At 46.4% G+C, this 71,339-nt stretch overlaps 1 protein-coding gene and 2 long non-coding RNA genes across 6 annotated transcripts; all 3 read left to right on the top strand.

The window, feature by feature from the left end:
* The first annotated feature begins 22,132 nt into the window (after positions 1-22,132).
* Positions 22,133-24,526, top strand: LOC146759518 (obscurin-like protein 1). Its single transcript, XM_085510416.1, has 2 exons — positions 22,133-22,352; positions 24,256-24,526. Exons 1-2 carry the CDS (start codon positions 22,189-22,191, stop codon positions 24,524-24,526), a joined length of 435 nt encoding a protein of 144 aa, XP_085366542.1. The 5' UTR covers positions 22,133-22,188.
* A 9,229-nt stretch (positions 24,527-33,755) lies between these two features.
* On the top strand, positions 33,756-43,643 carry LOC146759517 (uncharacterized). 4 transcript variants are annotated; one of them, XR_014932315.1, is made up of 7 exons: positions 33,756-34,148; positions 34,597-34,721; positions 39,100-39,259; positions 39,959-40,179; positions 40,701-41,946; positions 43,092-43,250; positions 43,516-43,643. It is a non-coding gene; the product is annotated as an uncharacterized LOC146759517 (long non-coding RNA). The 4 variants fall into 4 exon arrangements; XR_014932314.1 differs by having other exon boundaries at positions 34,594-34,721; XR_014932313.1 differs by having other exon boundaries at positions 33,756-34,721; positions 39,121-39,259.
* A 505-nt stretch (positions 43,644-44,148) lies between these two features.
* Positions 44,149-46,570, top strand: LOC146759516 (uncharacterized). Its single transcript, XR_014932311.1, has 3 exons — positions 44,149-44,339; positions 45,045-45,181; positions 45,430-46,570. It is a non-coding gene; the product is annotated as an uncharacterized LOC146759516 (long non-coding RNA).
* Positions 46,571-71,339: the final 24,769 nt, after the last annotated feature.

Below are 71,339 nucleotides of genomic sequence, written 5' to 3'. Positions count from 1 at the left end.
ACATAGCACGCACCAGCTGCGGCTTCTGCATGTTATCAGCCTGCAAAACAGAGAACAGGCCGTGGTCAGGAGCTGAGGACAAACCACGAGGATTTCAAGGTGAGGAGCACATCTGCAGAGAAAGCTGCAGCAAATGCGCTCCGTCCTTCTCAGGAGCACTTCAGAAGGAGCTGCACGTCTCATAGCTCTGGAGCAGCACTTCTTCCCCACCCTTCACTACTCCAAGAAGCTCCAACAAACTTCTCAGAAGAAATCCAGGCCAGTACAGACCTGGCAGACCAGAACCAAGTGCAGCTTGTGTGACGGCAGTGCCCACTCCTTGCTTCCACCCTGCTCCAGCAGGTTAAGGAGTCTGAGCATCACTGGCCTTTGACAACTCAAGACTTTCAGCACCTCATGCCAACATTTCTCACTAAGATACACCTAAGGCATTGAATTCTCTTCTCACTACCTCCTCTCAGTCCTCCCCTAGGAACAGAAACCATTTAGATTCTACAGCAAACTACAGCATCTACCCTGCAAGAGCACACTGAACCACCTGCAACAATGAAACATGGTTTTGGAGAGTGGGTCTGAAAACACACCTTTAGACAGCTGTCTCCCTGTAGCCAAAAGGAAACCAAGTAGCAAAAGAAGAGTCCAGCCTGAAACATGCCCATGCTACTAGCCCAAGTTTCTCACAGTGAATGCAGAATCCATCCTGTTCTTGAGGTAACAAATGACCAGTGGGTCTCCTCTTGCTCCACCCCTTCTCCTTCAAAGCCAGAATAAGAAAAACAGGTAGAAGAAAACCCAGACGTACCTTTCCACACAAAGAGCAGAAAGTGGAACAGCAGTTGTCTCCTTCCTGAGACATGGTGGGGAGCATCCCAGAGGAAGCCCAAGTTCTTTGCTTCTCTCCACGGGGACTTCAAGCATTCTTGGCAAGAGCTGCTTTTGTTCTTTCTTCAATTGCTTCCATCACCAGAATCTCCTTTGGAAAAGGAACCCGAATGAAAGAATCAGCAAATGAAAAAGAATGAGCAATAGCCACTTTACCAGCTTTCTCCTAACATGCAATTTAGACCCCCAATTCGGGCAAGGTCTTAAAATCAGCTGGTTACAAGAACTGTCCCAAAATATATCCAGCTTCTGTACAGCTGCTGTTATTTCTGACAGCGAGTGTAATCACAGAATCATAGAATGGCCCGGGTTGGAAGGGACCTCAAGGATCATGAAGATCAATCACCTCCCTGTCCCTGCTGGCCATCCCCTCTTCTGATGGAGCCCAGGGGACCATTTGCTCTCTGAGCTGCAAGAGCACGCTGATGGCTCACGTTCTGCTTTTCATCCACCAGGACCCCCAGGTCCTTCTCTGCGGGGCTTCTCTTAAGGACTGCTCCTCCCAGTCTGTAGAAATGCCTGGGATTCCTCCAGCCCAAGTGCAAAACCTTGCACTTTGCTGTGTTCAACCTCATTAGATTCACGTAGGCCAACCTCTCGGTTGAGCTCCCTCTGAATGGCATCCCTTCCTTCCACTGCGTCAGCCGCACCACTCAGCAAACAGCAGAAGGTGCACTCCATTGCATCATTGGTGTCTCTGATAACCATGTAAAAAAGCACTGGTCCCAAGACAGACTCCTGGATGACACCACTTGTTATCGGCCTCCACCTGGACATCAAACCATGAATCACCACCCTCTGTCCTCTACAAAACCTCTTTGTCTTCTACTCCTGCTGCAGCTGCAATGGCTGCACCAGCATGACTCACGTGTTTGACAATCCTCCAGCTCTGGCCTAGCCATGCACAGCAGCAGTCCGTCTCCCTCCCAGCTCACTCACCAGTGTGCTGCTGTACCCCAAATTCAGTGCAGCAGCACTGAGAGCAGGCAGCACCCATCACCCTCCTCTAACTCTCTCTGCCAGCTGCGATGAGGACTGACACAGCACGCCCACCCCAGCCCAGCTTTTCTGCTGAGACACCTCCCAGCAACCACCCAGCACCAATCCCAGTTGCTGCAAACTGTCTGAGAGCCTGCTGGAGTGCACTGACAATAACTTTGTGGGTCAAGTATTAAGTACACCAAGCAGAAGGGAAGCATTACTGGACATGGTGCACAGCAGGGGTTAAGACTGGAGGTGGTCAGGGCTGTAGTGACCATGCCCTCCTAGAGTTCCTCATCTCAAGGAATGTGTGCCTGGCAAAAAGCAAAGTCAGGACCCTGAGCTTCAGGAGAGTCAGCTGCAGGCTGTTCAAAGAATTCTTGCATGAGAGACACTGGAAAACTGTTTTTAGGGGTAAAGGAATGGAAAAGAGATGGTAACTTTCTCAGAAAACCTTACTCAGAGCTGGAGCTCTGCGCTCCATCCCGACCACACGAAACACAGTAGAGGAGGCAGGAAAGCAGCATGGCTGAACCTGCTGGTTACAGGGAGCAACAAGAAGGAAATGGAGAAACAGCGGAAACGGAGACATGCAGCCTGGTCGCTTTGGTGGCCTTCTACAGTGGAGTGACAGCATCAGTAGGGAAAGGAAAAGCAACTGACATCACTCAGCCAGGCTTTTGCAAGGCCTTCGATGTTGAGCAAGTTTCCTGTTAGAACTCAGTGTGAACAAATCTACCACTGAGCAACACCCTGAGCCCCCACTCACCTCAGCAGAGGTCAGCCTGCACCCCAGCCTTCCGCCTATTCTGCTCCATTGATGGAAGCACACCGGGCATCATTGCTACTCACCCGACCAATGATGATAGGGGCAGAAAAGGGAATTCCTCTTTACCTTTCAGATGAAAAATTGATGACTGTGTGGAATCTTCCCAGTACAGCTGTGGGACCTTCCTTTACTTGTATCCTGCTGCTCCATGTCACAGTGGGAGAGCTGCTCTGGCCTCTCCTCTCAGCCTGTGCCTCCTGCAGTGTGAGCAGCTTTGTGGATAGAGGAGACACCCACACAGACTTGGACCTGGATAGAGAACTGTGCCCTACAACATAGGTACATTTACATCATGCTCTTTTCCTTGTGTGTGAGCAATCCTTGCTCTTTTCAGATAGTACTATAAGCGTGTGACAACCCAAACACATATTTAGCATCTGTCCATATCATTAAGGCTCTCGTCAAGGCAGTTATTTCAGCCTTCTGAGGGGTAGTCCCCATGGCTGATGGTTGTGCTTCCATTCCCTGCTCAGTAGCAGTTACTGCATGTCCTGCCTTAAAGCCTCCTTGTCTCACAATACTGCAGCTGCTGGTAAATCAGGCGTCTTCTGCATCTTCTAAGGGTTCGTCCTTCAGCTCCAACCGACTGGATGTAATGTGCAGCATCAGTTGTTTCAAAGCAGTGATGTCATCCTGGTTCTCCACCAGGGGAGTTCCGCTAAGGAAAGATACTGGGTTGGCAATAGTAGTTACAATTATTTCTATATCACCCTGCTCTACCAGGATGGCCTGGTATTTCGGGAATCTTTGGGGTGAACAGATGCCATTCAGAGGGACCTTGACAGGCTGGAAAGCTGGGCTCGGGTGAACCTAATGAGGTTCAACACAGCAAAGTGCAAGGTTTTGCACTTGGGCCGGAAGAACCCCAGGCACCTGTACAGGCTGGGAGGAGTTGTCCTTGAGAGCAGCTCGGCTGAAAAAGACCTAGGGGTCCTGATAGATGAGAAACTTAACATGAGCCAGCAGTGCGCTCTGGCAGCCCGGAAAGCAAATGGGATCCTGGGCTCCATCAGGAGAGGGGTGGTCAGCAGGGATAGGGAGGTGATCGTCCCTCTCTACTCTGCTCTTGTGAGGCCCCATCTGGAGTACTGTGTCCAGGTGCGGAGCCCTCAGTACAAAAAAGATATGGAGATTTTGGAAAGGGTCCAGAGGAGGGACAGGAAGATGATCAGGGGGCTGGAGCACCTCCCCTATGAGGACAGGCTGAGGGAGTTGGGTTTGTTCAGCCTGGAGAAGAGAAGGTTGCGGGGTGACCTCATTGCAGCCTTTCAGTACCTGAAGGGAACTTACTCCCAGGAGGGGAGTAAACTCTTCGAAAGGGCTGATAATAGCAGGACTAGGGGAAATGGTTTTAAGTTGAAGGAGGGAAGATTTAGGTTGGATGTTAGGGGAAAGTTCTTTACTAGAAGGGTGGTTAGGTCCTGGAACAGGCTGCCCAGTGAGGTTGTGGATGCCCCGTCCTTGGAGGTGTTCAAGACCAGGTTGGACGGGGCCCTGGGCAACCTGATCTAGTAAAGGCGTATGTTTGGTGGCCCTGCTAGGCAGGGGGGTTGGAACTACATGATCCTTGAGGTCCCTTCCAACCCGGGTAATTCTGTGATTCTGTGATTCTGTGGGGTGAAAGCCAATGTCCCCCTTTTGCCTCCAATACAGTAAACACTGCATGAGATATTAAAACTGGTATCCTTTGGCCCAGTGTAGATTGATGGGCTTCTTGAATATTGAGCACCAGTGCACCCTGGATATCCCTTACTCACTTCAAGCTGTTTCAAGTTTACCATCAGTCCGTAGCTGTGTATCCATGGTCGGCACCCTCCTGTCATTCCTGGCAACGTATGGAGTTCCTTGGCAGTTTGCAGCTCAGGGGTTGAGCAGATGGCTTCTTTCTTGGCAGTCCTTAAGGTTCAAAGTCCAGCTGTCATCTCCTATCCCAAATACGTCACTTGCTGCTGAGTTAGTTGTGCTTTCTGTAAACCAAGAAACTCAGCAAACTCTCAGTCTATTGTACACAGTCCTTTTGTTGCTGTGGCACCCACGTGCTCCAGTAAAGTTCCACCCTAGGATGGAGGATCCCAGGTCTCAGGCTCACGAGTTGACCAGTTCTCAACAATCATTTAGCTGTTCTCACAACCCTGGGTAACACTGTCCAGGTTCACTGAGTCTCTTCTCCCTCTATTAGGGAGAACAGATACACGCAAGTACTCGTATGCTATCATGAGGAATTCAGTAGGTTACATTTAATTTAGAAGCATGATGCAATCAAAAGCTCGCTTAAATAAAAGCATACCCTTTTCTTTCACTCAAAATAATAGCCCAGAAAAAAATAAAAACAAAACAAAACTCTCATCATAATTGTTAAAGAAATTATCTACTAAATCTCGATGGAGAGTGGAGACACATGCTAGTTTTAGGAACACAGCACTTATCTCATTATCTGAATGCATCTCAAGGCATGCTCCTTGTGAAACTGTGAGAACTTCTATCATTAACAGACGTGTACCATGCCCTGATATATGGTTAAACCGCTTGCAGTGCACTGTCAGATGTACAGGATGGCAGCTGTATGTGCTGTGACCAAATAAACCCCACACTGAAACCGTTCAGAATTTTAGGACCTACAAGTATTGCATTCATATTAAAAGTAAAAAATTCCGTAGCTACACATGTTCTAGGTTTCCATTTGTTAGATACAACATACCTTTGGAAGTAGGCGCCTGAAAAGATATGCCTTCTACTTGCTTCTCTGTCTGGCTCTTCGAAAAGAAGGCCTTTGGAGCAGGAAATGCAAAGGGCAGCTCATTTCTTAACACTGACTCTGCATCAACATTCTCTGTGTTTGCACGCTTCTTAGATGCCACTTTTCTTGTCACTGGAGTTGACAGTGTGAATTCCATATCACCCAGTTGAGTATCATGCCTCGAATGTTGCCAGAGACGGAACAAAAGGTTTTCTGATCACAGCCGGAGAAGTTACTGTCAAAGAAATTCTAACAGCTGAGAAGGTCAGACACAATGCTTATAAAAATATCATACATTATTTGGCTATTGAACAAAACAGTTGAAAACTCTGATTCTCTCCTAGAATAAGTTCGTTTCTTATAGACTGTCAAACACCATTTTTTTATTTGTTCATCTCAATTCTCCATTGAGGATTAACCCTCACCAGCTTATCTAAACATAAATATGAATTATCACTTGGTTTAGTTAAAAATTTGAATAATATCACAGTGGATTTTGTTGTCCAACACAGTAAGATTGAATTTCTTTCGGTACCTTTCAACCTCTGCCTACCTCCAGCCTAACTCCAGAATCTTATTAACTGTGCCTTATCGCTTCCCATTGTGTTTTAAAATCCTCACTGACTCCTTTACTTGTTCCCTTGCTTGCTGTTTCTGTGCAAACCAAACACTGGAGTTAGGGATCACGTCAAACCAACCATGGCCTACAGGTAGAAGGCAACAAAATTTATGCTTAACATACTTCTTTGCTCTATCTTTATCTTCCTTTGGTCAAGGTCCACTAGATACTTAAATATGGAGTAAGCACTAGATACAATGAGAAGCAGATTTCTAGATTAAGAGCTGTATTTTTTCTGTAAGAAACTAGCTGTACATCTTCACACACCTGCTTTGTTTTCTGAGTATTTAGATCTAGTGGAGATTCTTCAAACACTGAAGCTACATCAGAAAATTTCATGGATCCAAACGCATCTGGCACATGGCTGCAGTCTGGCACATCTTCATATGCCAGAGCCTTTTCAGACAGAAATGTTCCACCGAGATTCTTTTGCAGAATTAGAAGGAAGATTTCATCAGAAGATTTCACCACTAAAGTCTAAATAAGATTGGTTTGCAAGTTCCAAACTATGGCTAACAGCTAATGGAAGTCCACAGGCCAGCAGCAACAACTTTTATATTATGTTCTTAATATTCTAATTGTTGATATGACGTTCATATAAAGAGCAGAAGGGAAATTACTCTTAGAGCTCAAGTCATCTTTCACAGCCTGCGTCAACAAGAGCAGCACCTCATAGCCTTTGGTTTCAAGACCTGGACCACAAGCTAGCTAATGATTTTACACAGAATTCCAGAGTTCAAGTCACTGTTTACATTAGGGCTGAAATTGTACTGAAAGCCTTCAAGTTCATCACACTTAATTATCACTGGCACCACACATAACTCCACGTTACATATGTGATCACACGCAACCTGGCAACTTCAGACAATTCCCAAAGCACTCCACTTGCACTTGGCTACTAAAGTACAGAAAAAGGAATTAACATCAGAAATAGCTGCAGTCAAAACCATCTAAGAATCCAAGTCTCCAGGAAACAAGGAAAGCAAATCCTCTCCAGGACTGTGTTCTAAAAGGAAACAGATCAGAAAGGTGAGTTCTTCCCCCCTTTGACCACCCACTCATGTAACGTCCATGTCATTTCTAAGTATGCTGCCCAGACCAAGACTGAGGATGCTTCAGAAGAAGACCTTCCCTGCTAAGCCAAACAGAACAAGTAAGGTACCAAAATATGTAGAGCCAAACGAGGAAAGGTGCTCTAAGAAGGTAAGCATCACAAGAGACCAACAGGAATACTTACACAATCCAAACAATGCACAGTTTCTGTTCCACAAGCTGCCAAGAGGAATGTGTGCAGTACTCACAGCGCACCATGTACACTGCTTACTGCAGTCATACTGCTTCGTAGGACCAGCCCAACTTACTAAAACACTTTAATGAGCAATCCGAACTGTCTGGATCAGCACGGTTCACTTGGAAGGGACCTTCACAGATAAACCTGAAGAGGTGAGGCGACTGCACTATCTAAACCTTAAAGCATATAGGACCTTAAAGCATAAGCTTAAAGCACAGAAGCATGACCAGCAGGTCGAGGGAGGTGGTGCTGCCCCTCCACACTCCTCTCATTGAAACCCCATCTGGAGCACTGCACGCAGTTCTGGAGCCCTCAACACAAGAAGGACTTGGAGATGTTCAGGCAGGTCCAGAGGAGGGCCATGAAGGTGATCAGAGAGGGCTGAAAGCACCTCTACTATGTGCACAGGCTGAGAGAGATGGGGCTCTTCAGCCTGGAGAAGACTCCAAGGAGACCTTAGAGTGGCCTTCCAGTATCTGAAGAGGGCCTACAGGGAAGGCTGGGGAGGGACTTTTCATAAGGGCAGGTAGCAACAGAATGAGGGGAAATGGCTTTACATGGGAAGAAGGTAGATTAGGATTGGATATTAGGAAGAAATGCTTTACTGTGGGTGTGGTGAGACACTGGAGCAGGTTGCCCAGCAAGGCTCCAATATGATTGCTTTGCAAGTTCCAAACTATGGCTAACAGCTAATGGAAGTCCTCAGTCCAGCAGCACAAAATTTTATATTATCTTCTTAATATTCTAATTGTGGATTTGACGTTCATATAAAGAGCAGAAGGGAAATTACTCTTAGAGCTCAAGTCATCTTTCACAGCCTGCGTCAACAAGAGCAGCACCTCACAGCCTTTGGTTTGAAGACCCGGACCACAAGCTAGCTAATGATTTTACACAGAATTCCAGAGTTCAAGTCATTGTTTATGTTAGGGCTGCAATTCTACTGAAAGCCTTCCAGTTCATCACACTTCATTATCAATGGCACCACAGATACCTCACAAAGAAGCATTATGACACCACAAAGGGGCATTATGACGTCAGAAAGGGCATTATGACATCACAAAGGGCATTATGAATCACAAAGGAGCATTATGACATCACAAAGGAGCATTATGACGTCTCAAAGGGCATTATGACGTCACAAAGGGCGTTATGACGTCAGAAAGTAGCATTATGACATCACAAAGAAGCATTATGACACCACAAAGAAGCATTATGACATCACAAAGGGGAATTATGACGTCAAAAAGGGTCATTATGACGTCTGAAAGGGGCATTATGATGTCACAAAGGGGTGTTATGACATCACAAAGGGGTATTGTGACATCACAAAAGAGCATTAAGACATCACAAAGGGGAATTAAGACGTCACAAAGGGCATTATGACGTCACAAAGAGGCATTATCACGTCACAAAGAGGCATTATGAAAACAAAGGAGCCTTATGACGTCTCAAATGGCATTATGACATCACAAAGGGCATTATGACGTCACAAAGGGGCATTAAGACATCACAATGGGTCATTATGACGTCAGAAAGGGGCATTATGACATCAGAAAGGTGCATTATGATGTCACAAAGGGTGTTATGATGTCACAAAGGGGCATTATGATGTCACAAAGGGGCGCTGGGAAAAGATCTCTGTGTGGAGATTGCTTCTACTAGAGGTAGTTCTATAAGACTGTTATATAGAGCTGTGCAGGGGCTGTAAATCTGTCTGCAGAGGGTGATGATCAGTTCCAAGTGTCTGCAGTCAATGCTCATGGACAGAGCCCATCCAACCTGGCCTTGAATGCCTGCAGGCCTTGAATGGGGCATCCACAGCCTCCTTGGGCAACCTGTTCCAGTGTGTCACCACCCTCTGAGCAAAAAACATCTACCTAAGATCCAACCTATACCTCCCCAGTCTCAGTTTTAAACCATTCCCCCTTGTCCTATCATTATCCACCCTCATAAACAGCCATTCCCCCTCCTGTTTATACGCTCCCTTCAAGTACTCAAAGGCCACAATGAGGTCTCCCCACAGCCTTCCATTCTCCAGGCTAAACAAGCCCAGATCCCTCCACCTTTCCTCATAGGAGAGCTGCTCCAGCCCTCTGATCATCACAGTGGCCCTCCTCTGGACCCCCCCCAACAGCTCCACATCCTTCCCAGGCCTGGACACAGTGCTGCAAATATGGCCTCACAAGAGCTGAGCAGGAGTGGACAATCACCTCCCTCTCCTGCTGGCCACCCCTTTTTCAGTGCAGCCCAGAACACACATGGATCTATCTTTTCCATACGGATATTCCCATCTGTGTACATATATATACCACACCTACACCCCCACAATCTGCTACAACTCCATAGAATTTTCAAGGTTGGAAAAGACCTGGATGATCTTATGATCTTATGATCTCAGATCTTATGATCTGGATGATCTTATGATCATCCAGTCCAACCATCACCAATACTTCCCAGTTAAATCACATCCCTCAACACAACACCCAAACTTTTTGTGAACTTCCCAGGGTTGGTGACTCTACATGAGAGAAAAGGGCACTCAGATAAGGGATTCTGCATTTGCTATTAGCAGAGGTGGGATGAGACCGAGCACTGCCCCAGTTCCTGGGATAATGCAGAAGGGCTGAGACCTTCCAGCTGCTTCCACCCAGGGTCACACAGCAAAGCCGACCCTGCAGGAGTCTGCATCATTCTTTGCATGGCATTGCTAAGAGGAAGATCCCCCCCCTACCCTTGGCTCTACACTCCAGCTGCTGTCTGCCATCTGTAAAGCCACCACAGCTCTCCTACTGGAGTTCCCATCTGCACAGTGACAGCTTGGTTTCTTCTTACTGTCAAAGCAGCCACAGCCTCAGTGCTTCTCAAATCTCCCCTTTTCAGCTGATTTCCTCTTTCTTGTGGCTGGGCAATTCCTCCCTCTCACAGTCATCCCTCTGCCCCACTCTGTGCCCACAGACCCAGAGAGGGCACACAGAGCCAGCCCTGTCCCAGCTGCTGCTGCTTCACATCTGACAGTCTCAGGAGCTGAGATCCAGGCCGAGACAGCAATGCCCAGACATGGTTTGTAGGACGTTTGTGATAGGAAATAGGGAGGCTTGTGATTAAACCTGCCCCCTAAGGAGGAAGGCAATGCTGCCTGCAGCCCCAGCAGGCATTACAAAACATCCCCATTTACAGGAGGGTTTTAAATAGCACAATTCAGGAACTACAACTGCACAAATTCCCGCATGCCCTGGAATAAGTTTGGGAATGGACATGGTTCTACCACCTGTGCAATGCCATAGAAATAACAACCATCCACCTGTAAACCTCCATCCTCTCCCCTGCTGCACAAAGGGAAGCTCAACAGCAGTGCACAAATGTCCCAGCAATGTCTGAGCACTGCTCTGTGCATCCCAACCTGCTCATCCCATCCACTCCTGGCTGGGCAGCAGGATTGGGGTGGCACATTGCAATGGGCACAGAGGAACATGGAAGCCCCACACATGTGAGGAAGGGGCTGGCTGTGCTCCACACTCACGTTATCAGACGTGATTTGCCCTTCTGTGGGGAGCCTCTGCTCTTTCCCAGCTCATCCTCCAGCGTCTGGGACTCCAGGATCTCATTCAGGCTGTTGTTGGCTGCGGGGCAGCTCCATGAAGAGCCTCCCCTCCACCGACCGGCACACAACAGCCGCTCCCGCGCACTGCGGCTCAGCCAATCGGAGCCGGCGGAGCTGCCGCTGCCCGATGGGACCCCCCCCCCCACATATTGACCCCCCAGACGAGGAAGAGGAGGAGGAGAGCGACGAGGAGCTGCCGCAGGAGCTGACGTTGGGGCGGGGGGGCAACGCGGGGGGGGGGTCGGCAGTGGGGGGTGGGGGAGGGGGTGGGGCAGCATTACCCCTGGACCCCGTGGACCCCCCCCAGCCAAATTGCTGCTCTCCGACCCCCACGGGCTCTTTGTGCAGCCGCTGCCCTCCAGTTATAGGACCCCCCCCCCCATATTGCGCTTTGCTCACCCCCACCTCCGGAACCCCCCCCCCACTCACCACATCGCCCCCTCCCCCCCCGGGTGGGGTTATGGGGGGTGGGGTGGGGTCGACGATGTGCCGTAAGCTGCGCCGGGGTCGTGTGACAACCCCCCCCCCCCATCAAGATGAATGGGGCGCTGTCGGGGGGGGGCTCAGCCGTAAGGATAAAGCAGGGGGGTTAGTGACGGGGGGGGCAGTGCTATAGGGAACGCAACTAATCTAAGCCCCCCCCCCCCACATTAACACCCCATTGTGTGTGGGGGTGGTGGGGTTGGGGCACACAATAACCCCCCCAAAGGCCAAACAGCCCCAACACCCCCCCTCAAAGCCGCTGACTTACGCTGTGCCCCCCCTGCATGAAGGGCCCCCCCCCATCGATTGAGCCCCCCCCAATCCCATCTATAGTTGAGAGCTATGCTTTTTGTAGCCCCCCCCTTTTAAAGCCCCCCCCCCCCACAATGTTGTGCACGATGTGCTGCCCCCCATGAGCCCCTGACCCCCCCCCTTAAAAGATGGGGTGGGGGGGGTGGTCTCGGACCCCCCCTCATTTAAACGATGGGGTGGGGGGGCGGATTGTCACTGCCCCCCAACACCAAAATGGACACCCCCCTTTTAAAGGATGGGGTGGGGATGGGGGGGTGGGGGGTGAAGGTGATCTCGGCCCCCCCCCCATTAAAACGGACCCCCCACCCCTTTAAAGGATGGGTGGGGGTCGGTTACGGGCCCCCCCGGCGCTGTGTGTGTATGTGCCCCCCCCCCGTTTTGCTCCCCCCGTGGCGCAGTGTGCTGGGAAAGGATCTCTGTGTGGAGATTGCTTCTACTAGAGGTAGTTCTATAAGACTGTTATATAGAGCTGTGCAGGGCCTGTAAAGAGAGTTGAGGGGGACTCTAGTGGGCATATGGGGCTGTGGTGGGCAATAGGAGGACTAGGGGCTCTAGGGGGCTCTGAGGGTGTGTAGGGGTTGTGGATCAGGTTGGATCTTAGGAAGATGTTTTTCACTCAGAGGGTGGTGACGCACTGGAACAGGTTGCCCAAGGAGGCTGTGGATGCCCCATCCCTGCAGGCATTCAAGGCCAGGCTGGATGTGGCTCTGGGCAGCCTGGTCTGGTGGATGGCGTCCCTGCACATAGCAGGGCGTTGGAACTGGATGATCTTTGGGATCCTTTTCAACCCAGGCCATTCTATGACTGTACAGTTCCATAGTGGAACAAATATAATATGCTAACTATGTAAAACATGGAGTCAGACCTGTGTGATTTGTCCACACCAGGAGGTGATTAGAAAACAATTTGTAAGCTACAAAGCTGCTTGCTGGAAAGGAAAAGAAAATAAAACTACAAGAAAAAGGGAAATCATTTCTTCCTGAAAATAGGAAGAATTATAGATCTGACATGAAATTTGAGTGAAGCTCCTGATTTTATGAAGCTATTCCCATTATTTTCTTGGTGCTGTGTTTCCCAAATGAGTGGTTTCTGGCTCTGCTGCAGCACCAGTCTGCATGTGAACATCAACTCTGTTCACCATCTGGGAAGATTAGGACTTCCCTTCTCCTACCAGCACCACTGAATTACAGTTACTCAGTGGTTAAACAAAGGAATCCTTAAAGAAGGGTTTACAGCTGTCCTGTTGTCTGAAGTGCTTGGGGCATTCTGATGCTATTAAGCTCTATGTATTAACAAGTTAAAAAAGAAAAGGTAGGCATCTGATTGTTGTGACAGTTTCTAAGCGATTTGGAAAGCTGTACCACCCAACCACTCCTTCTATTTGATGGAGGTGACAAAGCTCAGTTTAATTTCTGACTGCTGTTTAAATTCTGAAGCTCGAGCTGGTTCCTGGAGCAGAAAAAGCTCGGAAGCTGTCCCTCCTACAAGCAGGCACCTCTGAGCAAAATATGACATCTCAGTTTCTGATGGTAAGGTCAGGAGATCTGATTCCAGCATCTAGCTTTTGGCTTAATACTGTGTTAGTGGGACCTTTGGCATCTAGCACTTAATGATCTTGAAGGTTTCTTCCAACCCAAGCCCTCCCATGATCCTATGATTCTGTGATTTCATTCAGGTTTATTGAGATGAGTTCTCCTGAATGTGCTGTTCTCCATATGATTATAATTGGAGTCCAGATGGGTGACTGAAACCAGACACCAAACTTTCTGATGGCCAAAATTAAATGAAATCAATCCTTTACTGTGTCAGTAGTCTGTAACTAGAGCCCATCAGGTAATTCCCAGCCTCCTGCCTGTATCAGTGGCTGCACACAGTGAAAAAGTCTGATGGGATTTTAACCTCTAAAATGTTCCAAAGCAACCAGAGGGTGAATATATTCACTATGTAAATACCTGCAGGAATAAGCTTGTCATGTATGTCCTCAGGTACCACAGTAGTTAATGGTGGGACTCAGTAGGTCATGCTGAAAGTTGAGTCTGCTGATTTTGAAGGTCTTTTGAAGGTCTTTTCCAGCCTACATGACCTTATGCTAATATTTCTGAAATTTATTTCTGTTCAGCTCCCAGAAAACCTCCCACCCAGCCCCCAACTGACCCCGTGGTGAAAAATAAAACAGAAACCTCAGTGACGCTGGCATGGTCCCCTCCGAAGATGCACCGCCCCATTCCAGTCGATGGCTACATTGTGGAATGCAAGAAACTAACTGGCTTCACCTGGGTGAGGTGCCACGAGTCTCATGTCCCCGTCCCAGAGTTCACGGTGAGCAATCTGTCTGAAGAGGCTGATGATCAGTTCCGAGTGTCTGCAGTCAATGCGCATGGACAGAGCCCGTCTCTGGAATTCCCAGGGAGCGTGCACCTTGGTAAGCACAAAAACCCCAATGGAAATGGGTCAGTGTGTGCTGAGCAGCTGTGTTGGTTCCCTAAAGATGCTTCCTTTGACTTTAAGGTTAGCAGTGCATTAACACACCAAAGGCTTTCCTTTATTCCTAGTTCTCCTATCTCCTATCAACCTCCAGCTACCACTAAAGTGATACGAGTTGTTTCTGTGACAGAGACATGAATATCCTTATCTTTTGATATCTCACATGTGCAAGAGGCAGAACTTTCTGTAACAGATCTTAAGCACAGAAGTGCTTCTTCTAGCACTCATGCAAAGGGAGAAGTAGAAATGTACCTATGATTTAATCTTCCATCTCTAAATGAGATACCAGACTTGCATCTAAAGAGCATTAAGACATACATGTTCTTCCTCAGACCCAGTCCTGGCTGTGAAATCCCCCCTAACAACTGGTGAAGCTGTACCTGGAGGGGATGCCATGTTTACTATTGACCTTACAACAACGTGCAAGCATGCCAGCTGATGAATGTCTGCAGTTCACAGCTATTGGCCAGTGCATTCAGTCACCAGGTTTACCACTGCATGACCATAGAGCAGTACTTTCAGCTGCAGGTTCAGACAGCCTTTCTGATTGCACTGGAATAGTTTAGAAGTAGGGGAGCAATCATTCCAATAATATCTCTATCAATCAGCTTTGCATGACAAAGTAGAACAAATAAACATTCATGATGGGAGGACCTGTTTGTCATTGGGTGGAAACCTCTGCAGAAGCATGTTTAGAGCATTATTAATCAGTAGAAGGAGATGTTTGGTTGATTTTTACTTAGTAAATCCAGCAAGAAGACCAAATGAAATATCGTGAATTGCTCAGCACTGACACAATGATGAGTGCAGGAACAGAAGGTGATACTTTTTCAGAGATGTTGCAGCAAACATTGACCACGTTAGCCTGATATAAATTGAAATAACGAGGCCTTTGCTCCTGACAGGTGCTGCAGTGAGATTTACCAAGAAGAGCAAAGATGTAGAAAAGATCTGCGCTTGGCTGCGTGAGGAAGCCAAACTGCAGTCTGAGCTTTCAGACACAGGCGCTACTGTGGAGTGGATGAAGGATGGGAAGGAGCTCAAGGCCAGTGAAAATTATGAACTGCAAATTGTGGGGAAGAAACACACCCTGAAAATTCACAACGACTCAATGGATGATGCTGCAAGTTATCAGTGCATCTGTGAGGGGGATAAAATGCTCTATCAGCTTTCAGTGAAAGGTATGTGACAGTCTGGGCTGTCCTCTTCCTGCCCAGGGCCAGCAGACTGCATTCACCTGACTCCCCGACAGTCCAGCTGTTGTCAGACAGCATCTGGGGTGTTTTCAGTGGCTGTTTTGACTTGAACTGGCCAATCTGCTTTGTAGAGCCATTTGATTTCTGTGTTCTGTCCTGTGATTCGTCCCTAAGATATAGAGGAAATCAAGGGAAAGACAGGAAAAAGAGCATCCCAGCCTTCCTGCTCTTCTGTCAGGGTGGCCACAAGAGATGATGTCAACATCTCTTTTTGTAGCAGTGATCCCAAATGTAGAAAACACCTGTGAAGAGTCACAGGGACTAAATTGATGGAGAGCAGAACTTCCTGCCAAGGCTTGTCAGCTAGTCTTAATTTTGCTTTTCTTCTCTCTCTTTGTCATGTTAGCATAATATTTCATACTGGCAGGTCTGCCCATAGAATTAACTGGCACAGGCTGCCCAGGTAGGTGGTGGGATCCCTGGAGGTGTTCAGGAGCTGTCGAGATGTGGCCCTGATGGATGTTATCAGGGGGCATGGTGGGGTGGGTTGGGGTTGGAATCAAAGGAGGACCCCCATGTATTTCATCGGGAAGCACTACTGGTAATAAGACCTTTGGAGCAAATCCTGGTAGGGCCACGCTCAGCTGGTCCAGTCTGGAGGCTGTTTCTCCTTACTGCAGTATCTGCAGTGAAAACCAGCAGCTGCTTTTGTGTGGTTGGGCTCACATCCAGCAGTGGTGACGGGACTACAATGATAAGAGACAGTTCCTGAAAAAATGAATGAAATTTGACTGTATGATAGGATGGAGTTAAATGTATTGACAGGATCTCAGTCATCCCAGTGTCCATCAGCTGGCTCTCGAGCTCCTAAATACAGGCATTCTGTAGAACGTTGTTGAATTTGTATTATACATGCGTGTTCTTGGAACTGCAGAACAAATGCATGCATAATCCAGACTTTGATTTTAGCAGCTCTGACTGCGCTGTCTCAACAGACCCAACTCAGTTGTGTGCGCTGTTTTGAAATGATATGTTAACAAGAAGTTGGAAAACAAGCTCAATTACCCTCAGTAAAATAGGACCGTGGACTTAGGCTTGAACTTTTGGCTAAGACAGTGGTGAGATTTTGAATCTTTGAAGTCAATTATTCCACTGTGTGTTAATAAGGGCCAGTTTTATCATCTAACTTTTGCACTCCAATTAATTTCCATAAAGGAATTCTTTTTTTTCTTTTTTCTTTTCAGTCCTAAGTGATATCTCTATCTTTTAGGCTTGATTTGTTTGCCAGGGGGTTACAGTGAAGTAATAGATACCCCCTCCATTGATTTCCTTCTAGTTTGCTTGTTCCAATTCTTTCCTCAGTTTTCCTATTTTAGACATTTTCTTGAAGCCTTGGGCTTCTTCCTTTGGCTCTGTCCCCTGTACAGTGTACGTCCTTCAACTTGTGGAGATAAGGTAATCTGGTACGTGGTTTATAAAAGCTGCCAATTTGCCAGCTTCTGAATTAGAATCTATCAATTAGAACTAGGATTAAACGTGCACGTTTGATCTTATGATAAATGAATGCCTCATGGTCACCAATGTCCCTGCAGTTCTTTACCATCATATGTATTTTGTGTCTTCATATTTTGTTTCAGCACTGGCAAACTTCGTAATCAAAGAGACAAGTGGAGGAGTAATCAGGGCTGTTGCTGGAAAACAAGCTGAATTTGTTTCTGAGACCTCTGAAGCCAATGTCATGGTGAAGTGGTACAAAAATGGCAAAGAAATCAAGACCAGTAAGAAATTCACAATGGAAGATAAAGGGAAACTGCATAAGCTTGTGGCTTCAGCTGTAACGAAAGAAGACGAGGGAACATACATCTACACAATTGGAGATGACACTCTGATTTTTGATTGGAAAGTCTCAGGTAAGTTTGTGAGGCAAACATAGGATCACAATCCATGTAAAGCACTTCAGACTTAATTCATTTTATTTGTCCAACGCTGTGGGTTTCCAGTATTTAGGACAAAGATTGCATAGCTCTATTGAAGCAATTCTGACCTTCCTGTTGTCCCTATGCAAATCCACAGTATGAGCAAATAATGTAACTGTGTTGTGATGAATTCAAGACAGCCTTAGCTCTAGCTGGGGCTGGAGTCACGACTTGGGCCCTGACATCTGGGCTTCATTCATCTAGTTCATGTATTGCCTCAGCACTTACATCATCTTTAAACCTATGACTGAAATGGTCCTAAGTTATTAGCATGGGAATCCTGTCTCCTCTTTGGACAAATTAAACTCCACATTTGGAGAGTTGAGTGTCTCCTGCTGTACCCGAAGGACATTGTGATCTCTGAGGTGTCTCCCTGAGGTGCTGTAAGCACAGCCATTAGCTCATAGTGCAAGTAAAGCACTGTTAGGTCAAGCCTGGAGGAGTAATGCTTGTCACTGACATGTTCCTGTTCAGGGTGGAGCTGGAGGGTAAAATAACACAAGAAATTGTCATTGAAATTCAATATCTGTGAAATTCAGCTGGTTGCATTCACAGAACCTGGCGTTAAGATCTGTTTTCTGTTTTATATCTTGAGCCTATTTTCCATAACCCAGTCCTCATTTATGAACTGAAGCTCTACTGAAAGCCTTTCGCTGTGTATGCTCATGCTGCAGTGCAGCGCTTGTGACCTTTAACAGCACATTCACGTTCCTCTGATCACAGGATCCTTACGGTTGATTAAGACCCTCTAGTCCGACTGCTCACCCATCACCACCGTGATGCTCACCATCAGCTTAGCTAAAAACTCAGCAGAGATGATAGATCAAGCACAACACTGGATTTGGGATGGCTAGAGATTCCTAAGATATTGAAGGATTGCTTGCAGGTGGTGTTGGCTCAGGTATTCACCCTGCATCCCACCTGCTGTTCTGTTTGGTTGAGAATCATGCATTCTGCAATTTCACTTTGTAATTCAAAGACCCTGGCTTTATCTGTTGAAAAACTGATCTAAAACAAGCCAAGAAGACTCCGTTGGAACTGGTTGATGCAGAACAAAGGCATCCCCGAAGGACAAGTTGCACTGTTTGATGAACATTATTGGATGAGAGCTAAGCTAAGATTTAAAAAGTTCTGGGGCTGTCTCTGAGCATCAAATACAGAGGAAGCCTGCATGATTCCCTGAGAATGGATACCTCCTACTTTGGTGTAGGGTTAAGGGAACACTAGCAGTAACTCCTATCACAAAATGTCGCATGGCTCAGACAAAATGCCATCAAGAGGGCTTAATTAGGAGCACCAAATGGTCGCAAGATGGTCTTAGGGCAGGGAAGTAATCTATCTATGTGATATTGATTGATGCTATTAGTTCTTAACAGCTTGACTCTAGAAGGACTGTTGTTCTTTGGTCACCTAGTTATAAAAGAATAAATGGCTCCTGTCTATTACAATTTTTAACGCATTTTTTGTTCACTGATGCCATAAATGTTCCTGGCATAGTAATTGGCCTTGGTATATTCAGTGACTGAAAGCAACAGTTGTTGCTCTAAGAAATGCAGTACAAAGCTAGGTCTGCCTGTAGCTGACAGCCATCAGCTTGCTCCTCAGGCAGGTTCTGTCTGTGTATGGGAGATCACAATGTGAACCACTGATTGATCAGCTGAGGCAAGTGTGGGGTCAGCTGTGGGAGCACAGGTGAAAGTTATGTAGCTGTGCTCCCTGGAGGGGTGGAGTTCGACTCCACCTCCTCTGAGACCTCATTTAAGGGCTGACCCTCACTGAGGCAGCATCTCTTGGAGATTGCTCACCAGGGAGGATCGCCTCAGCTCTGGTGAGTTCCCTTTTCCTTATATCTTCTGTATTTCTACCATTTTGCTTGTAATTGCTATCCTTGTTAATACCAGCATAGTTATTGCCAATACAGTCTGGATGGAATGAAGGGCATGAAATACTGATGTGCTCATCAAACGCTGCTTGTTAGCTTAGAGACAAGGTGTTGAATTGGTTTGTTCATGTATTGCAAACAGGTTACTTAGCTGCCTTCATTTTAGCTTCAGAAGAACATGTGCAGAATACAGAATTGATTAAAAGAAATAAGAACTGTCTGCATAGAACTTACTCTTTCCTTACACAGGAGAATCAAGCACACGTTTGTATGTGAGTACCTCCAGAGGTGAAACTTGATCCCCCAGATGTAATGAGCAGAGACATTACAATCAGTTCTAACTGTATCTTAATGCTGTGCTGAATAAGCCTGAGTCAGGATGTAAACCACTTTCTCTTTTTTTCTTCAGATGAAGCCATTAATTTTGTCAGCAAGTCCAAAACGACTCCAGAAATATCAGTCAGTCCTTCTGAAGACCTGGAGCTGGTGTGTGAGGTGTCAGCTGCAAGCGGAGCTGTCGTATAGAAGAAAGATCAAATAGAGGTGAAGCAGGACCAGAGGACAACCATCATCTCCCAGGGGACGCACCGCAAGCTCATGGTCAAAAATGTGACCCTGAAAGACCAAGGGAGCTACAGCTGTGAAACAAAAGATGACAAAGCAACATTCCAAGTGAAAGTCAGAGGTGAGAAAATGCTTGGAATCCCAGAGATAAAGGAACACTTCATTTTGTGTGTCTTGCATTTGGAGGATCAACTTACAGCCTCTCTGGTGCAAAACATTTTGGCTATAGGACTTTCTTTGTCATCTAGTGTCATAGCAACACTTTTCTACATGTGCTTTTCCATCCAGGAATGAATTACTGCAACAAACAATAGGCAAGGAGGGTAACTTGTGCAGCTCTTGTAGTCAGCTGGTGTCTGCAGGGTTACAGTGCAAGAGCACACCAGGCATGCAAGGAGTGAGAAAAGGGGAGGTGTTTGATGAGATCTGGTTACAAAATTTGAATGACACAATGAGGTGGAAAATGCCACTAATCAGACTCATAAATGGCCTGGGTTGCAAAGGCCCACAGTGCTCATCCAGTTCCAACCCCCTTCTTCCTATGTGCAGGGTTGCCAACCAGCAGCCCAGGCTGCCCAGAACCACATCCAGCCTGGCCTTGAATGCCTGCAGGGATGGAGCATCCACAGTCTCCTTGGGCAACCTGTTCTAGAGGGCCATTCCCTTCTGATTTACTGGAAATGTAGAGAGACATCAGAAGAAACAGAGAGAAGGGAGGAGGTTCAGCAGTGCATGCAGGTGTTCTAAATCTCATGTCCAAATCTGCTATCAGACTTCGAAATGTTTAGATTTATGATATGATATGAACTGATATGCCTATTCATTTCCCAAGGCAAAATAGAGGGGAAAGTATTTTCCTGTCTTAATGAGGCATCATGATGGTCCCTGTGAAGGGCAAGTATAGTGAAAATGGGGAACTGGAGTAAGCTCTGCAGCAGACTACAGCAAAATGGTGTGACTGTTGTGATGTCCCTGCAGAGAAAGAAGACGTGTTTACAAACAAGGACAAGGTACAAAAGGAGGTGAAGGCTGTACTGACTCAAAATGCCACGCTGGGCTGTGAGGTGGCCCAGGAGAAGACGGAGGTGAAGTGGTACAAGGAGGGGAAACTGATCACCTCGAGCAAGAATTTCAAGGTGGAGTCAGAGGGCAAACAGCGTCGGCTGGTGGTGAGCCAGGTGGAGAAGAAAGATGCAGGGGAGTACAGCTGCGAGGCTGCTGGCCAGAAACTCACCTTCAAGATTCATGTCACAGGTAAGACAGGTGTTGTCTGAAATTCAGCAGAGAACAGTAAAGTAAAATCTAGTTTCTATTATACAGTGATCCAGGTGCAGTAGTCTGTGCTGAGGTTTTTTCCCTATACTTGATTGCCTGGGTTTGTAGCAAGTATGTGGTTTTAGTATGGCACAAAGACCTGTTTCAGTCTGTCTGTAGAATAATAATTACTGATATATGTACAATGGAAGCAATATTCAAGATATTATTCAAATCTCTCCTGTGCCTGAGATCCCAAACTGTAATTCTTGTTCACCAAAACATTTGACTAAGATAAGTATGTGCAGTGAGGCTGGAGTGCATGTTCTACGTGCAGCCTTTCATGGCAGGAGAAGCAGGAACTTCTCCTAGTAGTACACTGCCTTTTTACTATGCCTTTATGTTGGAGGCTGCATCTGGATAGGTGAGTCTGCTACTCACAGTAAGAGACCTGGTAGAGCTGACTATTTCCAGAGCTCAAAGTAAGATAGATATCTGCAAATCACACACAAAGAAGAAAGGACTGCGTTGGTGAGCATATTTCCTTTGTGCCTTTGACAGTCACAGTTGTGGCAATGGTAGAGGCCATGAGGAGTCTGTTCAGGAAGCCAGGAGTACTGTTCTGGGTCATGAAAAGGCAGCCAGTGGTTTGACTATCGCATGTTTATGTGTTTTGATGTTTCACAGTGGGTCTTAAGTAAAAGGAGCTCAGGTTTTGGTTGCCTGCAGGACAGATGTTCTTTTGGGTTCAATATGTTTGCATAGTGACTTGCAACCATGGGACTGGTGTTCAAGGACCCTCTTGGTTCCTTCAGTTCCTGGGTTCTTTCTTGCCTAGATTTGACACTTAGTTTCAACAGAAGAGCTGATATTCTCTAGTGAAGGCTATTAGTTTGGGCACAAGTGGTAACCTAAACCTGTTCCAACCTGTACATACAAACCTGCAAGATGGTCTCATTTCAGTCCTTCTCTTTTTCTTTTCTTCCCTCAGAGCCAAAACCTGTGTTTATAAACCAGGTGCAGAAAGAGGTGAGTGCTGCCCTGGCAGCAAGTGCCTCCCTCAGCTGTGAAGTAGCACAGGATCCAACCGAAGTAAAATGGTACAAGGATGGAAGACTGCTTGCCTCCTCCAGAAAGTTCAGAATGGAATCTGTGGGCAAAACACGGCATCTGGTTGTGGAGCAGCTGGAGAAGAAAGATGCTGGAGAATACATCTGCGAGGCTGCTGGCCAGAAGATGACCTTCAAGTTGGAAACAACTGGTGAGCATTCGCTTTGGGAGCACTAAGCAGCTGTTTATGTGGCTGAGAGGAGGACTGGCTGTCTTCTACCCTGTGGGCATGGAACAGCCACAATTCCCCCTGAGGGAATATTTGAATATATTAATTCCTTTGGCTATGTTAGAGCTCATCATGAGGTCAGCTGTTGTTCTTTAAGTGCTCGGAGTCTAGCAATGTGGGGAAGTGGACTGCTATTTGCTGTTGAGCTTTAGGCTAAGAAGCCTGATTTTAGAGGACCTGACTTCCCCTTTCCCTTCCCCTCTCCTCCCCTTCTCCCTGGACTGAGCCTGCATGGTTTGAGAATGATTTCAGATCAAGGTAAATGAGGAATAGCCATGTGAAAACCTGTTGTTTTACTGCACTATAAGAGACACTTAGTCAAAAGACAAGTGTGTGTTCCAAGCTTGAGATTGCAGGAGATCCTAGAAACAACTCAGCTGCTCAAACCTGTAGTCTGGCTGAATATTTTATTGTCAGTTATGGTCATAAAAGGTCATGGGTAAGTTGGTCCTTCTTGTGATATACTTCTAGGCTTTCATCAGGGAGAAGCTTAATTAGTCCAAATAATCATAGCAGAAAGCACACCAAGAGCATGAGAGTGAAATTTATACTTTCTTGACGTGAAGGAAAATTTTACCTGGTTCTGCCATTCCCCAAATGTTTGTTTCCTTATGACAAGAAGAACTTTGCAAAATTAATTTTTTTTTTCAGTCTTGTGTGCAACACAAAAAGGGGTAGAATCTAGGAGGCCACCTGAAATGTTTTTTCCATCTGGAAGGATCCATTTAAGAGCACCCATGGACCTGGTTATGAACAAGTTTTCTTCTTTGCAAAGGCTGTTGCTTAATTAGCAGATACTGTACCTGGGAGAGTGTGAAAGACAGAACTGTTTTTCTTTTATTGTCTCAAAGTTTGCTTTCTTGAGGCCTTTCTGATGATAAGACTCTGACAGGCAACTGCTAACTATCCAGGAGGGTGAATGGTGGGTGTTATCGTGCCATCCCTGCTTAGGACTGCAAAGATAAGCAGGAACAAGACAAGCAGTCTTTTCCAGGGGTGCTGCTGGGAGGAGCAGACCCCTGCAGAAGGTGGTAAATCTTGTGTCTGGCAACAGAGACCTCCAACCCTTGCTGGCTTATCTGTGAGACAAGAATGTCAGAAAAGTTAGTTTTAAATCATTTTACAAAGAAGTGTTTGTTAAGAAGAAGAAAAACCCCCACCGAAATGGGGGATAAAAGGCCCTCGCTAAACTGGGGACTTTGGAGACAAACTCCCAAAGACACCTTTGACGGAGAATTCCCTGAGGGGAAAACTTTGTCGGAAGAACCCCGGGACCGGCTTGCTGCGGAACTCCCTGGCTGTCTCCCATCCCCTGCGGCTATCAGACGAGTTCCTGAGATCAATGGACCTACTGTGTACCTCGCTGGACCCAAGGTGGTGACTATCTCTTTCGCTCTCTGCAAAGACTCCTTGCTTACATTTCCTACTTTTTCTATCGCCTACCTTCCCTTCCCCATCTCCCTAAAAATAGCTAGGACAATAATAAACTGGTTGGACCAACATTTGAACCGTTGCTTCTTAATCTCACGCCGGGTATACACATATCAAAGAACCTTGCCTCCCTCCTACAAATTGGAGCGAGACAGAGAGGAAGAGGGAAGTAACTTGTTTTGGAAGTCCTGATGCTATTCAAGCATTCAAGGCCAGGCTGGATGGGGCTTTGTGCAATCTGGTGTAGAGGGAAGCATCCCTGCCTACAGCAGGGGGGTTGGAACTGGATGATCTCAAAGGTCCCTTCCAACCTAAACCTTTCTCTGATTCCTTTGATGATTCTGTTTCTCAGCTGCTGGTGTGAGATCTCCAACCTCTCCCCGTTGTCTTTCAGTGCGCAGATGAAGCTGGTGAAAGGTCTGCAGCCCCTGGAATTCCCTGAGAAGGGAACTGTCACCTTTTCGGTGGAGGTGTCCCATGAGGATGTGGAAGGGACTTGGCAGAAGGACGGCGTGCGGCTGAAGCCTGCACCAAATATCACGATGGGTGCCCAGGGGAAGAAAGAAGATGACCTTGAAGATGCAGGACTCATTTCCTTTAAAGCAGAAGGCATTAATTCATTGGGGAGGCTCACTGTGACAGGTATTGGTTGGTGCAAGGTGTGATTATCTGCTCTTGTCCCAGATTACTTGAACAGCAGAACCAGCTTTCCTTCCAGCTGCAAAGAATGTTATGCACTGGGATATTGCCACCAGAGTATCCATGAAATATCAAGAGGATTGTTGTAACATGATTGTATCTAGCACAAGTAATGATAATGTGCTCAAATTCCAACTAAATCCACATCCTTCTTTCTCCTTCTCAGAATTGCCTGTGAAAATCAGCAGACCATTTGCAGACATTAGCGTCATTCAGAAGGACAAGGTCACGTTTGAGTGTGAGCTGTGCAGGCCCAAGGTGGACATCAAGTGGTTCAAGGTATGGCATGTAATGGTATTTTCATTTCTGACTTCTCTGGAAATGAATGAGAGCCTTTAATTTCACTTCCAAGGGATGCGAGTCTGAGCTTTTGCTTGATAGCTTTTTCACTGCTCTCTTTTCTTTATGCTCTTTTATTTGCCCAGATCAGCACTCTTTGTTATTATGTCCTGAGTTCATTTATCAAGTTGAAATTGAAGTTTGTTTTGGTTTTATTGTGAACTTTTTAGGTCATGCTGCACAAAATATTGTTGGTTGAACTACAGTACAGTCTTGAGCTTCAAGTCTAACACAGAAATTCTCAGCCGGGATTTTGTAGCCTTGTTGTGAACTGGGTTTTTGGGGTGAAATCTCAGTTTTCTTTGCACCTGACAGTGTGAGAATTTGCTCTGGCACTTTGTGTACCTCCGCGGTGCTCAGCTGTTCCTTCCCTTACTTGGGGATAACGTCATTTATTCAAGGTGATGTCCAAACAGGCTTGTTAACAGTCCTCTGCAGTGCTTTAAGCTGTCATAGGTCAGCCAGAATTTCTGCATGTTCTATAGCCATTCCTACATGTTGAAAACACTGCACTGTGCTTAAGCTTCAGCATATGTTCCAGTAAGCACAGTTCCATTAATTCTAGGGGAGTGGGTGAATTAAGCATAGATCTGAAGGCTCCCTTTGCTCAGTGCAGAGATGGAAGGACTAATGGAGATCTGACTTGATATTTTCCCTTCTAGGATGGGAAGGAGCTCTGTCAAAGTAGAAAAGTGGGCATTACTTCCCAGGGAAATAAGAGAAGTCTCATTATTCACAAGTGTGAATATGAAGATCAGGGAACATCCACATGCTGAGCAGCCTAAGACAAGTTTAGGTAGTTGGCAACAGGAGTAAGGGGGCTCAGGAGGACACTGTAGAGTAGTGTGAAAAATGAGCAAAGAGAGTTACTAATTGATGCCTCTTGGAAAGTAGTCCAAGAGTGGTCCTCTTCATAAACTCTCCTCTTGTGTGTGGTTTTATCTTTCCGTGCAAGTGGCTTTTGGTTTGATTCAATTGCAGTGTAGATCTCTGCATTCCTGTCCAGTTTTTTGTTTGTTGTTTTGGAGGAGAATTAGCACAAAGGGAAGCTGTTGTGTTAGAGTGGACCAGGGTGCTGTATGGCTTGTCTCTAGGAAAACTGCACAGAGAGTTGTGTGCCATGAAATATTTGTCTTCTGTGGTCCGTGTCAGCAGTGTCAGAGTTAACACCTGTCTGTGGCTTTGTGCCATTTAGTACATAAACCCACACTTGGCAAGTCAGAGAACACTACCCTGTGTACTGAGCTATCAGCCAGCATCTGGTAGAGGCTGGGTAGAGCAGGCAGGCCTCCTCTAAGTGACAGCCAAAGGGCCTGTGAATGCCTCACCATGTCCGTGCTTCCCTCTGTAACAGGGAAGGTGATTCTCACAACTGGGGTAATAAACTGTTCCTGATGCAATGAGGTGTTCATAACAAGTGATGTGTAGATCTCCCTTATCTCATAATGTCTTTTCCTGCCTGCAGTGAATATGCAGGATACAGGATCATATACCAGCTTCTTTGAATTACTGCTCATGTCAGGAGATAAAATCTGCCTATTCTTTGAACTAACACTGGCGAGGGTTAGTTATTCTGGCTACCGAGAGAATGGTACAGCAGACTAAACTCTTTCTTTTCCTTCTTTGTCAAATGCCTTTTCATCCAACTGCGTGTCCCATAGATATTCAGAGCAGTGTTGGCTGAGGGAAGTGGAAATATTTATCTCCTGTGTGTATCTGCCACCCTATTTAGGCATGTCCCTCCTAGCAGAGTGCAGAGATTGGAGGAGTTGGATTAGGCAGTGGTTTCCCTTTTGCTCACAGAACCACTTGTTCTGTGGTCTCCCAGCTACCCTGTGCCCAGTGGCCTATGCAAGATGGAGCAGAAAAGGCACATTTTATGAACAAACAGGAACCTTTCTGGTCAGATTAATACCTGTGCTCTTTTAGAGAGATTTAGGTACTAGAGGTTTTATGTACTGGAATAGGCTCCTCAGAGAGGTGGTTGAATCGCCATCCCTGGTTGTGTTTAAGAGCCTTTTGGATGTGGTACTCAGGGATATGATTTAGCGTAGGGTTTCTAGAGTTAGGGTACTGGTTAGGCTGCGATTGGACTTGATGATCTTCAATGTCTTTTCCAACCTGGGTAAATCTATGATTCTATGCAGGAACTCTTCTCCTGAGGTTAATCCAAGTTGTATCCAGGCCCTTCAGAAGGAAAAGGATATAGCAGCACAGAAATATGGTCTGATTCTGACATAAATAAGTGCAGACCTGGAGAGTTAAAAGGGATTGTGTGATGTTCAAGGGATTTTGAAGCAAAGATGTCCCCTAGGTAAGATTTGTGGCTGACATTCCCCATACATTGTTTGTGGGCACACAAGCTAAGGAGAGACTAGTGATGAGCATGCAGAGAAGCCAATGGTTCAGACAGGTTTGTAGTGACACGGCATTGTAGAGTTCTGTCTCGTTCTCCTTGGCGTAGTTTGGAAAATAAAGATGAGGTGATTGGTGGTAACAATATGGCTTCATCAAGGTCAAGCCATGCCTGACAAACTTGGTGGCCTTTCATGATGGAGTAACAGCATCAGTGGATAATGGGAGAGCAACTGACATCATCTACCTGGACTTGTGCAGAGCATTTGATCCCGTCCTGCATGACATCCTGGTCACCAAACTGGAGAAAAATGGTTTTGATGGATGGACCAGTTGCAGGATAGGGAACTGTCTGGATGGTCACACTCAGAGAGCTGCAGTCAATAGGTCAGTCTCCAGGTGGAGGGTGGTGTTGGGACCAGTGTTCTTTAACATTTCTGTAGGCAACATGGACAATGGAATCAAATGCAGCCTCAGCAAGTTTGCAGATGACGCCATCTGCAAGTATTTGGAGGTAAGCAGCTGCAGTGAAGTGAGCGATTTCAGTGCCTATTTCTGATGGTGGCAGTGAGTTCAGAAGTCACACTGAATTGATGGTACCTGTTTCCATTCTGACAAAGGCTGTAGTTGCAGCTGACTTCCCGAGGCTGCCATACGTGGTGGTGACGCAGCCTTGGGCTTGTGCGTTTGCATGACTCCCACCTTTCCTTTCTGTGTCTTGCAGGTCAGCTGGTGCTGGAAGCGGCCGGTATCTGAGTAGGAATGAAGGTGAGTGCAGGAGCAGCTGCTGAGGGGAGGAAGGAAGTCCATGCTAATGAGCTCTGAAGCATCTGCGGGTCCGGTACCAGAATAGGCAGCAGTGATGCAGGGGGCTCCCCAGCAGGAAGCTGGCTGATCCAAATGCTTGCTGAGAGTTTGGAAGCCCAAACCCTTAAGGTCTCTGTAAGGGTGGCTAATAAAAAGATGTTAACCAAGATGGTGGTAAATAGTCAAAGGTTATTAGCAAAGGGAAACTCACCAATATCGATACCTTGACCAGAAAGCTGAGGCAGTCTCAACTGGGGAGCAATGTCCAAGAGATGCTGCCTCAGTGGTGGTCAGCCTTTAAATGAGGTCTCAGAGGAGGTTGAGTCGAGGTCCACCCCTTCTGGGAGCACAGCTAGATTACTCTCACCTGTGCTCCCGCAGCTGACCCAACACTTGCCTCAGCTGATTAATCAGAGGTTCAAGCTGTGATTTCCCATACAGTCTCAAAGCTGAAGGCAGCATCTCCTTGATCTGATGGTGGTGTGCCTGAGTGAGGGAGTGATCCAAGCTGGATGCAGAAGAGTCATCTTAATTTCTCTGCTATTTTACTTCAGATGACACCTATTGGGTGTTGGTTTCTTAAAATTTGGATCTAGGAGGTGGCCTCTCCCTTTGCTTCTGGTGAAAGCACAGAAGTGCAGCAGGAGTAGAAGACAAAGAGGTTTTCTTCGTGACAGGAACACCAATTATTTGATTCAAATGTGTAACTGATGTAGATGGTGAAGAACAGATCTGCCTCAAAGACATGCTTGATCACATAAGGAATGAGCATGTGATCCAAGACAGCCAGCGCGGCTTTAGCAGGGGAAGGCCATGCCAAACCAGTCTGGTGGCCTTCTATGATGGAGTGATGGCATTTGTGGACAAAAGGAAGGAACAGATGTCATTGACCTGGACTTGAGCAAGATCTTTGACATGGCCCTCCACCACATCCTTATCTCTAAACTGGAGGGATGTGGATTTGACAGGTGGACCACCTGGTGGATAAGGGATTGGTTGAAAGGCCACAGACAGAGGGTGGTGATTCGTGGTTCGATGTCCAGGTGGAGGCCGATAACAAGTGGTGTCATCCAGGAATCTGTCTTGGGACCAGTGCTTTTTTACATGGTTATCAGTGATACCAATGATGCAATCGCGTGCACCCTCTGCTGTTTGCTGTTTGCACACAGGTGCACACAAAGGGGTGTTTGTGGAAGGTGTAGGCACGTAGGTGTTCCCAGGGGTGGTTGGCACACGTCTGTGAATGCAAAGGAGGGCACACGATGCAGTGTGTGCATGGGGGTGTGCAAAGCAGGCAGGGTGGCACACGGGTGTGCATTTGCACATGGATAGGGGAAGGCTGGGGTTACAGGTTGACCTGTGCTGAGTTGAGTGGGAGCTCACGGTGTTGCTCAGTGGTAGATTTGTTCACACTGAGTGCTAACAGGAAACTCGCACACCCTTTTTGTTTCAGCTGTGCCAGTGCTGTGATCCCTTGCTGCTGGGGTGGGGTGTTGGAATGATGGTGTGCGTGCCAAGCTCCCATCTCTTGCAGGAATCAAGTGTAGAGCAAAAGGGATGTTTGGGCCAGGTGACTGTAAGAAGGCTGGCTGCTTTGGATGATGGCAGCTGATGGAAACAGGTGCTCTGGGGACCGTTCAGCTTTTAACAGAAGACAGGGGTCCAGCAGCAAGAATGACTAGGTTCTCAGATGGCTTCAGAAGTGCACACCGAGTACATCCCCGCAGACATTTACCGGTAGGCGGCTCTTGCAGAAGAAGATTCAAGCAGCAGAACCTTTTGCTCAGCTACAGCACACAAATGCTACAAAAGCAGGAACAACCCGCAAGCTCTGGGTCTGTTTGTCTTGCAAATGCATGCACTAACTGCGTTTGATAGTACCCCCCATCCTTGATTTCCTTCCCTGCTTCTTGTCTGATGGCACTGCTGAGCCAGGAACAAGCTGCCCAGTGTGGCAGAGCATGGTGCAGAGCTGTGCTGGGACCTCCTCCCCTTCCTCTGCTACAGATCAGTGCCCCACACGTGCCATCGGGATGCTCTGGCACGGGATGTGCCTCCAACCCAAAGCTCCTTCCCACCTCCCAAGGAAAAACAAAGCAACCCAAGCATCTCCAGAAAAGCTGCCCAGCAGACAGCAGGGAATGCAAACAGCTTCTGACTGCTCCCCTACACTCCTGTCCTAAGTAAGAGACCCTACGAGGACTGGCTGGGAAATCAGGGCATGACACACGTGAGTGTGCACAGGATTGTGCAAAGCAGTGGGGTTCCACAAGTTTGTGTGTGTGTGTATCTCTGCTGTTATGAAAGCATGGGAAGACTTACTGAGTCCCAGATAATTACTTATCCTCAAATGATTTTTCCTGGCCAAATTTAGAGCCACTCACAGGTAATCGAGATCAACAGGCTGTTGTTGCACAATCAACAGGCACAATCTAGATGATCAGCTGAGGAAAATAAAGCATCATGCCAAGGGTACTAGATAAGGGAGCAGCTTGAGATCTGCACATTTATGTGATGCTCATGGTGTTAGACAATATTTGCCTAGAGAGGTCACATTGAATGAAAGCAAACTCTAAGATGAATGAAAATATGCACAGGAGAAGAAGCCTCTGAGGCTTCTGAAGTGTTATGACCAGAAGACATGAACTCTGTTAAAGCAAACGTTTCTCTCTATTTTTTGTGTTATTCCAGGCAGGCCTTGATTACCGCCTGTACACATGTTGAGGAAGCCCAGCTTATGCAGCACCAGGGCTAATCCAGGGCAAAGCGTCTATTGGCTCAGAGGGATGTAGAGCGGTGTTTGTTTTCCCCTCTTTCCCTTCCCTCTCCACAGAGCATTTCAAGGCAGTGGAGCTCAGGTAGGCTCTCTTGGTTTCCCTTCTGAATTCTGCTAGGTTGCATCGCTTGGTAGCTCTCAGAAGCTGTCAGTGGCCACAGACTAGAAAAGTGCAATTGGTCTCAGTTCACACAGCTGGCTGGTTTGTGTCAGGCTAATCCTGAACTGCCTCAAGCGACTGCTTTGGGGCTCTACAAAACAGCAACTTCAGAGATATCTTTCTATTACTAAGTTTTTGAAAGAGCAATTTGCTCTGTTAATTATCCATCATTTCTGTGCAGTCTGTTTTGTCAGACTTGTCTTTAGCTTCCAAGTTGTATGTGAAGACTTGTTTGCACTGTAATGCACAATGTACTAAAAATTGAGAGATGTAAATGCAAAGAGTTTTTCCAGCTTTGATTTCATGTCTGGAATTTTGGAACCCACTACTTGCAGTTGTTAATCTGTCCAAACTGGTTTGGTTTGGAATGCCCTCATCCTTCTTGAATCGCTGTTAAAAGCGGAGCAATTCCTACAAGTGCCATGGCCCCACTGTTGTTCTAATTCTTGTTTCTTTGTTTTCCACACGCTGCTTTTCAAGCCTCCTTTTTCTTTACAGTCAAAGTGAGAATTGCACTGTGAGGTGTCTGAACCTTGTTGTGCCTCTACATAAAGAGAACCGAACAGCAGCAAAGCCTGACAGGTGACTGTGCTGACAGCTCTCGTAGCCAGTAACACGTAACTGTGCTAAATCCCTTGTGACGGCTTTGATTTCATTTTTGCCAGTGAAATCCTTGTAAAAGGAACTGCAGCAGTGTGATGAGCTAAGGTGAAGATGCTGGTTTTAGTAGTGCTCTAAGCTGAGTGGAAGGGCAATTGAATGAGGGTTATATGCTTTCTCTGGGACGATAAGGCTTTTTTTCCTGAGGGAAAGAGCCAGCTTTTCATGGGCTATATGTGGGCTTTGGCAAGGGCAGACAATCCAGTCTGTCAGGAAGCCATTTGTGGTGCTTCAGGTTTGTAAGCTTGTCTTTTTGTTTTTCAGGCGGATATTTGGAGCATGGGTGTAGTGCTGTATGCTCTGCTGTGTGGGTTTTCCCTTTGGATGATGACAATATGATGGCACTCTACAGGAGGATACCAGTGGGTATCAGTGGTGCTAGAATACACTGAGAAGGGAAATAGCTGAGCTTGACAAGAGGCCTTGCTTTTCGGATGGCAGAACATGCTGAGCTGTGGGTAGAAAGGCCACAGCACAGTCTGCTGAATATTGTCCCTCTTTTTGCTGCTTTGTCTACCAGTATTTTGTGGATTTGGTTCTGCGCTTGGTTGGCCTATGTGGCACTGTAGCCTAATTCTGTACCATGATAGCATACAGAATTTAAGGAGAAGTATTTTCTTGCCAATGGGCTGGATTTTTTGTATCTGGTTCTTCAACTGGCTGCTCCCTATACTATCTGTAGTAAAAATACAGACACATCATTTGATTTCCCTGAAATGAATGTTCCTAAATGCCAGCCCTTCTCATGTCTACGAAGAGCAAAGTTCTGCATTTGCTATTAGAATTTCCTCTTCCAGAATCAGGAGGTAATGTAGGACCCCACAGATTGCCTTCAGAATTCAACAGTTAGTTGTGTTTCCTTTCGGAGAACTTAATCAGAATGCAGTATAAAAATTGATAATCTCATGGGTATTAAGTTACAGGCTTGCTATTTCTGCACTGAATTTGTTTTTATTTTACATGGTTGTGATCTGAAAGTTGCTTGAAACGCAGGCACCTCGGCACTGTTGTGTAACTGAATTTCACACATTATAGATCTTGAAATATAAAACTCTGACTTGTTTTCAGTCTGCTGCTTGAGTCTAATCAGGGTCATAGTGTCTGTGTGAAGTGGAGTGTGTGGGGAGATTGTTGCTGCAGATCCTGGGAAGTTGCTGTGTATTTGCAGACAATGGCTGCTGTTGGTCACTGGGTGCCACTGTTGCTCTGAAGAACATCTGTGCTGTGCATGCAGCACAGTATGCTGTGCACGCCATGGAACTAGGAATCAAGAAGAGATAGAAGCGTCACTTCTGCTCTAGTAAAAGGTCTCATCTGCTGACAGGCTTTTGTACTTGAATTCAGAACTCAGGACCTGTTGCCACAGAGGGACTAGTTGCTGAAGTTGGATGACTCTTCCTGTTTACTCCTTGTAATATGTAGCCATAACACTAACTATTTAAAAAACATCTGAAATCATGGCTAATTATTGACTGCTGCACAGCAGAACACTACCACGGTGAGATTGGGCTGTGAGATGACTTGAAAGCTGTTTCCTCAGTATAGGTCTTATTCGTGCAGCTGGGACACCTTGATGAAGACTGTGTAACAGCTTTCTGTGTTTCACAACAAGAGAAGAGAGAGTAGATCAGCATTAACGTCAGACGTAATAAACGTATGTCAGTAATTCTCTGTATTTAAGCCCGCTACTACAGTAAATAACCTTACTGTATTAACAGACTCTAACACTCACTTATTCTCAAACATGAAATATTTCACACCTTTCAGAGGTAAGGTACCACTGCAGAACTTCATAGTCTACCTAATAACTACATTTCTGAAGTTCACATTTATTCCTTTTTTCTCCTTTAATTGTGTTTTCTCAGCCTTTCTGTTATATTCTACCATGCTGAAATCCTTATGAATATCTGGAAGTCCAGGCAGACTCAAAACAGAAACTGATGGGTGAACAGCAGATGTCACATGCTGGCTTAACTCCCTGCTTTGAAATATTTCACTAATAGGTGGAAAATATCAAAACGTCAGGTAGGACAACCAAGCAAATTTGGGGAATTACAGTTCACAAATACTTCAGGAAATGAATTAATTCCAGTAACTTTTGAAAATAAATGGGAAAAGCTGAACTGAGTGCTGCTAGAGATGCTGTATAAATGTCAATAATGACATTCCAAGGTGTAGAAGAGATTTAAAACATGATGGGTACTCTGGCATTAAACTGAATCTGAAAGTTGTCTCTTGCAATTGAGTTGTCTTTCTATTAAATAGAAAGTGGTAGAATTTGAAGGATTGTTAAGATTTCCATATAACCTTAGTAAGACTAGATATAAAATATAAGTTTTATCTAGGCGAGATCGTTTGTGGAGTCACTGTTACTTCTTTTTTAGGTACAGGGAATAAAGAGAACAATCGACCTACAAGGGAAAAACGTTCTTCCGTTCACGTCTGTGATATTTTCACAGTCTTAACTCAAAGGACTTCTAATGCCTGATAAGTAATTCAAGCTTATTATACTACACTGAGTCTGTCAAGCATTGTACCCACGGTTCTCATAGTAGTCAAAAAGCTGCTGAAAATCCAGCTGAATGTCGATGCTCCTTGGAGCTGGCCTGGAACTTGCCCCCAGAAATGGGAGTCCAGCTGAAATGCTGTGCAAACTGAATTAGTAGGAGCTTTGCCATTCACTTCAGTAGAGAGATTCTGGCACCAGCTTTAGTTTTCACTTCCAGCAATTGTACAATACACTAACTTTCAAGCAAAAATGAGAATAGTCTGCTTCTTTATCTCAGACATATTGTGTGAATCAGCTGAGGCCTGAAACTACCCTAATGTGATCAGACGTGAAGGTTGCACATCAAGGGGAAAATATGGCAGACATGCAGAAATTTTCTTTGTACTGACAATGTTTCTGAAGAGATCTACATCCTCTTGTTTTCTAGCAGAATTACGACCAGTTGTGGCAACCTATCTCTTGCTTCAGTCTAAGAAGGCTCGTGGCAAGCACATTCCCTTGAGAATTCCATCCCAAACAGGACGTGCCAGTACCACACAGTCAGGAAGCCTGGGGGTAAGTTTTAGAGTTCAGCACAAGGTTCAGGTCAAAATGCCTCTGTGTGCTGAAGCTCTGCCCGGCTAAACAGTCTGGTGGCCTAAACATCGGTGAGGGAGCATGTGTGCAACCGGTCTTGGTCATCAAATCTTGTTCTATGATAAGGCCACCGACTCAGTGTATGAAGGAAAAGGATGTAGTCTTTCTAGATTTCAGGGAGGCCTTTGATCCTGTCCCTTTGGCTGCATGTTCCCAACCTTCCATCAGGAAGCCAGGAGTACTGTTCTGGGTCATGAAAAGGCAGCCAGTGGTTTGACTATCGCATGTTTATGTGTTTTGATGTTTCACAGTGGGTCTTAAGTAAAAGGAACTCAGGTTTTGGTTGCCTGCAGGACAGATGTTCTTTTGGGTTCAATATGTTTGCATAGTGACTTGCAACCATGGGACTGGTGTTCAAGGACCCTTTTTGTTCCTTCAGTTCCTCGGTTCTTTCTTGCCTAGATTTGACACTTTGTTTCAACAGAAGAGCTGATATTCGCTTTGGGAATACTAAGCAGCTCTTTATGTGGCTTAGAGGAAGACTGTCTGTCTTCTACCCTGTGGGCATGGAACAGCCACAGTTCCCCCTGGAACAACATCAATGACCCACACCACTAATTGGATTCTCCTTTTTAATGTAGTGGTAGCGAGGTGAAAATGTGGCTGTGGAATATTTTTACTAAGGAACTTCTATATAGATTTTGTTCATCTTTGCGCACCTCATCACCTGATCTGTGTCAGTGAGCAGAAGCTGAAAGCAGGCATGGGATGTTCTGAAGAGCAGAGAAAGAGATAGGGAGGAAGGTGATTAAGACAATCCCCTCTGCTGCTGTGTGTCCCAGAACTGCCCAGTTCTGTGGCAAAGTGTTGTACAAGATGAAGAGGCCAAGAGATTGGGAGTAGAATGAATAGAAAATATGCCTTACTTAGGCCATACTCAGCGTATTAATACTTCTCAGTTAGTTTTAGAATTCTAGAAGTGAAAGGTAAGGAGGTAGAAGCCTGCAAGTTGTGTCCTTTTTTACAGCTGCTCTTTTCTTATGGGAGGATGAAGTGATGAAGATTGGTCTATTCTACAAGCTGTTCCAACCTTTACTCTTAGTCTTAATGCCCCTTTGTGACGTCATAATGCCCTTTGTGACATCATAATGCCATTTGAGACATCATAATGCCCCTTTGTGACGTGATAATGCCCCTTTGTGATGTCATAACACCCCTTTCTGATGTCATAATGAGCCTTTCTGATGTCATAATTCCAAATTGTGATGTCATAATGCGCTTTCTGACGACGTAATGCGCTTTCTGACGACGTAATGCGCTTTCTGACGACGTAATGCGCTTTCTGACGACGTAATGCGCTTTCTGACGACGTAATGCGCTTTCTGACGACGTAATGCCCTTTCTGACGACGTAATGCCCTTTCTGACGACGTAATGCCCTTTCTGACGACGTAATGCCCTTTCTGACGACGTAATGCCCTTTCTGACGACGTAATGCCCTTTGTGACGTCGTAATGCCCCTTTGTGACGTCGTAATGCCCCTTTGTGACGTCGTAATGCCCCTTTGTGACGTCGTAATGCCCCTTTGTGACGTCGTAATGCCCCTTTGTGACGTCGTAATGCCCCTTTGTGACGTCGTAATGCCCCTTTGTGACGTCGTAATGCCCCTTTGTGATGTCATAATGCTTCTTTGTGAGGTATCTGTGGTGCCATTGATAATGAAGTATGATGAACTGGAAGGCTTTCAGTAGAATTGCAGCCCTAACATAAACAATGACATGAACTCTGGAATTCTGTGTAAAATCATTACCTAGCTTGTGGTCCGGCTCTTCAAACCAAAGGCTATGAGGTGCTGCTCTTGTTGACACAGGCTGTGAAAGATGACTTGAGCTCTAAGAGTAATTTCCCTTCTGCTCTTGATATGAACGTCAAATCCACAATTAGAATATTAAGAACATAATATAAAAGTTTTTTCTGCTGGACTGAGGACTGGGCAGTAAGAAACCGGATGAGGTTTAACAAAAGCAAGTGTAGAGTCTTGCATCTGGGTAAAAATAATTGCATGCACCAGTACAGGCTGGGGGAAGAGCTGCTGGAGAGGAGCTCTGCTGAGAGGGACCTGGGTGTCCTGGTGGACAACAGATTAACCATGAGCCAGCAGTGTGCCCTTGTAGCCAAAAAAGCCAATGGCATACTGGGGTGTATTAAAAAGAGCGTGTCCAGCAGGTCGAAGGAGGTGATCCTCCCCCTCTACTCTGCCGTGGTGAGGCCTCATCTGGAATATTGTTTCCAGTTCTGGGCTCCCCAGTACAAAAAGACAGGGATGTCTTGGAAAGAGTCCAGCGGAGGGCCACTAAGATGGTGAAGAGCCTGGAGCATCTCCCCAATGAGGAGAGACTTAGGGAACTGCGTCTGTTTAGCCTTGAGAAAAGAAGGCTGAGAGGGGACTTGATCCAGGTTTATAAATACCTGAGGTGTGGGAGCCATAGTGGTGAGTCTGGTCTCTTTTCAGTAGTGCGTGGGGATAGGACTAGGGGTAATGGGATGAAAGTACAGCATAGGAAGTTCCGCACATTTGTGCGGAAGAACTTCTTTACAGTGAGGGTGACGGAGCACTGGAACAGGCTGCCCAGGGAGGTGGTGGAGTCTCCTTCTCTGGAGATATTTAAGACCCGCCTGGACACCTACCTGTGTGACATGGTGTAGGGAGCCTGCTTTGGCAGAGGGGTTGGACTCGATGATCTCTAGAGGTCCCTTCCAACCCCTACGATTCTGTGATTCTGTGATTCTGTGACTTCCATTAGCTGTTAGCCATAGTTTGGAACTTGCAAAGCAATCATATTGGAGCCTTGCTGGGCAACCTGCTCCAGTGTCTCACCACACCCACAGTAAAGCATTTCTTCCTAATATCCAATCCTAATCTACCTTCTTCCCATGTAAAGCCATTTCCCCTCATTCTGTTGCTACCTGCCCTTATAAAAAGTCCCTCCCCAGCCTTCCCTGTAGGCCCTCTTCAGATACTGGAAGGCCACTCTAAGGTCTCCTTGGAGTCTTCTCCAGGCTGAAGAGCCCCATCTCTCTCAGCCTGTGCACATAGCAGAGGTGCTTTCAGCCCTCTCTGATCACCTTCATGGCCCTCCTCTGTACCTGCCTGAACATCTCCAAGTCCTTCTTGTGTTGAGGGCTCCAGAACTGCGTGCAGTGCTCCAGATGGGGTTTCAATGAGAGGAGTGTGGAGGGGCAGCACCACCTCCCTCGACCTGCTGGTCATGCTTCTATGCTTTAAGCTTATGCTTTAAGGTCCTATATGCTTTAAGGTTTAGATAGTGCAGTCACCACACCTCTTCAGGTTTATCTATGAAGGTCCCTTCCAAGTGAACCGTGCTGATCCAGACAGTTCGGACTGCTCATTAAAATGTTTTATTAAGTTGGGCTGGTCCTACGAAGTAGTTTGACTGCAGTAAGCAATGTACATGGTGTGCTGTGAGTACTGCACACATTCCTCTTGGCAGCTTGTGGAACAGACATTGTGCATTGTTTGGATTGTGTAAGCATTCCTGTTGGTCTCTTGTGATGCTTACCTTCTTAGAGCACCTTTCCTCGTTTGGCTCTACATATTTTGGTACCTTACTTGTTCTGTTTGGCTTAGCAGGGAAGGTCTTCTTCTGAAGCATCCTCAGTCTTGGTCTGGGCAGCATACTTAGAAATGACATGGACGTTACATGAGTGGGTGGTCAAAGGGGGGAAGAACTCACCTTTCTGATCTGTTTCCTTTTAGAACACAGTCCTGGAGAGGATTTGCTTTCCTTGTTTCCTGGAGACTTGGATTCTTAGATGGTTTTGACTGCAGCAATTTCTGATGTTAATTCCTTTCTCTGTACTTTAGTAGCCAAGTACACGTGGAGTGCTTTGGAATTGTCTGAAGTTGCCAGGTTGCTTGTGATCACATATGTAACGTGGAGTTATGTGTGGTGCCAGTGATAATTCAGTGTGATGAACTTGAAGGCTTTCAGTAGAATTGCAGCCCTAAAGTAAACAATGACTTGAACTCTGGAATTCTGTGTAAAATCATTAGCTGCCTTGTGGTCTGGGTCTTCAAACCAAAGGCTGTGAGGTGCTGCTCTTGTTGACACAGGCTGTGAAAGATGACTTGAAGCTCTAAGAGTAATTTCCCTTCTGCTCTTGATATGAATGTCAAACCCACAATTACAGTATTAAGAACATAATATAAAAGTTGTTGCTGCTGGCCTATTGGCTTCCATTAGCTGTTAGCCATAGTTTGGAACTTGCAAAGCAATCTTATTTAGATTTTAGTGATGAAATCTTCTGATGAAATCTTCCTTTTAATTCTGCAAAAGAATCTCAATGGAACATTTCAGTCTGAAAAGGCTCTGACATAATGAAGATGTGCCAGACTGCAGCCATGTGCCAGATGTGTTTGGATCCATGGAATTTTCTGATGTAGCTTCAGTGTTTGAAGAATCTCCGCTCGATCTAAATACTCAGAGAACAAAGCAGGTGTGTGAAGATGTAGTGCTAGTTTCTTACAGAAAAAATACAGCACTTAATCCAGAAATCTGCTTCTCATTGTATCTAGTGCTTACTCCATATGTAAGTATCTAGTGGACCTTGACCAAAGGGAGATACAGATTGAGCAAAGAAGTATGTTAAGCATAAATTTTGGTGCCTTCTACCTGTAGGCCATGGTTGGTTTAATGAGAACCCTAACTCCAGTGTTTGGTTTGCACAGAAACAGCAAGCAAGGGAACAAGTAAAGGAGTCAGTGAGGATTTTAAAACACAATGGGAAGCGATGAGGCACAGTTCATAAGATTCTGGAGTTAGGCTAAAGGTACACAGACCTTTAAAGGTACCGAAAGAAGTTCAGTCTTACTGTGTTGGACAAGAAAATCCACAGTGAAGTGATTGAAATTTTGCAGCCAAACCAAGTGATAATTCATAGTTATGTTTAGATAAGCTGGTGAGGGTTAATCGTAAATGGGGAATTGACATGAACAAATAAAAAATGGCATTTGAGAGTCTATAAGAAACGCACTTATTCTAGGAAAGAATCAGAGGTTTTAACTCTTTTGTTCAATAGACAAGTAGTGTATGATGTTTTTATAAGCATTGTGTCTGACCTTCTCAGCTGTTAGAATTTCTTTGACAGTAACTTCTCCGGCTGTGATCAGAAAACCTTTTGTTCCATCTCTGGCAGCATTCGAGGCATGATACTCAACTGGGTGATATGGAATTCACACTGTCAACTCCAGTGACAAGAAAAGTGGCATCTAAGCAGCGTGCAAACACAGAGGATGTTGATGCAGAGTCAGAGTTAAGAAATGAGCTGCCCTTTGCATTTCCTGCTCCTGCTCTTTTCAAAGAGTCAGACAGAGAAGCAAGTAGAAGGCATACCCTTTCAGGCGCCTACTTCCAAAGGTATGTTGTATCTAACAAATGAAAACCTAGAACATGTGTAGCTTAGGAATTTTTTACTTTAAATATGAATGCAATCCTTGTAGGTCCTGATATTCTGAAAGATTTCTGTGTGGGGTTTATTTGGTCACAGCACATACAGCTGCCAGCCTGTACATCTGACAGTGCACTGCAAGCGGTTTAACCATATATCAGGGCACGGTACACGTCTGTTAATGATAGAAGTTCTCACAGTTTCACAAGGATCATGCCTTGAGATGCATTCAGATAATGAGACAAGTGCTGTGCTCCTAAATCTAGCATGTGCTTCTACTTCCCATCGAGATCTAGTAGATAATTTCTTTAACATTCATGATGAGGGTTTTGTTTTTATTTTTTTCTGGTCTATTATTTTGAGTGAAAGAAAAGGGTATGCTTTTATTTAAGCGAGCTTTTGATTGCATCATGCTTCTAAATTAAATGTAACCTACTGAATTCCTCATGATAGCATACCAGTACTTGTGTGTATCTGTTCTCCCTAACAGAGTAAGAAGAGACTCAGTGAACCTGGACAGTGTTACCCAGGGTTGTGAGAACAGCTGAATGATTGTTGAGAACTGGTCAACTCGTGAGCCTGAGACCTGGCATCCTCCATCCTAGGGTGGAACTTTACTGGAGCATGTGGATGCCACCAAAACAAAAGGACTGTGTACAATAGACTGAGAGTTTGCTGAGTTTCTTGGTTGACAGAAAGCACAACTAACTCAGCAGCAAGTGACATATTTGGGATAGGAGATGACAGCTGGACCTTGAACCTTAAGGACTGCCAAGAAAGAAGCCATCTGCTCAACCCCTGAGCTGCAAACTGCCAAGGAACTCCATACGTTGCCAGGAATGACAGGAGGGTGCCGACCATGGATACACAGCTATGGACTGATGGTAAACTTCAAACAGCTTGAAGTGAGTAAGGGATAGCCAGGGTGCACTGGTGCTCAATATTCAGGAAGCCTATAAATCTACAGTGGGCCAAAGAATACCAGTTTTAATATCTCATGCAGTGTTTACTGTATTGGAGGCAAAAGGTGGACATTGGCTCTCACCCCAAAGATTCCCGAAATACCAGGCCATCCTGGTGGAGCAGGGTGATATAGAAATAATTGTAACTACTATTGCCAGCCCAGTATCTTTCCTTAGCGGAACTCCCCTGGTGGAGAACCAGGATGACATGACTGCTTTGAAACTACTGAAGCTGCACATTGCAGCCGGTCGGTCGGAGCTGAAGGACGAACCCTTAGAAGATGCAGAAGACGCCTGGTTTACCAGCAGCTGCAGTTTTGTGAGACAAGGAGGCTTTAAGGCAGGACATGCAGTAACTGCTACTGAGCAGGGAATGGAAGCACAACCATCAGCCGTGGGGACTTCACCTCAGAAGGCTGAAATAACTGCCTTGACGACAGCCTTAATGATATGGACGGATGCTAAATATGTGTTTGGGATGCCACATGCTCATAGTACCATCTGAAAAGAGCAAGTATTGCTCACACACAAGGAAAAGAGCTTGATGTAAATCTACCAAGGGTAGAGTTTGATTTTGAGTTGGATTTTCTGGGCTTTGAGACACGTCTTCCAGATGCACACTGTGTTATTTCTGATGTGTTGACCTGTTGAGGTCCAGCCTTAAATGAGGATTCAAGTAATACCATAGCAGGAATGGTTTAGATTGGAATTGGAATGCAGAAGGTTGGAGCCCGCAGGAGCAGGGAATCAATCATCTCCCTATGCTTGGCACTGGTGAGTCCTCACCTTGAGTTTTGTGTTCAGTTCTTGGCCCCTCACTGCAAGAAGGACACTGAAATCCTGAGATGTGTCCAAAGAAGAACACTGAAGGTATGAGGTATCTAGAGCACAAGTCTCTTTGCAAGCACTATCTTAGAGGCAGCCTTGATTTCTCCTGCCCCAAGCTTTGTGCCACAAGAGCTCTCCTGCTTCTCGCTGTGATGTGAGACCATATGGAAGGCTCTGCAGAGGTCCTTCCTTTTCTTGACTGTATTTTGTGTGGCTTTGGACTTGTTTTCGTCTTTCCCAAAGCCCTCTGCCCAATTCTGTGTCCTTCTCTGCAGCCTTGAATTCGATTCAGAGCAGGTTCCCGAGCTCAGTGTCTGAGACATTCACAGCGTGAGCTCCCTGTGCAAGATGTATTTCAGGGAGCTCCCGAGCCCTCTGCTGACTAAGCATCTCTATGCCAAATTCTCAGTAAGCTCAGGGCAGTGTCTTGGAAATGACACGTACCTGTTCCCTGGGCGTCCTGGCTAGTGGTTGCAGCATTGCCCCAGCTCTGAGGTCTTCTTTCTGTTAGCCCCATGAGGCATGTCTTTGCCACATCCTGCCTCTCACTTGATGGCACTTGTGGTGGTGCCAGGAGGTGCTTATTTAAGCTATTCACAATGGTTGTGAGAATTCCCTTTCCTTTGCTGTTCCCCTGCTATTGATAGTATGGGGTTAATAGCAAAGGGGACTTGGAGTCAAATGCCTGCTGCGAGGAGCTGCACTGCGCAATCAGGCTGTAAAGCCCCCCAGAGCTTGCACTGCTTGGCCTTGATGGCACAGGCTGTGTGTATAATCAGGAGGGGTGTTAACTCTTTGAAAGGGCTGATAATAGCAAGACAAGGGGAAATGGTTTTAATTTGAAAGACAGAAGATTTACGTTGGGTGGTAGGGGGAGATTCTTTACTAGGAGAGTGCTGAGGTCCTGGAACAGGCTGCCCAGGTACGTTGTGGATCCCCCATCTGTAGAGGTGTTCAAGGCCAGGTTAGATGTGGCCCTGGGCAGCCTAGTAAATGTGGAAGATAGGTGGCCCTGCCAGGCAGGGAGTGGAGCTTCATGATCCTTGAGGTCCCTTCCAACCCAGGTCATTCTGTGATTCTGTGTTCCCCAGATGCCTCTTGGAAGTCATCAAGTCTGCCTCAGTGCTGACCACCAGTGCACTGTCCCCATGGGACTTAATAAGACACTTGGTGTCTCTGGCTGGGATCTGCTCGGTGATAAACATGCATGCTAAGAACTTAGCGATAGTGTGGGCTCCAAACCTCTTAAGGTAAACTTCTTTTTCCATTTCAACACGATGCTTAGTTCTGCTCTCCCCCAACCCCAGGGGCACAATTTCTAGATGACAGTTTCTACTCACTTGTTTAGCTGGGACAGCTGTGTCCCTGATGATCCAGGATAATTTCGTCAGTGGCATCGCTGTTTGCCCACTGCGGAAGTCTCCAGTGCCCAACCTGACAGTTTTTGGCTACAGAAATTCAGACTTGGGGAAATGACCTTGGGGAAATGACTTGTAAGATCTGCCTTTTCTTCAGATCCCAGCAGAGCCAATCTTCCTGCGCCATTGAAGCTGCCTGCATGGAGCTGCAGACTCAGTCAGCTGTGGTGGAATTCCTCATCAGCCACGCAGATGTCATCTTCTGCTCCGAATCCACACCAGTCATGGGAGAGTGAGCAGGTGAGTGTCTTCCTCCATTAGCTTGATCTTGATCTGGCACCTTGACCCAATCCAGGTCTTCTCCAAGACCTTTGAAAATTCTATTACTGTCGAGGAGACAGCAGGCTTCTGGGCTTAGGTTAGAATATGGTGCCCCATTCCTGGATCCTTAGTGTGTCCAAACACAAGCCTTACTTGGAGAAAACCATCACTGCTGTTAAGATTTTTTGCCAGCAGGTGAAGCTTGATTGAAATGTGGCAGCAAAGCTTTCTGGAATCCCAGCCCCCTAGTTTTTCTAGGATTTTTGTTTGCCTGTTTTTGATACAGTGAGCTGCTCTTAATTGTGGCTGTGTCCTTTGCCACGAGCATACCACTGAGCACACGGTTATTTTGAGCTCCTCTACTTCCAGTGGCTCAGATGAGCAATTCTGAGAGATATGCAGTACTGGGATGGCTGTGCTGTTGCTTCCTCCGCCGTCTCACCTGTGTTTTTCCCTTGCAGGGCACAGTTCTCTGCCTGGGCTCAAGTCTGTGTGGGTCTCTCCATCCACAAAGCTGCTCACCGTGCAGGAGGCACAGGCTGAGAGGAGAGGCCAGAGCAGCTCTCCTGTTGCAACACAGAGCAGCAAGATACAAGTGGAGGAAGGGCCTGCAGCTGTACTGAGGAACTTCGACGCAATCATTGATTTTCCATCTGAAAGGTAAAGAAAGAGGAATTCCCTTTCCAGCCCCTATCATCATTGTTCAGGTAATTTCTATTGGTTTATTTTTTGTCCATTGTATCTCCAAGCACTCAACTAAAAAACAGTTGCCCTACTGGCTCAGAGGAGCCACACAAGGGTGCATTTCCTTCCTGGTTGGGCAGGCAGTCACGAGATGCAGAAAGCCACGCTAGTGTCTATCTTGGTCTGTGCTGCCTGTACCTGGAAACGCTGGGGTTTTCCAGATTTCAGGGCCACGCACCTGAAACCAATTGCACTTCTCCTGTAAGAAGAGCTGTTGGTCAGACTTGCTGGCACTAGAAATTAAAGATGGCAGTGAGCTGAGGCCGAGGAGGTGTTAACGTAAGAGTCAGAGATGCTTTTGAGCTTCCCTTATGGCTGCCCAATTCCTCAGAAAGCAGTTACGCCTGCCAGCTCCTGTCCTTTCCTGCTGCTGAGCCTTTGCTCACATGCTCTGCATCTTGCTCAAAATGGTTGAGAGGAATGTAGCCAGCAGGACTTTTGGGGGCTAAGCTGTAGGAATGGAAGCATCTCTGAATGAATCTTTGAAACAGAGGGCTTTTCTAAGCTGTGTTTCAGCAGAAACCAGGCATTGCCAGGAGCAGGCAACTGTCATCAAGGGCTCGGTGCAGCTTGTCACTCACCCTGCACCACGACTGACAACATGCTGTTTTCTCTCTCCAGACCATGTTCTCCCAGAAAGAGGAAGGAATCACCAGCTGGCAGTTGGCGTTCCTGCTTATTCCTGGGCAAACCATCCCCTGTGGCCAAATGCCAACTGCAGAGCAGTGCCAGGGAAGCAGAAGTCGTGGTCCTGACAGGTAAGGGTGAAAATCCAGCTTTCAAAAAGCTGCTTGTCAGCAACACAGGTAGAATTCATGCTTTCAGTGGGCTTGTACCTCTTTCTGTATTCCTGCATTCGAGCCCGTGCCTGACATCTTTGGTTGACTCCTGTCTTTCCCAAATGAGTCTCGCAAGCTGCTTGAAGCCTGCTTGACAGGCAGCACCAAGCCTTTGCCTCCTTGGATAGTGAAAGTTTACACTAACTGCTGTGTATCTACTCTTTCAGGTGAATCTATCCCTTGCCAGCACAGGAAGCCCACCGGCAAGTAGCGATGATGCCTGGTGTGCTTCCATCAATGGAGTGCAGTTAGGATGCATGAGTCACTGCAGTTTCAAGGACAGCCTTCCACGTGACAGCAATGATGGAGACAAGGAGGTCTGACCTATTCAGTTTTGAGCCCCTCCATGCAAGAAAACCTTGCGGTTCTGGAACGTCTTCAGCTACGAAGGTAGTGAGTGGTCTGGAGCACAAAACTTACAAGGAGCAGCTGAGGGAACTAGGATTGTTCAGCATGGAGAAGAAAAGGCTCAGGGGAAACCTTATAACTCTCTATAACTTTCTGAAGGTAGGTTGTAGTGAGCTGGGGGTTGGCCTCTTCTCTCGAGTAATCAGTGATAGAACTAGAGGGAATGGTTTTAAGCTGCGCCAGGGAAGATTCAGGCTGGACATTAGGAAATATTACTTCTCAGAAAGGGTAGTCAGGCACTGGAATGCACTGCCCAGGGAGGTGGTGGAGTCACCGACCATGGGAGTGTTCAAGAAACGTTTGGATGTGATGTATGGAATATGATTTATCCGGGAAGTATTGGCAATGGTTGGACCAGATGATCTTCTAGGTCTTTTCCAACCTTGATAATTCTGTGATTCTGAGCTGAGAAGCTTTTCTTGCTCAAGTCCTGCTTCCAAGTTTAACCACCTATGGGGAAGTAGATGTCACTTTTCTAGTGTCCTTCAATTCCGTGTCCGCATTTTCCTAAAAGTAAAAGAATTTGGAGGTAACCAGCTGCAGTGAAGTGAGCGATTTCAGTGCCTATTTCTGATGGTGGCAGTGAGTTCAGAAGTCACACTGAATTGATGGTACCTGTTTCCATTCTGACAAAGGCTGTAGTTGCAGCTGACTTCCCGAGGCTGCCATACGTGGTGGTGACGCAGCCTTGGGCTTGTGCGTTTGCATGACTCCCACCTTTCCTTTCTGTGTCTTGCAGGTCAGCTGGTGCTGGAAGCGGCCGGTATCTGAGTAGGAATGAAGGTGAGTGCAGGAGCAGCTGCTGAGGGGAGGAAGGAAGTCCATGCTAATGAGCTCTGAAGCATCTGCGGGTCCGGTACCAGAATAGGCAGCAGTGATGCAGGGGGCTCCCCAGCAGGAAGCTGGCTGATCCAAATGCTTGCTGAGAGTTTGGAAGCCCAAACCCTTAAGGTCTCTGTAAGGGTGGCTAATAAAAAGATGTTAACCAAGATGGTGGTAAATAGTCAAAGGTTATTAGCAAAGGGAAACTCACCAATATCGATACCTTGACCAGAAAGCTGAGGCAGTCTCAACTGGGGAGCAATGTCCAAGAGATGCTGCCTCAGTGGTGGTCAGCCTTTAAATGAGGTCTCAGAGGAGGTTGAGTCGAGGTCCACCCCTTCTGGGAGCACAGCTAGATTACTCTCACCTGTGCTCCCGCAGCTGACCCAACACTTGCCTCAGCTGATTAATCAGAGGTTCAAGCTGTGATTTCCCATACAGTCTCAAAGCTGAAGGCAGCATCTCCTTGATCTGATGGTGGTGTGCCTGAGTGAGGGAGTGATCCAAGCTGGATGCAGAAGAGTCATCTCTGCTATTTCACTTCAGATGACACCTATTGGGTGTTGGTTTCTTAAAATTTGGATCTAGGAGGTGGCCTCTCCCTTTGCTTCTGGTGAAAGCACAGAAGTGCAGCAGGAGTAGAAGACAAAGAGGTTTTCTTGGTGACAGGAACACCAATTATTTGATTCAAATGTGTAACTGTGATGAAGATGGTGAAGAACAGATCCACCTCAAAGACATGCTTGATCACATAAGGAATGAGCATGTGATCCAAGACAGGCAGCGTGGCTTTAGCAGGGGAAGGCCATGCCTAACCAGTCTGGTGGCCTTCTATGATGGAGTGATGGCATTTGTGGACAAAAGGAAGGAACAGATGTCATTGACCTGGACTTGAGCAAGATCTTTGACATGGCCCTCCACCACATCCTTATCTCTAAACTGGAGGGATGTGGATTTGACAGGTGGACCACCTGGTGGATAAGGGATTGGTTGAAAGGCCACAGACAGAGGGTGGTGATTCATGGTTCTATGTCCAGGTGGAGGCCGATAACAAGTGGTGTCATCCAGGAATCTGTCTTGGGACCAGTGCTTTTTTACATGGTTATCAGTGATACCAATGATGCAATCGCGTGCACCCTCTGCTGTTTGCTGAGTGGTGCGGCTGACGCAGTGGAAGGAAGGGATGCCATTCAGAGGGAGCTCAACCGAGAGGTTGGCCTACGTGAATCTAATGAGGTTGAACACAGCAAAGTGCAAGGTTTTGCACTTGGGCTGGAGGAATCCCAGGCATTTCTACAGACTGGGAGGAGCAGTCCTTAAGAGAAGCCCCGCAGAGAAGGACCTGGGGGTCCTGGTGGATGAAAAACAGAACGTGAGCCATCAGCGTGCTCTTGCAGCTCAGAGAGCAAATGGTCCCCTGGGCTCCATCAGAAGAGGGGATGGCCAGCAGGGACAGGGAGGTGATTGATCTTCATGATCCTTGAGGTCCCTTCCAACCCGGGCCATTCTATGATTCTGTGATTACACATGCTGTCAGAAATAACGGCAGCTGTACAGAAGCTGGATATATTTTGGGACAGTTCTTGTAACCAGCTGATTTTAAGACCTTGCCCGAGTCGAGAGTCTAAATTGCATGTCAGAAGAAAGCTGGTAAAGTGGCTATTGCTCATTCTTTTTCATTTGCTGATTCTTTCATTCGGGTTCCTTTTCCAAAGGAGATTCTGGTGATGGAAGCAGTTGAAGAAAGAACCAAAGCAGCTCTTGCCAAGAGTGCTTGAAGTCCCTGTGGAGAGAAGCAAAGAACTTGGGCTTCCTCTGGCATACTCCCCACCATGTCTCAGGAAGGAGACAACTGCTGTTCCACTTTCTGCTCTGTGTGTGGAAAGGTACGTCTGGGTTTCTTCTGCTTGTTTTTTCTTTCTATTTCTGGCTTTGAAGGAGAAGGGGTGGAGCAAGGGGAGACACACTGGTCATTTGTTACCTCAAGAACAGGATGGATTCTGCATTGACTGTGAAAAACCTGGGCTAGTAGCGTGGGCATGTTTCAGGCTGGACTCTTCTTTTGCTGCTTGGTTTCCTTTTGGCTACAGGGAGACAGCTGTCTAAAGGTGTGTTTTCAGACCCACTCTCCAAAACCATGTTTCATTGTTGCAGGTGGTTCAGTGTGCTCTTGCAGTGCAGATGCTGTAGTTTGCTGTAGAATCTGAATGGTTTCTGTTCCTAGGGGAGGACTGGGAGGAGGTAGTGAGAAGAGAATTCAATGCCTTAGGTGTATCTTAGTGAGAAATGTTGGCATGAGATGATGAAAGTCTTGAGCTGTCAAAGGCCAGTGAGGCTCAGACTCCTTAACCTGCTGGAGCAGGGTGAAAGCAAGGAGTGGGCACTGCCGTCCCACAAGCTGCACTTGGTTCTGGTCTGCCAGGTCTGTGCTGGCCTGGATTTCTTCTGAGAAGTTTGTTGGAGCTGCTTGGAGTAGTGAAGGGTGGGGAAGAAGTGCTGCTCCAGAGCTATGAGACGTGCAGCTCCTTCTGAAGTGCTCCTGAGAAGGATGGAGCGCATTTGCTGCAGCTTTCTCTGCAGATGTGCTCCTCACCTTGAAATCCTCCTGGTTTGTCCTCAGCTCCTGACCACAGCTTGTGCTCTGTTTTGCAGGCTGATAACATGCGGAAGCCGCAGCTGGTGCGTGCTTTGTCATCTTTAAACGTACCAGCGATTGCGGCAGCCCATGTTATTAAGAGCCACGTTGCCCAGGGGCCAGATGAGCTCTCTCTGGAGGTAAGCAGTCCCAGGCGTTCCTTGTTGTCATGCATAGAGGAGGGCAGTCCTTTCTGCTTTGTTTTCCTACCAGATTTGCTGAATCTGGGATTGATGTTTCAATGTCTTGCAGGTCGGAGATCTGGTGAGCATTCTTGATATGAGGACATATCAACAGGCTGAGCCCCTGGTGGAGAGGCAAGCGTGGCTTTGAGGTAGGCACACGTTTTTGACTAGAGAGCACAACTTCAGTAGAGTTGGGAATCTCAGGTTGGAGCTGCTCTGCCTGCAACGGATGGCTGCTGGATGCAAACAGTTGCCCTGTGTCACTGTCAGTGGACCTTCCCTTTGGCTCTGGGCTCGGGCTAATGCTCACCTGTCTTTTTGTTCTAGTTACAGGTTGGGCTTTTCCCTGGTGAGTGCATGGAACTCATCAGCGGAAAAGTTCCCTATTCCCTCCTCAATTCATTGCCAAAGCCAGGTGCGTAATTTACATTTGACAACGCGAGTTAGTCAAATAGGGTCAGAACACTACTTTCAGTGGGTTTGTTTATGCCCAAGTTCAGCAAGCTTAGAAAGAGAACTGCATTAAGCTCCTTGGGCACCTCCAGGGATGGGGAAAATCCATTCTTGCGTGTCCTTGTTGGGAATGTTCTTCCCGTTGTTACATGCTCTGTCGAATGCGTTGCGCTCAGCTTCGTCCAACCGAGCCAGGCCTGAAATGAACTGGTTTCTTTGTTTTGTTGTGCAGAGCCAAAGAAATGGGGCAAGCTCATCAACCGCCTTCGTTCCCTGGTGAAGGCCAGCCCCGGGAGAGCAAAGCAGCCTGAGCCTCCGACATTCTCCGGATCCATGTCCTTGCTTGACATCGTTGAGAGGTATTTAGCCTTCAGGACTTGAGGGCTGAGCTGTAGGAATGGAAGCATCCTCTGCTGTTTGAAACAGAGGGCGTTTCTAAGCTGTGTTTCAGCAGAAAGCAGGCAATGCCCGGAACAGGCAACTTTTGGCCAGGGCTCGGTGCAGCTCTTCCATCACCCTGCACCACGTCTGACAGCATGCTCTGTTTTCTCTGCAGAATGAGCTCTCCCAGTAAGAGGGCAGAGTCTGCAGCTTGCAGTTGGTGTTCCTGCTTCTGCCTGGGCAAACCATCCCCTGTGGCCAAACGCCGACTGCAGAGCAGTGCCAGGGAGCCCTCTGAAGCTGAAGTCTTGGTCCTGGCAGGTAAGGGTGCAAATCCAGCTTACAAAACACTGCTTGTCAGCAACACAGGTAGAATTCATGCTTTCAGTGGGCTTGTACCTCCTTCTGGCATTCAAGTCCGTGCCTGACATCTTCAGTTGACACCTGTCTTTCCCAAATGAGTCTCTTGTCAACACAAGAGCTGGACCTGCACGTGGATCACTTTCAAGACAGTGACACTGTTGCTAGAAGCCTATTTGCTTCTGCCCACCACCACTACATAGCCAAATGGCAAGAATCTCCATGGTTCATCTTGCGAACGTTCGACACTAACTGCTGTACATCTACTCCTTCCTAGGTGACCCGAGCCCTTGTATATCCCCAAGACGCAGGGCATGTTACGATGACGCATCTTCCATCAATGAAGAGTTGTTACTAAGCACAGGATGCTGCAGTTCAGATGAAAGCCTTCCGTATAACATCAGCTATCAAGAGAAGAATGTCATCATCGTTGAAGCGCTCATTCATCCCGTCCATACTGAAGCTGCTGACCTGAGCCTGCCAGACTCCTCAGGCACCAGCCTGGACTCAATGTCTCTGCAGTGCAGCCCAGCCCAAGCACAGCCCGAGTGCCCCGACAGCAGCACCACCATGCAGGCTCAGATCAGCATCACCGAGGAGAAGCCGAGCATCTTGCAGGGGGGCACAGAATCAGGACACGAGTCCCAGGCTCTGGGCAACAGCATGGTCTCTGAGCAGCTCTCATGATTACAAGAGAGGATGAGTCCCATCTTTCCTCCAGACCTCACACCCCCTCCTTTCTCCTATTGAATAAAGGCACGCTCGTGCTCAATCAACGCCTTGACTGAATTCCGAGTTTTCATTCGCAGAGATTGGGATGAGTGCAAGAAACATCAAGGCAGCTCAGCTTACAACACTCTGGCTGTGGGGTTTGCGCGGCCGAGCTCTGGGTGTGTTCCCATTTTGCCTGACTTTGGGATGCCTGCAGCGAGAGCTCTGCTGCCGTTGTGTATGGCAGCAAATAGTCTCTAGCATCCTGGATGCTGCTCATGAAAACCTCAAGCTTCCCGGCTGTAGCTCTGTGATGCTTTTCAGGGCCTTTTGATGCTCTTCGATGCCGTAGCTGCTCCCTAACACCTCTGTCCTCCCGCCGTGTCCATTCCTGGCTCCCACCTGTGAGCTGTCCCTGCAGATCATCTCCAGCCCTGCCATCATCGTGCTGCGGCAGGAGGAGCTCGCCCTGACCAACATCAGGCAGTGCTGCCTGCCTCTCACACTCTCTAGACCAAGTGTAACTACGCTGTCGTGGAGACAGATGCTTTCTGTCACATCCTCCATCCCCGCAGACATTTACTGGTAGGTGGCTCTTGCAGAAGAAGATTCAAGCAGCAGAACCTTTTGCTAAGCTACAGCACACGAATGCTACAAAAGCAGGAACAACCCACAAGATCTGGGTCTGTTTGTCCTACACAGGCATGCACTAACTGCGTTTGATAGTACCCCCCATCCTTGATTTCCTTCCCTGCTTCTTGTCTGATGGTGCTGCTGAGCCAGGAACAAGCTGCCCAGTGTGGCAGAGCATGGTGCAGAGCTGTGCTGGGACCTCCTCCCCTTCCTCTGCTACAGATCAGTGCCCCACACGTGCCATCGGGATGCTCTGGCACGGGATGTGCCTCCAACCCAAAGCTCCTTCCCACCTCCCAGGGAAAAACAAAGCAACCCAAGCATCTCCAGCAAAGCTGCCCAGCAGACAGCAGGGAATGCAAACAGCTTCTGGCTGTTCCCCTGCACTCCTGTCCTAAGTAAGAGACCCTATGAGGACTGGCTGGGAAATCAGTGCATGACACATGTGAGTGTGCACAGGATTGTGCAAAGCAGTGGGGTTCCATGAGTTTGTGTGTGTGTATCTCTGCTGTTATGAAAGCATGGGAAGACTTACTGAGTCCCAGATAATTACTTATCCTCAAATGATTTTTCCTGGCCAAATTTACAGCCTCTCACAGGTAATCGAGACCAACAGGCTGTTGTTGCACAATCAACAGGCACAATCTCGATGATCAGCTGAGGAAAATAAAGCATCATGCCAAGGGTACTAGATAAGTGAGCAGCTTGAGATCTGCACATTTATGTGATGCTCATGGTGTTAGACAATATTTGCCTAGAGAGGTCACATTGAATGAAAGCAAACTCTAAGATGAATGAAAATATGCACAGGAGAAGAAGCCTCTGAGGCTTCTGAAGTGTTATGACCAGAAGACATGAACTCTGTTAAAGCAAACGTTTCTCTCTATTTTTTGTGTTATTCCAGGCAGGCCTTGATTACCGCCTGTACACATGTTGAGGAAGCCCAGCTTATGCAGCACCAGGGCTAATCCAGGGCAAAGTGTCTATTGGCTCAGAGGGATGTAGAGCGGTGTTTGTTTTCCCCTCTTTCCCTTCCCTCTCCACAGAGCATTTCAAGGCAGTGGAGCTCAGGTAGGCTCTCTTGGTTTCCCTTCTGAATTCTGCTAGGTTGCATCGCTTGGTAGCTCTCAGAAGCTGTCAGTGGCCACAGACTAGAAAAGTGCAATTGGTCTCAGTTCACACAGCTGGCTGGTTTGTGTCAGGCTAATCCTGAACTGCCTCAAGCGACTGCTTTGGGGCTCTACAAAACAGCAACTTCAGAGATATCTTTCTATTACTAAGTTTTTGAAAGAGCAATTTGCTCTGTTAATTATCCATCATTTCTGTGCAGTCTGTTTTGTCAGACTTGTCTTTAGCTTCCAAGTTGTATGTGAAGACTTGTTTGCACTGTAATGCACAATGTACTAAAAATTGAGAGATGTAAATGCAAAGAGTTTTTCCAGCTTTGATTTCATGTCTGGAATTTTGGAACCCACTACTTGCAGTTGTTAATCTGTCCAAACTGGTTTGGTTTGGAATGCCCTCATCCTTCTTGAATCGCTGTTAAAAGCGGAGCAATTCCTACAAGTGCCATGGCCCCACTGTTGTTCTAATTCTTGTTTCTTTGTTTTCCACACGCTGCTTTTCAAGCCTCCTTTTTCTTTACAGTCAAAGTGAGAATTGCACTGTGAGGTGTCTGAACCTTGTTGTGCCTCTACATAAAGAGAACCGAACAGCAGCAAAGCCTGACAGGTGACTGTGCTGACAGCTCTCGTAGCCAGCAACACGTAACTGTGCTAAATCCCTTGTGACGGCTTTGATTTCATTTTTGCCAGTGAAATCCTTGTAAAAGGAACTGCAGCAGTGTGATGAGCTAAGGTGAAGATGCTGGTTTTAGTAGTGCTCTAAGCTGAGTGGAAGGGCAATTGAATGAGGGTTATATGCTTTCTCTGGGACGATAAGGTTTTATTTCCTGAGGGAAAGAGCCAGCTTTTCATGGGCTATATGTGGGCTTTGGCAAGGGCAGACAATCCAGTCTGTCAGGAAGCCATTTGAGGTGCTTCAGGTTTGTAAGCCTGTCTTTTAGTTTTTCAGGCGGATATTTGGAGCGTGGGTGTACTGCTGTATGCTTTGCTGTGTGGGTTTTTCCTTTGGATGATGACAATATGATGGCACTCTACAGGAGGATACCAGTGGGTATCAGTGGTGCTAGAATACACTGAGAAGGGAAATAGCTGAGCTTGACAAGAGGCCTTGCTTTTCGGATGGCAGAACATGCTGAGCTGTGGGTAGAAAGGCCACAGCACAGTCTGCTGAATATTGTCCCTGTTTTTGCTGCTTTGTCTACCAGTATTTTGTGGATTTGGTTCTACACTTGGTTGGCCTATGTGGCACTGTAGCCTAATTCTGTACCATGATAGCATACAGAATTTAAGGAGAAGTATTTTCTTGCCAATGGGCTGGATTTTTTGTATCTGGTTCTTCAACTGGCTGCTCCCTATACTATCTGTAGTAAAAATAGAGACACATCATTTGATTTCCCAGAAATGAATGTTCCTAAATGCCAGCTCTTCTCATGTCTACAAAGATCAAAGTTCTGCATTTGCTATTAGAATTTCCTCTTCCAGAATCAGGAGGAAATGTAGGACCCCACAGATTGCCTTCAGAATCCAACAGTTAGTTCTGTTTCCTTTCGGAGTGCATAACAACCTGAGCAAATGAATTGAATGACGTGGCTTTTTAGTCTGGTACAAACTCTGCTGTACACTGAAACTTGGTCCATTTGTAAGCAGGACTTTGTCCATCTCTGCAGGACAGCAGAAAACCCTTTGTGCTAATCATGATGCCAAGAAGCATAATGCGACAAATGGCAGATGATCCAACTGCTTCAGGTGTTCATTTCCTTAAAACTGCGAATAGTTTTGGACTGAGAGTTTGTAAGCAGAACAGAGCTCTTAAAGCTGTCAGAGACTATTTCTGCACTGTTCAATTCTATCTGCATAACATACATAGGATCTCAGAACTGCGTTGCTTGAATTGGTGGAACTTGCTGAAGTGAACTGGGATGAGCAAGTTTTAGAACTTAGTCAGAGTGCTGTAAAAAATGGATAATGTCATGAGTATTAAGGTACAGGATTGCTATTTCTGCACTGAATTTGTTTTTATTTTACATGGCTGTGATCTGAAAGTTGCTTGAAACGCAGGCGCTGTTGTGTAACTGAATTTCACACATGATAGGTCCTGAAATATCCTGGAATCAAAAACTCTGACTTGTTTTAAGTCTGCTGCTTGAGTATAATCAGGGTCATAGTGTCTGTGTGCAGTGTTTCTTTCCCTGTAATGCTCCACATCATTTCATTTTGGGAATATTGAAGGAAATGGACTATGTGCCATAACTATTGTTAGAACAAAGTATGTCTGGTGTGATCTTATGCATAGGTTCTGTAACTGCTCTTCACAGCTCAGGTGTTTGACCTTCTTTTTGGTGAAGTGATGAAATACCGCTGGTTTCTATTTGTGCTTCTAGGCACCTTGAAGCTCTTAGGAATAGAACAATTGTCTCCAGTTCTTTTCAGTGATATCAGTAACAGCTCGAGTGTTGCTGCCCACTAGGTAGACCCAAAGAAGCAGATTACAGTGAAACAACACACGAGCTGGACCTGAATGAGGATCACTTTCAAGACAGTGGCTCTGTTGCTTGAAGCCTATTTGCTTCTTCCTGCCGCCACTCTATTACCAAGTATCAACAAGCTCTTTCATGATTCAACTTGCAAACGTTTGACACTAAACCTTGTGTTTCTATGCCTTCCTAGGTGATTCGAGCCCTTGTCAACCCCAAAGATCCAAACCAAGTAGTGATGTGCAGTGTGTTTCCATCAATGGAGAGTTCTTATTAAGCACGAATCGCTGCAATTCGGATGACAGCCTTCCACATGGTAACAGTGATGGACACGAGCGGCTCATCCACGTTCATGCTCTCATATCTCCTGGCTCTGCTGAAGCTCCTGACCTGAGCCTGCCAGACACCACAGTCACCTGCCTGGATTGTGACCCAGCGCCTTTGCAGTGCTGCCCATCCCAAGCACAGCCCGAGTGCCCCAACAGCAGCACCACCATGCAGGAGCAGGTCAGCATCAGTGAGGTGAAGCTGAGCATCTTAGATGGGGACTTAGAGTCAGGCTGCCAGTCCCAGGCACCAGGCAGCAGCACAAGCTCTGAGCCACTCTCATCTTGACAAGAGGAGTCCCATCTTCACCCTTGACCTCTCAAGCCGTCTTGTCTTTTATTGAATAAAGTCACTCTCATGCTCAGTCATCGCCTCGACTGCATTCTGAGTCTTCAATCACAGGGATTGGGATGAATGCAACAAACAGCAAGGCAGCTCAGCTTGCAATGCTATGGCTGTGGGGTTCGTGCAGGCAGAGCTCTGGGTTCCCATTTTGCCTGGCTTTGGGATGTCTGCAGCAAGATCTCTACCATTTTGTATGGCAGCAAATAATCTCTAGCATCCAGGTTGCTGCTCATGATAATCCCAGTCTTCCTGGCTGTTGCTTTGTGATACCTTTCAAAGCCTTTTGATACTCTCTGATGCCTTGGCTGCTCCCTAACACCTCTGTCCTCCTGCCATGTTGACTCACGTCTCCCACTTTTAAGCTGGCTTTGCAGATCATCTCCAGCCCTGTCATCATCACGCTGCAGCAGGAGGTGCTCACCTGGCCCAATGTCTGGCAGTACTGCTTGTTCTGCAGATGAGCAGCTGCCTCCTCATCTCTTCAGCTACAGTAGTTTTTCTCAGGGCAGTTAGATGCAGTCATGCTCCTCTGGATTTGGTGTGTTAAATCCATGCTGCATGGCAGCAGTCAGTGCAATACAAAGGTGTTCTGTGTGCCACAGCATTTCTCCAGGGGCTGCCAAAGGTAGAAGCACAACACAGCACCATACTTCTGACAGTAATGTCTGTGAGTGTTAGACATGTGAGCACTGCATCATCCCCAGCGTGTCAGTGCTTTTCCACACCAACCTGACTCTCACACTCTGCACTGAATGTAACTCTGCTCTTGTGGAGACAAATGCTTTCTGTCACATCCTCCATCCCTGCAACCATTTGCCGGTAGGCAGCTCTTGCAGAAGAATCAAGCAGCAGAACCTTTTGCTCACCCTACAGCATGCAAATGCTATGAAAGCAGAAATAACCTGGCGTGCTCTGGGTCTGCAAGGCTGCACAGATGGGAGAGGTAGATTGTGTTTTTGCAGTGGAAGTTTCCAGTATTTTCAGTACATAGTGTAGGCCCTAACTGAATGTATAACCCTCTTGTAAAACAGCTGTATAAGTAGTTTTTCCACCAAGAAAGTTGCTGAACAGAGTTATGTTCAGACTGGGGGCGTTCTGACATGGGGAGAATTGAGACAAGCACAAGATAAATACACAGGGTGGGTAGAGCCCAGCACAGGACAGAATGAATGTACTGACTTTTGGAAACATTGCCCTTCTCTGTCCGCAGAAAAGTACAAGGCAGACCTAAAAACAAGAGGTTGGTAATTGACCTTCTATGGAAATGAATCCTAGCCACAGTCTCGAGGAGTCTGTGAGCCTGAGATGCTCAACCAATGAGAGCCATGAGAGCATCACCTGCAGTGGGTTTAGGGCACAGAACAGAATTGATTTCACTGACTGGTGTGCAATTTCTCCCTTGCCAACAGGGGATGTGCGTGCAGTATTACAATAATGAATAAGCACTGCTGCTATCGCTGCCATCTTTGCCTAACTAGAAATCTTTGACTTTGAGAGTTTCTCACACAAGGGGAGAGAGTAAGAAAGTAAAAAGGCACAGAAAACCAAGGGAAACTGCTCTTCTTTATCTTTTCTATAAAAATTGATACGATGCTGTTGTGCATTTATTTTTTAAATTTTATTTTTAATTTTTTGCCAGTGTCAGTTAGATTGTTTTAAAATATCTACACACCAAAATCTGACTACCAAGCAAATGTAATGGAAATGAAATGAAGGTGAATTAGCGGGAAGCACAAGGCCATATTATATTAGGCTCTAGCAAATTTACAGGCAGTCACTGCACGAAGAGGTAGATCTGAGTTGCACATTATATGATTCCCACAAAGATTAATGAAATCTGAAGCTTTCAATTTTTTTTTTTATTATTCTTTTTTCATTTCATTTTTAAACACCTGACCCAGACCCCAACCCTCACAGGAGCTGTAAAGATAACAGCATTAACCCGCAATGTAACTCTAATCCTAACCCTTACCCTGATTCTAAAATCGTCTCTAACTCCAAATGTAACAACAAAAATGTTGCTAGAAGTTTGTAGCAAAAGGAACCTTAACCCTGATCATAATCCAAAAAAAAATAAATCATTATGGTAACAATAATCTTTACCTTAAGAGTAATATTAATCGGAGCCCAGATGATGCCTGCATCCAATCAGAAGCATGCTTTGCATTATTTAAGAGTTGTATTTTTTCCAATGAACTCTCTCTATTATCACGTTTATAAAGTAACAGAGTCTGTTCTTTTTCTCCTGACACTGTGCCTTACTCCTGACATCCCCTGAAGATGACCCAGATAGGGCACCATCAAAGTAATGCTAATAGTAATGTCAATCCTAAGGGTATCTCTAGCCTCAGTGTTAATGGGACGCTAACAACAATCCCAACAGCCTTAAACATTCTGGTGGTGTGAAAGAGGTGCTGCCTTGCACATGCTGGGCATTCCCATTGCCTGTTAAATGCAGGCGGCAGCGTAGAAACAGGATGCCCGTGGTCAGAATGCCCTGTGGCAGATCCTGGCACCGGAGAACTGACCGGAGAACCATGAGAGAACTGACAACAAATCACTCGACATCAGAACCGACCCAGTGGTTATTTACAAGCCTTGGGTGACCCAGACAGGATCTCAGAGTGGTGAATGTAGGTACAGAAGTTGTTACTACTCTGTTTTCTTCTAAAAGCTGCTCAGCTGCTTTGCGTTTCAGACCATCCCTGGCTTCACTGTGTGCATCTGTCCAATTGATACCAGGTGTTTTTTCATCTCGGAAGTTGGGGGGGGCGGGGGAGAGGGGAAACAGACATCAATTCAATTACTCATTTATTTATTGACAGACATTCACGTTTGCTACGTTTGGAGAAGATTTATTTGTTTGCTGTGGTTTGATTTTTTCTTTTTTTCTTTTCCCACTCCTCCTCCCCCCCGCCCCCCTTTTTTTTTTTAATCCATCTTTGTGTTCTTCCCCTATAATCAAAAGAAAACGGATCCCCAGGGTCTGTCCCGCAGACGTTCTTTCCGTGGTCTCTGCTGCCACCTGCTGGCCAATACACGGAACTGCCACTGTTGGGCGTTTGGTGCCGCAGGAAGCACAACGCAGATCTGAGTTCTGACCGGTCTACGCAGCAAATCCGCCAATCTTTATTGTGATAAGCCCTCCACATGGCATTGCGCATGCACTCGAACATGCAGCAGGCATAGATTTCTCCTAACTCCTTGAGGAGCAGGCAAGCAAAACAACTGAGCGCACCACTGCTTGTGATTGGGCCACCCCCATCATAGAGATGTGTGTTAGATCTTTTACCCACCCCTGGACTGGCCTAGTTGTTTAACGATAACCTCTGAAATCTGAGTTACTGGATCTACCACCTGTAGTGTATAATAGGTAGCCAATAAATGCTTTTCAACTGTGATGTATCTTTATTCTGCTCCATGCCAAACCTGTGACCAAAACCTCATAGGGGTTCACAAAGAACTCTGGCTCTGCCAGAGCCCCCATCCAGACCCTTCTTGAGTTACATTCACATCTAGTTTGGCTGAAAAGGTTGGACTATAAATACTCAGTGCTTGGGCCTGTTTAACAGATATTTTTTCCTGATTATGCTGTCCATCGATCTTTTTAAACTGAACTCCTGCTCTAATCTGGTCTTTAAACATTTGTTGTCTCAAGACCCTAATGGGTCCAGACTGGATTACCTTAGGGGCTGGACGCCTAAGTCATGGCAGCAGATGGTTCTCTGACCTTTCCACCACCATTCAGAGCCTGCATCTGGCCATAGGCACTCTTGTCTCCCCATCAATTGGGCAGCCTGTTGTATTACAGCACCTGAGGGCCACTGGGGGGTTCAGTATGGATAACATAGACCCATACTGATGTAAAGGTGATGGCTGTAGGATGAGATCCCTCGTTCCTGATGAAAAATTTATTGACTGGGCTCTCAAAATCATCTTCATAGATTGCCTCTTTCATGCCTAATTCTCTAATATAATTTTGTTAGTCCTTCATAGAGGACCACAGGCTGATATTTAATGGTATGTCATTCTTATTTGGCCATGTTATATGACACACAGCCATAAATCATTCACTGATCAAATGGCTATCCTCATTATGTTGGACAGAGCATACAGTCTTTGCCTGAGGGCAGGGTGAGTAGTAATGGATGTCAGTTTTGAAATTTCCAGTCCATTCACCACAGCGCTTTCTGCCTCCATGTCCCATAACCAGAGCAGCTATGCTGGCATGCTCTCTTGGTTTCTGTCTAAACCACTGTACTATATCCAACAGTTCAGCTGCTGTATTATGGGCAGCAGGGTTTGGGGGGTTGGACACTGGTCAGGGCACTCCCACCAGCCTATCCTGCATTTATTTTTTTTTTTTTCATTTTTTGGTTACAATCAGTCAGATCTCAAATAGATCTAGTCCAAAGGGAACCTCAAAATCTGACCTTTTAGTGCCTTCATTTACAGAGTCCATTTTATACAGATTCCCTTGTACAGGGTCCCCATGGTCTTCCAGTGAGATGTCCCTGATCTTCCATAGGAGAATGATTGAATTAGGTTTTTTCCCCATCAAAACTGCCACCTGTCTTTCCAGTTTTTCAACACTATCATTCAATAGCTGATTTGCATCAGCCTGAGCCTCTTCAGAAATGGCCAGACACGGACAAAGTGAAAGACTGTGTTGTCTGTCCACTCATATGTACTTTCTGCTTGTATGTAAGAAGACGGGAGTTTGTATTCTGTAGATTAGTAAGATTGTCCTGAGGAGAGGTGTACATTCCACCCGACCAATGAGTGTCAACCCATTTATGTAATACTATGTACTGCTTGTGAGGAAGTGTGTGAGGGAGGTGGTTCAGTCAGTGCTGGTTCTGTGGCACAGTGTTTATAACTGAAGAATACAGACTGTATTAAGGGAGTTTATGTGAACTGAAGAACAGTATTGTTTGACAAACTGTTTTGATGGTACAAGAAAGTGTAATTGTTAATGATATATGGAAGTGTACTTGAGGGAATGTGGAAGTGTATGTGAGCATAGAAATAGAGGAAGCATTTACAGAGGAAAAAGGATTAAAGTGAGTTTACTTGCACTGACATGAGAGCAACACCCTGCACCGCTGCCCTGTGAGCTGTGCAGAGCAGAGCAGAGACACAGTCCCCGTGTATCATGTAGTGTTATTCTGCTTACCAAATGAATGAGTTCACTACAGAAGAGGCAAATCTTCCCCTCTGCTCCATCTGTGGCATTCTCTGGAGTTCAAGGCATTGCAAAGCTATGGCACATCTACTTTCTTTCAATGATGACACCTTAGTGTGCTCTGGGCTCTCATTTCAATTGCATCTATAGAAGTCTAGGGTCATGCCAGCTGACAGGAAGCTAGCAAATGTTGTCTCATTGTAAGGAAGAGCAAGAAAGATGACATGGGCAATTATGGACCTGTCAGTCTCACTCCAGTGCCTGGTAAAATTATGGAGAAAATGATGGTGGGAGTTATGGAAAAACAGCTGAAGGACAATTCTGTCATTGGTCGCAGCCAACACAAGTTTGTGAGGCAAAGGTCCTGTTTAATTTAAGCTCATTTTGTGACACAGTTATCCGTTTAGTTGACCAAGGGAAGCCAGTTGATGTAATCCTTGAGGATTTCAGTGGAGATTTTGACACTGTTTCTCACAACAACCTTCTGGACAGAATGTTCTGCATATGGCTAGACAGAAACACAATGTGGTGGGTGAGCAGTTGGCCAGTAGGTCAGTCCCAAAGGATTATAGTCAGTGGGTTCCATCAGGCTTGTAGATGGTCACTGTCGGGGTCCCCAGGGTTCCATTTGGGGGCCACTTTCCTTTCATGTTTATGCAGATGACTTGAATGCAGGACTAGAAGATGTTCTGAGCAAGTTTGCTGATAAGACCAGATGAGGAGGTGCTGTTGCCTCCACTGAGGGTGGAGAGGACTTGCAGAGAGATGTGGACAAGTCAGAGAAGTGGGTATCAGTTGGTACTAAGCACCAAGTGCATAAAGTATAACAAGAACAAGTGCCTGATTGTGCACCTGGGTAGGGGCAATGCTGGACATACACACTGACTGGATATGGGACACTGGAGAGGAGTCTGACTGGAAAGGATTGGGGTGCTGGTCAGAATCACACTGAATGTGAGTCAGCAGTGTGCCAAGGCAGCCAGGAAAGACAACAGTCCCCTGGAGTGCATGAAGCAACTTATTGCCAGCTGGGTGAGGGAAAGGATCATCCCTCTCTGCTCTGCATTGCTACTGCCTCACTAGCAGCACTAGGTGCACTTCTGGGCACCACAGAACATAAGGGACATTAAACTCTGGGAGAATGTGCAAAGGAGGGCACTGGAACTCAGAGATTTGAAGTTCAGAGTTTCACAGGGATTGACTGCTTGTTCAGACTGGGCCCTTCTCACATCCCTTCTCACATCCTGCAATGAAACATAGGTCTCATATGGGACATGAACCTCACAGCGTCCTTGCACCACATGTAGAGCCTGGGATCTTCTGTCCCCATGTCTTTCATTTAACATCATACAGACCTCCAACCCATTGCCCCAGGAAATGCCAGGAGCCAACATGAGATACAGGATCTCTCTACCACTGGTCTTGTAATCAGGGCTTGACCTGTCTGCTTCGTAAGGCAAAGGAGAGGTTTCTTAGCATGCCAGTGCCTTTGCCTGCCTGTAGTCATATCTTCCAGTTATCTTCTCTAACAAGTCCCTTGGGAAGCTTGCTTGGTAATGGCCCTCACTGGGCCCATTAATACTCCAAGAAACTTCACTGTTACTTCTGACTTTGTCTTGTTGAGCACTTTGTGCAAACTTCTCTCTGCACTGGAGGCTGACGAACTCAGCATCAAATGCACCCTGGGACCATTATAACCTAAAGAATCTCCTGTGCCTTATGCCATCTTGTTATCTTCTTCAGGTTATCAGAACTTGTTCAGCAAAAAGGAGGGATATCTGGAGAGAGCTTAAAGAGAAAGAATCCATTATAAATTTATTGTCTCTTTATTTATAGCTGGGTTTAAAGCAGCACTGTGCAACTGATACGAATCCACGATGTCCCAATGAGTTCTGTACTGTTACTGTGTTGACAAATGTCCTTCTCAACCTCCCCACCCAATTTCTGCTCACAATGGACCTATGGGACTTGCATCACTTTTCTTCACATCACTCTTCTCCTCTGCATTCATCCGCTCAGTGTTAAAACTGCTTTGCACCAACTCCCACTGGCTTTCCTCAGAGAACCATCTGCACATGGAAAAGGAAAGATTTCTCTTTTTTATCTGGCCAGCAAACGGAGGGAAAGGTGATGCAATTGAATGAACAGTAAAACAGCGATCAACTGCATGCCATGTTCAAGCTGCATCTATTGAAGTTTGTCTTTCATATGGAATACTTTTAAAAGAAATGATTTATACTGAGGTAGGATAGGATAGATTGAATCACAGTGAAGGAGTTGACAACAGAGGCCATCAGACTCTGAGAGATGGAGCAAATTCCAGTAATCTCCCTGGGATAGATCAGCCACGTAGTTGAGAGGTATCAACTTAAAACTGAACAGGACATGTGAGTATTTCACACATTGAGAATGTTTAACACATTCTCATTTATTTATATCTTTGTCTTCAACTCATATTTTTAACTTTTACTGACATTAATGAACATCTTTTAGACATTGTGCTTTAAAAAATTAAAAAGAAAGACAATAAGAAAAAGAAGTAAAAGAAGGAAAAGAAAAAAGAAGATAAAGAAAAATTAATAAAAAGTAAAAGAAACAGAAAAAAAAAGAAAAAGAGAAAGGAAGAGGAAAAGGAAAAAGAAAGAGAAAGAGAAAAAGAAAAGGAAAAAGAAAAAGAAAAAGAAAGGGAAAAATAGAAAGAGAAAGAGAGAAAGAAAGAGAAAAAGAAAAGATAGGAAGGGATAGATAGAATTATGGTGAAGGATTTGACAACACAGTCAATCAAGCGTGCCTGTGCTGCTTGTGTGCTGCTGAGCACATTAAGTGTGCTGCTGAGCCATATGTTGGGTTCAACAACCACTGTCATTTCGGTGCCTGATGTGAGACTCCAAGGGTAGAGTTAACAGCACAACTGTCCAGAGTGAGATAACTCAGGGCTTTGTGAGAGTTGGAAAAGTGCAGGCCATGATGCTAATTGTTTCCCTATTTGTGGAGCTTGTTGAGTCTTCTCATGAAGCTTCACTGCACAGCTCCTTACTTGGTGCTTGGTTGCGGGATTAGGGTATTTATTTTGCTATGCTGTTTGACCTCAGTTTGTACCACGATAAAATTGGCAGCTGACAAAGTGAAGTTTTGTGCACATTCAGCTCTGCGGTCATCTTTGGGTTTTGGAAGTAACATTGTCCATATGATTAGGAATTACACAATTTACATTGTCTCCTCTGTGAGTCCGGGGGTGTACTGGATATTGTGTTGAGGGACATGGTTTAGTGGGAGCTATGGGTAATAGGTGAATGGTTGGACTGGATGATCTTTTAGGCCTTTTTCAATCTTGGTGATTCTATGATTCTAGGATTGAGGTTAAACAATTATTCAGGAATATCACTGAGAGATCTGCTCCAAGGTGAGAAGGCTCTGCATGGCAGAGGGTGTGGGACAGTCTGGGCAGCTGCCATGAGCGGTGGGCACCCCCAGGGCTTTGGAACTTCACCTCCGAGCAACTGCAGGATCCTGAGAAACTGGTAGAATATTGGGGGCAGGTCTGCTGTGGCACTGGTAACCCCCAAGAGGCACAAATGACTGCAGTGTGCCAGATCCAGAGAGCTGGATCTGCTGACAGTGCTGCAGCCTCTGCAACTCCTGGCACAGACCATGCAGCAGCTCCAAGGTTTTGCTACACGTCTTGCAGTTGCTCCAAGCTCTGGGACAGATCCCGCTGTCACTCCATCTCTCATAATGAGCTCTGCAGTCACTCCTGCTACGGGTCCTGTAGCTGTTCCAAGTATGGTAATAAGAAAATGCTACAAATTCCTCCCAAGGGAGGAAGTACAGCCCTGCGGTGGCTCCAACCCCTCCAATGAGCCCAGTGGCTGCTCCAACATAGTCACAGGTCCTGTGGTGGTTTCAGCTCTGGCAATGAACTCTGAGGTCACTTCAACTCCTGCAACAGCCCAACAGCCACTTCAGCTCCTACAGTGAACCCTGTGGCTGTTAAAACGCCTGCAACTAGTCCTGGACTTGCAAACAGATGCACATAGGGATTAGTTCATATATGTTTGCAACTGCATATGTTGTATATGTGTGAAAATACACTAAATATATTATATATGTATAAATACATTTGTCATAATTATTATCCTTTTCTTTTTCTCTTTGTCTCAACCCATAAACCTTAAACCACAACACTGCCCTGAGACGCTTACGGATCTCCTTGGGACTATTCAATCTGATCTGGTCACACAGTGAAGAGCACCTGAAGATCTCAAGGTTTTCTCAGGGAGCAGCTTCTGAGGTATATTCCTTACACCAGCTTTGGAAGAGGCCTCCCTCCAGTTCTCTGGTCCTGCACTAAAGGGGCCCTCTTGTTATGGCAGTGCCAGCAAGGAGACCAGCTCTGACACAGCCGTTTGTATTGCCGGCCATTGACTGCAGCCCTGGATTGCTGCTGTAGAGACAACAGGACGGTCGTGAGACACACAAGACCATCAGGACTGCACAAATGAGAGGACTTGAGAGCACTGTGGTGGTGTAGAGATCAGAAATGAAAAGAGCACGTTGAGCTGCTGTCTGTGGCTGTACCTCCCCAAATCCAGACAAAGTAGGAAAAAAGAAAAGCTAAGTAAAAGTCTATTTTGAAACCTTTTTAGGTATACTTTAACGTATTCGGGGAATCTGGATACATGTTTACATGAGCTCTTGGAGTGAAAAAATGGAAATTAGGTAGGAAATAAGTGTAATACATTTTTATTTATAAGTTCAATAACATTTTTTTGCACATTGCTATATCTCACATAATCAAACAATCAAAGATGCATAAAACATGAAGAACCATCACTGGGAATCCTATGAGGAAGTTGTCCATTTTATGGAAGCTGGAATAGTGCTTATTGCAACACCTTCCTGAGAGCGTGCTTGATCTCCCTATTCCTCATGCTGTAGATAACAGGGTTCAGGGTTGGAGGAACCACTGCGTACAGAAGTGCCACTGTCAGATCCAGGAGTGGAGAGGAAATGGAGGGGGGCTTCAGGTAGGCAAAAATGGCAGTGCTGACAAATAGGGAGACCACGGCCAGGTGAGGGAGGCACGTGGAGAAGGCTTTGTGCCGTCCCTGCTCAGAGGGCATCCTCAGCACAGCCACGAAGATCTGCACATACGACAAAACTATGAAAACAAAGCAACCAAAGCCTAAACTCACACCAAAAAAGATAAACACAACTTCCCTGAGATTTGATTCTGAGCAGGAGAGCTTGAGGATCTGGGGGATTTCACAGAAAAACTGGTTCACAACATTGCCTTGGCAGAGAGGCAGTGAAAACGTACTGGCAGTGTGCAGAAGGGAACAGAGAACCCCAGCGCCCCAGGCCGCTGCTGCCATGGTGGCACAAGCTCTGCTGTCCATCAAGGTCCCGTAGTGCAGGGGCTTGCAGATGGCAACGTAGCGGTCATAGGACATGATGGTGAGAAGGGACAACTCTGCTGAGATGAAGAAGAGAAAGAAAAAGAGCTGTGCAGCACAACCTGTGTAGGAGATGGCCCTGGTGTTCCAGAGGGCGTTGGCCATGGCTTTGGGGAGAGTGGTGGAGATGCTGCCCAGGTCGAGGAGGGCCAGGTTGAGGAGGAAGAAGTACATGGGGGTGTGCAGGTGGCGGTCGCAGGCTACGGCTGTGCTGATGAGGCCGTTGCCCAGGAGGGCAGCCAGGTAGATGCCCAGGAAGAGCCAGAAGTGCAGGAGCTGCAGCTGCCGCGTGTCTCCCAGCGGCAGCAGGAGGAACTCTCTGATGGAGCTGCTGTTGGGCATCTGCAGTTCCTGGGCTTGGAGTCCTGTTCAGAGTGCAGAAGATAATGACAAGTCCAGACTATTCTCAGAGAGACTCCTCCTGCTATATAATAAAATGTTTTCATTCTCCTACAACAGTGTACATTTAGCACCATTACTTGCATTTAATTTCATGTAGTTCAGCATTCCTTAAGCAGAAGCAGCATATGGAGCTCTAACATTCCACTTATTTTCTTATCCCTTCTCCCTGGATATTTCCTTCTGTTTCTTGTTCTTCCTGATCAGGAAGCAAGGAACAGAATCTTGCCCATCCGTCATGCAGAATCTGTACCCCATTTGCTACAGTACAGAGCTGAGAATCAACCCACCATGTCTCTGTGAACCAAACAAGACCCTAGGCCTGCAAAGGCACAGAGATTTGGAGTTCGCTGAGTGAATGTTTGTGGTCCTCTCATTAGTGTAACGACTCTTCAGAAAGGATCCCCTTCCAGAAGCATGTTTTGATTTTGCCTGGCTGGGCCTTGCATCTACACCGTGCTACTGGTGTTCAGAAGATGGCACACAGGTACGAGACCCATTGTGGGGCTCACAGTTGTCCAGTGAACATTGTCACTACCCAGGGCATGTCTTTCCTAAAGGTCCTCAGTGGCATTTGCCAGCTGGCTGGGGGTGTGCTGGAGACCCCAGGGAACTGCCATTCTGTTGTAATACAAGAAGAATTTTACAGAGCAGCAGCCATGGATCAAGATAAGCACTTTACAGAGCAGCAGCTGCAGAGCAGGATAAACAGCATGAGAACCAAGGACACCTCTAGCAAAAGAGTGAAAGGCTCGTGGCTTTGAAGCGGGGTTTTAGGGTTCTTATTGCAGAAGCTTTCTTCCAATTAGTACGTGTGATTTTTGAACACCCTTGTTTGTTTGCTATAAAAGTACGGCTCTTCAGGCAATAGATGGACACAGCTATATTTAACTATATTGGTGTGTGGTTGTTTGTCCTAGAACGCTGACTTTTGCCTTCAGGTTCGCCAACACATGGGGGCCCGCAATGTCATGGGATTTAACTCTTGAACACCTGTGGGATCCCGAGAAACTAAGCCAGTATTTGAGTCAGGGATGGCGCAGCCTAGATAGATCTAAGGGGGTATGACTTATTTGGGGCTTGGCTTGTGCTTACCGTGCTCTATATAACACTGTTCCGAAAAGAGAGAATTTCCGAGCTGAGGTTCTAGCCAAAAAGGGAAATCCCCAAGTCAATTTTGATCAGTCACAGGAGGCACCAGTAACAATATCAGTTGCCCTTGTGGAAGGGAAGAAATGGAAATGGGTGTCCTCACGTCTAGAACGGAAAAAAGAAGTGGAGGAGGAGGCAACAGAAGATCCAGGTGACAGGTCTGGATAAGTACCAAGAAAGGAAAAAGGAAAAGTGTCATGAAGAAGAGAGTGATGAGGAGGAAATCTCTGTTACTGTTTGTCGATCCCTGAAGATGACTGAAATCGAAGGCGTAAGAAAGGAGTTCACACGGCACCAGAATGAATCTCTTGTTACCTGGTTGCTTCGCTGTTGGGACAGCTGGGACGGTAGCTTGTTGTGATGTGACAGGCCCTTCCCCATATTCTGGAAGAATCTTAGTGTAATACAGTGGGTGTAGACAAAAAGGCGTAGGTTATATAAGGATGTGTCTGTTTCAATAAATCGCCATTTTGCCACTTCATCTCCTTGGTGTCACTTGGTAATTGGCCTAGCTGCTGCTTCAGTTGAAGGCGAGAGATCGTAAAGAAATTAACGACCATAAAGCCTTCATGTGTATCATTAAAATTCTCAGCTATTAGACACAAGCGCTTTCCAGATTGAGCAAGGAACAACAGTAAATTGCACTGTGTGTTTCCTTGTGGTGTTACCTACGTGACCACAGAGAAGACACGAGGAAGTGGCATGACCAGCCTACTCCTGTACTATGAGCACGGGTGAGGGAACTACAAAACAGTCCAACCACCAGTACGGCTGCTCCAGTTATCACAGGTAACCAATAGAGGGGCCCTGCCCTCAGTCAAGGGAGTGGAAGGGATAATAGAGTTTATTGGACTGTGTGGATTTGATGGCCTAGCACATCAGAACCACAGAAATATAAGGCACTGGTGGATACTGGTGCACAGTGCACCCTAATGCCCTCCAGTCATGAAGGGACAGAATCAATCCATATTTCTGGATATCTCTCAAGAATTGACTGTGTTGGAGGCTGAAATAAGCCTCACTGGTAAAGACTGGAAAAAACATCCTATGTGAGTGGTCCAGGGTTTCCGTTCATACTTGGTATTGAGGATACCTCAGAAGAGGGCATTTCAAGGATACTAAGGGGTATCACTGGGCCTTTGGAATCGCTGCTGTAGATATGGACAACATTAAGCAGCTGTCTGTTTTGCCTGGCCTGTCAGAGGACCCGTCTGTTGTGAGGCTGCTACGAGTAAAAATAAAAGAGCAGCAGGTACCGATTGCTACAAAGACAGTGCACAGACGGCAGTATCGCACCAACAGGGATTCCTTGCTCCCCATTCATGATTTGATTCGCCAGTTGGAGAATCAGGGAGTGATCAGTAAAACTCACTCACCTTTTAACAGCTCCATATGGCCAGTGCGTAAAGCCAGTGGAGAATGGAGGCTGACAGTAGACTACCGTGGCCTGAATGAGGTCACACCCCCACTGAGTGCTGCTGTGCTGGAGAGCAAATAATTCAAATTCTTCTATGAGCCAGTTTTGCTATTAAGTGAAGCAAAGTAAAAGGGCCTGCCCAGGAAATTCAGTTCTTAGGTATAAAGTGGCAGGATGGATGTCATCACATCCCAACAGTGATTGACAAAATCACTGCCATGTCTCCACCAACTAGCAAGAAAGAGACACAATCTTTCCTGGGTGCAGTGGGCTTTTGGAGGATGCACATTCCAAACTACAGCCTCATTGTAAGCCCCCTTTATCAGGTGATGCAGAAGAAGAATGATTTTGCATAGGGCCCAGAGCAGCAGCAGGCTTTTGAACAGATTAAACAGGAGATAGCCTGTGCCATGGACCTGGGGCCAGTACGGACTGGACAGGATGTAAAGAACATCCTCTATACTGCTGCTGGAGAGAAAGGTCCCACTTGGAGTTTGTGGCAAAGAGCCTCAGGAGGGACCCAAGGCCGACCCCTGGGATTCTGGAGCTGAGCGTACAAGGGGTCTGAAGAGTGCTACACTCCAACTGAGAAGGAGATCTTAGCCGCGTATGAGGGGGCTCGGGCTGCTTCCGAAGTAGCTGGTACTGAAATGCAGCTCTTTCTGGCACCTCGATTGTCAATGATGAACCGGATGTTGAAAGGGGAGGTTCTCTCCACCCATCATGCTACCGATGCCACCTGGAGCAAGTGGATTGCACTGATTAGACAACAAGCGCGGATGGGGAACCTCAATCGTCCAGGAATTTTAGAAGTGATCATGAACTGGACTGAAGATAAAAAGTTTGGAACATCACCAGGAGAAGAGGTGTCATGTGCTAAAGCGGCCCCACCATACATCGAACTACCAGAAAATGAAAAGAAATATGCTCTTTTCACTGATGGATCATTTCATATTGTAGGGAAGCATCGGAGATGGAAAGCTGCTGTTTGGAGCCCCACACGACAGGTCGCAGAGGCCACTGAAGGTAAAGGAGAATCAAGTCAGTTTGCAGAGGTAAAAGCTGTCCAGCTGACCTTAGATGTGGCTGAACGGGAGAGGTGGCCAATGCTTTATCTTTATACTGACTCATGGATGGTGGCAAATGCCTTATGGGGGTTGTTACAGCAGTGGGAACAAAATAACTGGCAACGGAGGTGTAAACCTATTTGGGCTGCTGAACTGTAGAAAAACATAACTGCTCAAAAAAAAGATATGATTGTAAAGGTGTGTCACGTGGATGCACACTTGCCCAAGAGTCGGGCTATTGCAGAACAACAAAACAACCATCAGGTAGGTCGAGCTGCCAGAATTGAGGTGGCTCAAATAGACTTGGACTGGCAGAACAAGAGTGAATTATTTCAAGCTTGATGGTTCCATGAGACCTCAGGCCATCAAGGAATGGACATAACATATAATTGGGCTAGAGACTGAGGGGTGGACTTAACTATGGATGCTATTGCACTGGTTATTCATGACTGTGAATCATGTGCCATAATTAAACAAGCCAAGAATATGAAGCCTCTCTGGGGGGAAGGCCAAGGCAAAAGTATAAATATGGGGAGGAGTGAC

The sequence above is a fragment of the Coturnix japonica genome, chromosome 10 (genome assembly GCF_054131305.1).
Source record: "Coturnix japonica strain WE chromosome 10, WE-NBRP24, whole genome shotgun sequence".
NCBI classification, from domain to species: Eukaryota; Metazoa; Chordata; class Aves; order Galliformes; family Phasianidae; genus Coturnix; species Coturnix japonica.
This window is presented reverse-complemented; position numbering and strand designations above follow the sequence as displayed.

Coding starts and splice junctions, on each gene's coding strand:
- LOC146759518 (XM_085510416.1), top strand. CDS start 22,189: ATGGTACAAGGATGGAAGACTGCTTGCCTCCTCCAGAAAGTTCAGAAT. Junction 22,353..24,255: donor CTTCAAGTTGGAAACAACTG/GTGAGCATTCGC, acceptor GTTGTCTTTCAG/TGCGCAGATGAAGCTGGTGA.